General features: G+C 40.5%; 1 protein-coding gene across 1 annotated transcript; it reads right to left on the bottom strand.

Moving 5' to 3' along the window:
- Positions 1–30929: 30929 nt before the first annotated feature.
- Positions 30930–32631, bottom strand: LOC138878502 (uncharacterized). Its single transcript, XM_070158185.1, has 2 exons — positions 32240–32631; positions 30930–31602 (listed from the first exon to the last, which is right to left on the bottom strand). The coding sequence occupies exons 1-2, from the start codon at positions 32629–32631 to the stop codon at positions 30930–30932; spliced, it is 1065 nt and encodes a 354-aa protein (XP_070014286.1).
- Between the last annotated feature and the right edge of the window lie 39458 nt (positions 32632–72089).

Here is a 72089-nt window from a genome sequence, read left to right on the forward strand (position 1 = left end):
AAGGGAATTAGGTCGCGTGTAGTTCAGAAAGTTTTGGTAGCTGGGACTACCATGGGATTGCGATGTTACTGTTACTGCTGTTGCATGCTGTTACCACTGCTTTTCGATCTCCTTATTACACCATTGCTAGAAAGAAAACAAGAAGTTATACTAAGCTATGATCTATGAATTACAAAGATTTATTCTCGAGCTTGGTCATGTGATTGTTGCTGCCTTGTTGCTTTGTGTTTCCTCTGGTATTTCTTTACTTCTAGATCGACTTGTGGTCTTCCTTCTGATTTCTGTTGGGGATTTTTGTTGTAACCCTCTGCTTTACTGACTTCAAACTTCAATGTATTCCCCTGTTCTGCAAGTGGGTTTCTGACTCCACCTTGACTTTTGAAAGATGACACAACCTCCATTCTCCAGGCGGGCTCCTGACTTCTTCAAAAATCTTAGAATTTAATGCCCTCCATTCTCCAGGCGGGCTCCTGACTTTCATCAGCAACTTTGAAAATAAAATGCATTTGGCAATGATTTATGAAAATATATATTTTGGCAATGTTTATACAAGCAGGACCACTTGGGTCAAAATAAATTAAATGTCCTTTTGAGGAAGGATTAAATTCAATATCCTATTCGAGGGCGGATAGACCCATCATATCCTGTTCGAGGGCGGACATACCCATCATATCCTGTTCGAGGGCGGACAGACCCATCATATCCTATTTGAGGGCGGGCAGACCCATCATATACTGTTCGAGGGCGGACAGACCCATCATATCCTATTTGAGGGCGGACAGACCCATCATATCCTGTTCGAGGGCGGACAAACCCATCATATCCTATTCGAGGGCAGATAGACCCATCATATCCTATTCGAGGGCGGATGAACCCAAAATATCCTTTTCGAGGGCGGATGAACCCAAAAATATCCTATTCGAGGGCGGATGAACCCAAAATATCCTATTCGAGGGCGGATGAACCCAAAAATATCCTATTCGAGGGTGGATAGACCCATCATATCCTATTCTAGTGCGGACAGACCCATCATATTCTATTTGAGGGTGGACAGACCCATCATATCCTGTTCGAGGGCGGACAGACCAATCACATCCTATTCGAGGGCGAACAGACCCATCATATCCTGTTCGAGGGCGGACAGACCCATCATATCCTATTCGAGGGCGGATAGACCCATCATATCCTATTCAAGGGCGGATGAACCCAAAATATCCTTTTCGAGGGCGGATGAACCCAAAAATATCCTATTCGAGGGCGGACGAACCCAAAATATCCTATTCGAGGGAGGATGAACCCAAAAATATCCTATTCGAGGGCGGATAGACCCATCATATCCTATTCTAGGGCGGACAGACCCATCATATCATGTTCGAGGGCGGACAGACCCATCATATCCTATTCGAGGGCGGATAGACCCATCTTCAAAACTTGAAATTTAAAGAGTGAACTGCATACCTCTATTATACGAGCGGGCTCCCGACTTCAAAACTTGAAATTGTCTTACCTCCGACTGTTTTTCTTAAAATCGTGCTGTCTTGCTATCTCTTAAAACTTGAATTGATTTCCTCGTTCCTCCGAGAAAATTTTCGACAATGGTAGAAAATTTTCTACCCCAGTTTTGGTGCTTTTCCTTGTGGCATGTTTTTTCGCCATTAATAAGATTTCCTTTTCCTGCTTCAAATCAAAGAAAATTTGTTAGTTTTAAAACATGGTGAGTGCTCGTGCCACTCTTGCTGGGGATGGTTTTTCCCTTTCTCCCTTCCCCGCTTTGTGTTTCATTATGCTATCAAAACTTGCTGGGGATTATTTTGCTGGGGATGAATTTTCCTTTTCTTCCTTCCCACTCTGTGTTGTCCGACCCTCTTGGAACTTGGTCGAAAATTTGTCGGGGATGCTCCTATATCTCGATGATCTACTGGGGGACCTCTTGGAATTAGGTCCACAATTTTCTCAACTGTTGTTTTCCTGTTTTTCTCCAACTTCCCTTGGAAATTTGGTCCTCTTGGGATCTAGATCCATTCATCATTTGGTCTTGCGACCAACTTCTTTTCGCTTTATCGCCTTATCTTTGGCCTGTCCTATTCGCATTTTGCTTTGCATCATTTTGGCAACTGGTAGTATGCTCTGAAAATCGTTTTCAAAAACAAACTGCTGGGGAGGTAAAGTCTTTAAACCAAGAAATGAAAAAGTGATGATCTCAAAAAAATAGAAAAAGAAGAAGTCTTTCTGAACAAATGCTGGGGAAAAGGAAAGAAAAGAACTTATCTGAATGATATAACCGATCCCAACGATCATGTCGCGCATTCCGGATTAATCAACCCAGTCTATTTGTATCAATCAACCCTTCGGACGGCCTCATGTTGCTGGGGATAAACAGGCACTCAACTCTTTGCCAAATGCGGATCCTTTCCGCCAATCTTGTCTTGTCACCTCATAGTGCCCTTCGAGGGGTTTTCACTAATAAGACTCTCTCATTTCTCTCAACTCCCGTAGTCTTATGGTGCCTGTGAAGGTTTTCACCGATAAGACTCTCTCGTTTTATTTCTCTCATCTTTTGTCGCCTTATGGTGCCTGTGAAGGTTTTCACCGATAAGACTCTCTCATTTTATTTTATTTTTAGCTGGGGATTGGAGTGCTGCCGATATGACTCTCTCTGCTGGGGATTCTTTTCGATTATCAATTCATTTCCAGTTTATGATCCTCTTCTCTGCTGGGGATCAGAGTGTTATTTCTGACTTTCGTTTGCATGACTTGGCACTTCTCGGATACTGATCGGGAGGTCTTTTTTGGACATCAATATGGGTTTTTGTGTATGGCTAAAAGAAAAGGGGTATCAAGAGGGTTCAAAATCATTTTGATGGGTAAAACATTACAACTCTTGGAATCAAACTTTCTTCCCAAAATTACAAACACAACTTCTGCCCCAGTTTTCTTGCTTGGGGATTTTTTTTTGTTACACCATCACCGAGCCGTGAGGCGCCTACGTATCCTTCTTTGAGGAATCAGGTCAAACGTAATTCCCATTTCCTTTGTTTTTTTTCTTGTGACTTTTCTTTTGTCTTTATTATCATTATTTGTTTTTTCTTCTCTTTTTCTTTCATTTTCATTACTGATTCCAAAAATAGGTATATGAAAGAATAAATAAGGCTAAAAAAGGGAAGCAAAAGTTAAAGTGTTTGGATAGAAGAAAGAATTGCCCCCGTCATTTCATTCTCCGATAAATGAACAACAATTACAATTACAAGAAATCATACATAATATCTCTTAACTGCGTCAGAATTGATATCCATGTCGACGCATTTTCCTTCGATATCTATTAAACATAAAGCGTCATTGGGCTTGCTCTGTTCAGATTGCGATAATCAACACACACCCGGATTTTTCCATCTTTTTTTTTTGGCACTGGCACCACATTAGCCAACCAATCAGGATATTGAGCGACCCAAATAACCTTAGCATTCAGCTGTTTGGTTACTTCTTCCTTAATCTTCACACTCATGTCGGTTTTGAACTTCCTCAATTTTGCTTGATGGGAGGAAATGTCGGGTCAGTGGGCAATTTGTGAACCACTAGATTGGTGCTTAAACCCGGCATGTCGTCGTATGACCATGCAAAACGTTTTTGAATTCAGTAAGTGCTTTGATTAGTTCTTCCCTGATGTTTGGTTCAATGTGGACGCTTATCTTAGCTTCCCTGATATCATCTGCATCCCCTAGATTGACGGCTTCCGTGTCATTTGAGTTGGGCTCTTTTTTTTTCTTCAAATTGGCTCAACTCTCTGTTAATTTCTTCGAAGGCTTCATCCTCATCGTATTCCGACTTATCATCACAATCTTGTACTATAAGTTCGAAATCAGATTGATTTTTTTAGACTAGGTTGAAGATCCGTCGTGCATGCCATGTCATTAGAACCAGTATAAAGAGAACTATTCAGAAGAGAAAAAGAAGAAGAAAAATTAAAACAAAATAAGGAATGAGGAAAAAAAACTTTCACTTTATTAAAATACGGGATAGCAAGGTTTCACACTTTGGCGAGCACAAAAAGAAATCTGGATTACAACCCTGGAATAATCCAGACAACAAGAAAGAAAATCAGAGCCCACTACCAAGACTCCCTTCGTATAGGAAGAGGAGTAGCCATTAAATTGTTGATTTTTGCTTTCAGCCCCACAAACTGTACATTTGCCCCACTGGACCCTTTTCCCAACACCATAACTGGCTTGCCATATACCTTTTCCAACTATACCACCGCTTTTCCACTGGTTAACTTTTCTTTTGAACCGACACGGATCATCATCACTGTTTGTGAGGGTTTCTTTAGCTCCCCTCCTTCGTGTACTAGCTCGATCATGTGGGTTTCATGGTGTGCCGACAACGGGTTCTGATTGATGTTGGGTGCCTCTGGTGTCTGAACCTCAATCTTGTTGGTGTCAATAAGATTTTGCACTGCATGTTTCAACTTCCAACACTTCTCGGTATCATGTCCGGGAGCCCCCGAACAATACTCACAGCTTACCGAGTGGTCCATATTTTTGGGAAGGGGATTTGGCAATCTGGGCTCAACAGGACTCAACAAGCCTAACTGCCTTAATTTGTGGAACACGGCAGTATAGGTTTCTCCCAACTCAGTGAATGTTCTCTGTATTCTTTCATTTATGAAAGCCTGATTTCCCCGGAAACCTGCCCTTGGAAGGTTCCTGTAGGCCCTTGGCGGCAGATAGGTGTTTTGTGGAGGTGGATATGTGTTTTGGGGAGCCGCCGCGCGCCATTGCGGGCGAGCCGGAGGCTGAGTGTACGTCTGGGCTTGGTGTACGGAGAAGTGTGGTTCTTGTGGCGGGTAGTAGGGTTGTGGAGGGTAATTTGAAGTGTGAGGGTAGTTTGGGTGATGGGGTCTGGGTTGGTAGCGAGGGGAAGGACCTCTCGATCTGGACCAGTTGCCTGCCTCTATTGTCGCGACCTCTTCTCTCTTTTTCTTTTCAAGCGCACCTCCCATGCCGCTCTGAATGGCCTGAGTCATTGCCTTGATTGCCGAGTAACTCAGGATCTTATTGGACTTAAGTCCCGCTTCTATCATAACTCTCATTTTCACTACTTCATTGAAGGATTTGCCAACTAACGTTACCAAGTGACCAAAGTACGTTGGCTCTAGAGTTTGCAGAAAATAGTCCACTATTTCGTTTTCCCTCATTGGAGGATCAACTCTGGCTGCCTGTTCTCTCCACCAGAACCCAAATTCCCAGAAGCTCTCCCCGGGCTTCTTCTCAAACTTTAGCAATGTGAGACGGTCAAGGACTATCTCAAGGTTGTACTGGAAGTGACCTGCGAAAGCCTGTGCTAGATCGTCCCAGGTGTACCACCTACTCGGATCTTGTCTTGTATACCATTCCAGTGCTGACCCACTTAGGCTTTGGCCAAAGTAAGCTATCAGTAGCTCGTCTTTGCCACCAACTCCTCTAATCTTGCTATAAAAACCCCGTTGATGTGCCACAGGATCGCCATGCCCTTCGTATAAATTGAACTTGGGCATCTTGAACCCTACCGGCAATTGGACGTTAGGGAAAGGGCATAGATCCTTGTAGGCCACGCTGACCTGGTGGCCTAACCCGTGCATGTTCCTGAAGGATTGCTCCAGGCTTTTGACCTTTCGAATCACCTCCTCATGTTCTGTGTTCTTAACCGGTTTCTCAGCTTCCTCTGGGATCCCAAATTGGGGTGTATATGTGTATGGCTTAGGAGCTTTAAAAGTGGGTTCAGGAGGAAAATATTGGGTGTCGTGAACTTGGAACAGTGGTTCACTAGAAGATCTTTGTAATGTGGCTGGGAGAGGTGCCACAAAGACAGGAACATTTGGTGGTGGAGGGTTCTGATTGGGTGGCGGAGCTTGGGGATCATAGGCATCTCTCCCCTGATAGTAGTGGTAGCTTGGGAAGCTTGTTGAAGGGGCGGGGGAAGGGTATTCCGGAGTGTGTCCTGGTGGGGGAGTAGGAGTGACGAGTGGTTCGGGCCCCTTTTTCACCTTAGTCATGGCTAGATGCATTTCATTCATTTCCAATCTCATTTTTTCTATATTGGCCATCGCCTCCTTCAACATCTGATGTGTCGTCCTTTCCAAATCAACACTATTTTCTGAGCCAGTCATGCTTTCTGGTATAGGCCCTTTTGATCTTGTTTGATAATGGTATGGTGCCAGTACGCTTTAACAACTAACTGTTTGGAATTGGACGAACAACAAACCTGTTAGCGTTAGAGTTTTAATAGATATTGCAATTGCATGTTGGGGGATGCAATGTTCTTAGGCAGTTAACCATTTCTAACATGTTTTTGCTCCTACCGCATTCATCATCCCGACTTATTTTATTTGTGCATTTTTCAAGTGTTTCGGAAACCCTCCATTCCCTCTTTTTTTCTTTTTTCTTTCTTTCTCTCTCTCTCTCTCTCTCTCTCTCTCTCTCTCTCTCTTTCTTTTCTTTTATTCACTTTCTTTTTTTCTTTTTTAGCGGTGGTCGAACCTTATGTAGATTGCCTACGTATCATGTCCCCGCATGAATTAGACCTTGCGTAGTTTGGACCAATAAAAGATAAATAATAATAAAATATTTTTTGGAATTTTCAATTTTCATAATAAAACAAACTTGATTACAAAAGTTTAAAAACTGACCATACTAACAGACTTTGACAAAAGACAACAAACGGTATCGAAAATCAAATAACCCGCATACTCTAATCAAAGAATTACAAATTCAAAAACAAACAGCCAGATTCCTTCCCCTATATGCCAATTTTAACCAAATGGTTGTTTTTTAGACGTGGCCCCTTCTCAATTTCACATGAATTTTAAGGCCGGGAAGGATTATTTTACGACCTTTCACAAACTTGTTCGTTCTTTTACGAAAATAGCTGTCACACCTCCTTTTTCCGCCCCCGCAAGGGGTGAAGGAGTTTTTCCAATTAAAGGACAATCGAAACGGGATTTATTTATTTATTTCAGAGTCGCCACTTGAGAGATTTAGGGTGTCCCAAGTCACCAATTTAATCCCGAATCAAGGAAAAGAATGACTCTGTATTACAGAAATCCGGATAATGAATTCTGTTAACCCGGGAGAAGGTATTAGGCATTCCCGAGTTCCGTGGTTCTAGCACAGTCGCTCAACTGTCATATTCAGCTTGTTTATATGATTCTATACAATTATGAGCTCATGTGCAAGTTTTAACTTTTAACCGCTTTTGTCATTATTATTATATATTTTTTTTATCAAGAATTGCAACATCATGGAAATACATCTCCAACCACGTCACATCAATGCACCCGTGGTTGTTGGCACATTTCAACTCTGTTGAGATTTGGATTTGGGTCACATAAATGTGCACCCGAGTTTTAAGAAAATTAAATTATTAAAGGCGCGCCTAAAGCGACTAGCGTATCATTTACTTTGGGTAGGGCCGTGAAATTTTGCTAAACGGTCCATCCCGAAGTCTAAGCAATTTTAAAGCAAATATTTACTGAGGGCCCCGCAATTTTGTATTTTTATTCGGTGAGGCTCATCTCATTCTTATTTTTTAAAGGAATTTGCAACGTCATGGACATGCATCTCGGACCACGTCACAATCAATGTACCCGTGATTAGAGACACATTTCGACTCCGTTGAGATTTGGATTTGGGTCACATAAATGCGCACCCGAATTTAGGAAAGTAATATTTATTAAACATGCGCCTAAAACAACTACACGTTTGCACTTTGCGATGGCCATAAAATTTGCTAAATGACACGCCTCGTATTCTAATTTCAAAGGATTACTTCTACCAAAGGTTTAAGCCCATATTTACACAACTACTAAGAGAATTGCACTAGACTATATCTGTTGAGCAAAATCACGTAAAAAAAATAAAATAAATCTATAACCTAACTTCAATGTTTCTTAATAGTACAAACACTAGAAACAAAATTTAAACAAAAAAAGAAAACTAGGCATGATTATGCATCTTTTTGCCAGAATCTCACTCATATGCTCATATCAAAAAACAAGTGAATAACCACATACATATGAGCAGGGAACAACTAAAAATCTGCTGAAGCAAAGGAAGAAAAACGCCAAATAACGCCTCAAACAAATCTGAAAAACTAACCGCAAGGCAGCGTTATACTCAAAACGCGATGAACCGTAGACGAACCTCGACACCTAAGATTCGACTGCAACGAACCTCGAACAGGTTTGATAAGGACAAGGACGGGCTGTTTCGAGACAAAATAAAGGTCGCCGGATTTAATGGAGGGTCGCCGGACTGGTTCACGTGAGGAAGACGAAGCACGACGGGGTTTGAGCTACTATTTTTCATGTAGCTAGAGCTGGTTTTACGACTGGTTGCGATGGAGATTGGAGGAGAAGGAGTGGTTGTTTGCTGCGTGTGACTGTCGCTGGTGGAGAAGACGACTGTGGCTGGAGTGGCGGACTGCTGGTGGTCGCCGGTTTCAGGCAGTCACGGTCGTCGTTTGGGGTGGTATTGACGACGGGAAATGGGGGTGAAGGCTGTTGCTGTGGCTGTTCGTGGTTGACGAAGCAGAAGCAGAAGCAACGAACGGGTGGCTATGGTGTTCGTTGCTTCTCTGTCCGGTGGCTATGGAGGTTCGACGACTGGTGAAGGGTGGTCGATGGAAGGGGTCGTTTGGAGGTGAGGGAGGTCGTGTGTGGCTGTTATTGTGAAGAAGAAGAAGAAGCAAGGGGACTAGGGTTTTGCTCTTAGGGTTCTTCTTTGTTTTCTTTAGGAAGAAGAAGATGAAGTAGAGGCCCTAGTCTTCTAGGGTTTCTGTGTTGGAGAAGAAGACTTCATCTTTGGTCCCTCTCAAAATGCCAGTCTCGGCTGAAGTGTCTCCCCTTTTTTTTTAGGTGTTTCCCCCCCTTTTTGTAGAGTCTAGGTCTAGGTTTAGGGTAGTGGGCTTGGGTATTGGGTTATCCGAATTTTGGGCCTAAAAATGGGTCGTTTGAACTCAAATGTTATTCTTTCCCCGCAACCGAGAATAAAAACACGATCTTATTTAATTAATCCTACGTAAGCAAAATAACTATTAAAATGAGACTGACAATTAAAACAAAAACTATTTTTGGGTATTTTTTTCAAGATTAAAATGATTGCAAAACATTAATGAAACTATTTTTTTTGTAATTTTTGTTTTCTTGTAGTAAAATAAAGTAAGAGAGTAAAAATTAGTTGAAATAGCTATATTAGGGCTAAATTAAATATTTACGTGCTAAAATATGAAAAATCTTGGGGAGGGTAAAAAATCACACGTCTACAGCTGCCCCTTTTTGATTGGAAACATGAAGAGTTTTCAGACAAAGAACGACTAGAGGGGTATTTTGACCCGACCCTTATTTGGAGAGACTAAACTAAGAGAAAAGGGGAATGTGACCGAGCCCTTGTATTTGAGCTGCCTACATATCCTTGGTTATAAAGGAATCAGACCACGTGTAGTTCAGAGGTGAGTGAGATGATGGAGTATACCGAGGTGAAGAGCTGGTCGAGGTGCCGTTCCGCCGAGGTTCCGATCCGCGGTCCTGTTGTTACATCAAAAATCAAAACATAAAAATGACTAACTAGGCATATCAATTATGAGTTACAAGATTCCTATCTATAAGTCTTCTGAAGCTTGATCTTGAGTCTTGAATGGTTCTTCATACAGACTTTAGATTTGAACCTTGATGCTTGCTAGTTGTAGGTGCTAGTTCATCCTTCTTTGGTTTTCCAGATCAGGACCAGGCGTGGAGTGCTTGTGACCTTGGCCATGTCTTGAGCAGCCCATATCAACTTCTGCATTTTGGATTGACTTCTTGTCTTTCTCCTCTCTTTTTTTATTGGAACTAACTTCTGTTGATCACCTTGGACTGCTGACTTGCATTCTTTCCGCGAGCTCCTTTTGCTGCTAACTTGAATTGTGTTCTGAAGTGAATTCTCTTATTCTCCAAGTAGGCGCCTGATTGCTAATACTTGCACTGTTTTTCCTCGAAGCTTGAACTGTTTTCCCTCGAAATCTATACTATCTTCCTTTGAAACTTGAATTGCTTTCCCTTGGTTCTTGTACTGTCTTCCCTTGTTCTCCAGGTGGGAGCCTGATTGCCGAAACCTTCTGTGTTCCCTTGTTTTCCAAGTGGGATCCTGCAACCAAAACAAACAAAACAAACAAAATTTTCTGCCCCAGTTTGCACTAGGAAGACTTGTGAGTTGTTAGCAAAATTGTAAATCACTTATACCACTGATGCAATGAGAGTAAACCAAAGACTAGACTAAGATGTGCGTCTCCTATGAGTAAAACCAAGAATTGGCTAGCAAGTGCTTCTGCTAAAAATAAAATCTGAATGAACTAATCTAGGAAGTGCGTCTCCTAGGAGTGAATTTAAATGACCAAGACTGGGAAGTGCGTCTCCTAGGGGTGAAAACTTCAGTGACTAAAACTAGGAAGTGCGTCTCCTATGAATAAAATCCCAATTTAAGAAGCGCGTCTCCTAAAAGAAAAACTTGAAAGACCTTGATTAGGAAGTGCGTCTCCTACAGGTAAAACTTCAATAAACTAGACTAGGAAGTGCGTCTCCTATGGTCGAACTTAAAATGAATCAAACTAGGAAGTGCATCTCGTAAGGGTGAAATCTCAATTCCGGAAGTGCGTCTCCTAAAATAAAATATAACCTGAAAAAGCCAAACTAGGAAGTGCGTCTCCTATAAATGAACTATCAATTTTAGGAAGTGTGCCTCCTATGGGTAAAATCTCAATGACTCAAACTAGGAAGTGCGTCTCCTATGAATGAACTATCAATTTAGGAAGTGTGCCTCCTATGGGTAAAATATCAATGACTCAAACAAGGAAGTGCGTCTCCTATGAATGAACTATCAATTTAGGAAGTGCGTCTCCTACGGGTGAACTTTCAATTTAGGAAGTGCGTCTCCTATGGGTAAAACTTCGTGAACCAGACTAGGAAGTGTGTCTCCTATGGTTGAACTGGAATGAACTAAACTAGGAAGTGCATCTCCTAAGGGTGAAATCTCAATTCTGGAAGTGCGTCTCCTAAAATAAAATATAACCTGAAAAAGCCAAACTAGGAAGTGCGTCTCCTATAAACGAACTATCAATTTTAGGAAGTGCGTCTCCTATGGGTAAAATCTCAATGGCTCAAACTAGGAAGTGCGTCTCCTATGAATGAACTATCAATTTAGGAAGTGCGTCTCCTACAGGTAAACTTCGATGAACCAGACTAGGAAGGGCGTCTCCTATGGTTGAACTAGAATGACCTAAACTAGGAAGTGCGTCTCCTAGGGATGAATTTAAATTTAGGAAGTGCGTCTCCTATAAATGAACTATCAATTTTAGGAAGTGCATCTCCTATGAGTAAAATTTCAATGACTCAAACTAGGAAGTGCGTCTCCTACGAATGAAATCTTAAATGAACCAGACTAAGAAGTGCGTCTCCTAAAGAAAAAATATAACCTGAACGACCCAGACTACGAAGTGCGTCTCCTAGGGGTAAAATAAACTTAGGAAGTGCGTCTCCTATGGGTAAAACTTTACTGATTTTAAACTAGGAAGTGCGTCTCCTATTAATGAAATCTTAATTTAGGAAGTGTGTTTCCTATGCATGAAATCTTAATTTAGGAAGTGTGTCTCCTATGCATGAAATTAAACTTAGGAAGTGCGTCTCCTAGGGGTAAAAATAAACTTAGGAAGTGCGTCTCCTAGGGGTAAAACTTTAATGATTTTAAACTAGGAAGTACATCTCCTATTAATGAAAACTTAATTTAGGAAGTGCGTCTCCTATGCATGAAATCTTAATTTAGAAAGTGCTTCTCCTAAGCATGAAATTAAACTTAGGAAGTGCGTCTCCTAGGGGTAAAAATAAACTTAGGAAGTGCGTCTCCTAGGGGTAAAACTTTAATGATTTTAAACTAGAAAGTGCGTCTCCTATTAATGAAAACTTAATTTAGGAAGTGCGTCTCCTATGCATGAAATCTTAATTTAGGAAGTGCATCTCCTATGCATGAAATTAAACTTAGGAAGTGCGTCTCCTAAGGGTAAAAATAAACTTAGGAAATACGTCTCCTATGGGTAAAACTTTTTAAGGGCTTTAAACTAGGAAGTGCGTCTCCTATTAATGAAAACTTAATTTAGGAAGTGCGTCTCCTATGCATGAAATCTTAATTTAGGAAGTGCGTCTCCTATGCATGAAATTGAACTTAGGAAGTGCGTCTCCTAGGGGTAAAAATAAACTTAGGAAGTGCGTCTCCTAGGGGTAAAACTTTAATGATTTTAAACTAGGAAGTGCGTTTCCTATTAATGAAAACATAATTTAGGAAGTGCGTCTCCTATGCATGAAATCTTAATTTAGGAAGTGCGTCTCCTATACATGAAATTAAACTTAGGAAGTGCGTCTCCTAGGGGTAAAAATAAACTTAGGAAGTGCGTCTCCTATTAATGAAATCTTAATTTAGGAAGTGCGTCTCCTATGCGTGAACCATTTCCTTCTTCCTGAATTACCTTCTTACAGAACTGCTTTCCTTAAAAACTTGTGTTGTCTTTCCTCGAAACTACTGGGGATAACACTGCTGGGGAATTATTTACTTACCTGTTGGGGGATAAAATGTTATCAGCTGGGGATAACGCTGTCGAGGATAACACTGCTGGGGGATTTTGATTCCTTCAAAACTAGTGCTTCACTCTTCGGAAGGCTACTGGGAATGACACTGGCCTTTTGCTTTTTCCGAGAACAAGTTTCATCCTTTTGTTCTGTCTGCTGGGGAACAACTTCCTTCATTAAAACTTATTATGCTGGGGGTAACACTGGTTCAAAGACCACTTCCCTTGAGACTGGTGCTATCTTTATTCTTCCCCAAATGGGTACCTGACTTCCAGAAAATTTTCTAAATGAAAGGAAAATTTTCTGCCCCAGTTTGATAATCTCCCTTGTGGCATGCATTTCCGTCATCAATGCCATTTCCTTTACCTATTTCAAATCAAACAAAATTTGTTAGTTTAAAACGCGGTGGTTGGTTGTGATACTCCCACTGGGATGGCTTTTGCCTTTCTTCTTCCCTGCTCTGCGTTCCAAAAAACTTGCTGGGGATGATATTATTTGCTGGGGATGATCCCTTTTTGTTGGGGATATCCCTCTTCTTTTGTGGTATAGCTCGAAAACTGGCATTTTCCCGACTTTTAGTCTCGTATGAATTTCCCAAATCATGCTCATTGCTCTCCTTGATTTGTCCACGGGCCTTGGCCTTGAGGTTTACAACCTTTGATTTTGGTAAGGATATCCCTCTTGACATTCGTCAATCCTTTTGTCAATTCCCTTTTGCTGGGGATATCTTTCTTGACACTGGCCTCGCGCTTGTTCCTTGCTGACTATACCACTTGGATGTACTAGTCAGATCTTATATTGCATAATTGGAATGCTGAGGGCATATTTTGAAGTCATTTCTCACTTGTTCTGACCAAACAGACTCTACTGGGGAATTTTCTATGAAAGGAGAAAGATAAAAAGGAACAGAATAAAAGACAAAGGAAAAAGATGACTCCTTAACAAAAAAAACTATAAATAAAAACCTATCAAACGCAGATACTGACTCTAATGGTCATGACATGCACATGTGGCCTATCCTCCTCCATCAATCGTCTTTCAAGATCCTCATTTGGCGATTCCCCATCTGATTCTCAATCTTATTCGACTTGTAGTGCCCGAAAGGGTTTTCACTATCAAGCCTCTCTCATTTTGGTTTTTCTCTCAGCTTTCATCGCGTTATGGTGCCCGTGAAGATTTTCACCGATAAGACTCTCATTTGTATCACTTTCCAGCTGGGGATTTGGAGTGTTGGCGATATGACTCTTTCTGCTGGAGATTAGAGTCCTTTCTGCTGTGGATCAGAGTGTTATGTTTACCGGTAAGACTCTCATTTGTCTGACTTGACATCTTTTGAAGACTGATCAGAAGGTCTTTCTTTGGACCGTAATGTGGGTTTTTGGATAGGCTAGAAAGAAAGGGTTTTAAAGGCTCAAAAACAAATCAATTTGGGGTTCAAAATTACAACCTTCAGAACCATATTTGTTTACAACAAGCGCAACCCTTGCCCCAGTTTCTTGCTTGGGGATTTTTTAATTTTTTGTTACACTATGTTGAACTATGCACACTATGCACACTATGACCGAGCTGTGAGGCGCCTACGTATCCTCTTCGAGGAATCAGGTCAAACGTAGTTCCCAATTCCTCTTTTTTCTTCTGACTTTCTTTTGTTTTTGTTATCACTTTTTTTTTCTTTTTTTTTCTTCATTTTTTCTCTTTTTTTTTCCACGTTTGTGTTTCTAACCTTCGCTACTGATTCCGAACGAGGTGTATGAAAGAAAATAAATAAGGCGCAACAGGGGTAACGAAGGATAAAGTATTTAGGTAGCAGAACAAAATACCTTCGTCATTCCAGTCTTCAAAACATGTCAAGTGTAAACAACACAAAAGATTTGTATCCTCTTCTGAGAGTGCTGGACTTGACAATTATATTCACATATTTGCTTTTTTATTTGTCACCTCTAAAGCACTGTTGGGCAACACTCTCACTCTCGACCCTCATGTCAATTTGGCGAATCTTGCCTTTAACAGTTTTCTTTATGTCTTACTTGCCCCAGTTCCACATGACTCGAGCTCTGAATAATCTCAAACCGTCCTTTTTTCCTTTAAGTGTTCCGATCACCTCTCAATGGTTTTATGATTAACTTTTAAGATTAGGCTCAAACTGTGCGCACCTGTCATGTCACTAGAATTGGCGCTGAACAAAATGATAAAAGAACTAAACAAAAAGATGACTGGAAATAATAAAAGACCGGATTTTGCATTAGACTAACGGTGAAATGGTTTGAATAACAAAACAAACAAAAACAAACCAGAATAAAATCCCAAAACAAACCTGGACAAAACTAAGCAAACCGCTATGACAAAAATGGAAAGATAAGAGGATTTGACACAAGACAATATCTGGACTACAACCCTAAGAATAATCCGGACAACAATAATGACAACAAAATAAGCCACCTAAAGCTTCTCTCTTGCTAACCAAGGAACGAAACGTCCTCCCACTTTATCAAACCTGGCATCTTAGCCACTGAATCCGGCATCAACCTTACTAGGATCTCCACTAACTTTCGTCTCACTGTTCTTAACAAATTGCTTTTGGGTTCCCTTTGCGGGCTCGTTCTTAAGAACAACCTCTGATAGCATTGAAAACTTTGCCATGCGCGGACCTCCGAGGATCTCAGAAGAATTCTCATCCTCTTTTTCAAAACAAGTCATATTCAACCTATGCATCTCACTTCGAATAGGCGATGGACTTTGGCTAGTGTCTGTTGCATCCGGATTTTGCACGACAACGTCACCTGCATCAATAAGCTTCTGAATTGCTCTCTTCAGCCTCCAACACTTCTCTGTGTCATGCCCCGGTGCATCTGAGCAATATGCGCATCTTCTAGAAAAATCAAGCTTCTTTGACAGAGGGTTTGGCATGTTTATATGAATCGGCTTCAACATGTCCAATTGCTTCAACTTTTGGAACAAACTGGCATATGATCCTCCAATAGGGGCGAAAGCCTTTCTTTTTTTCAGCAACCTCTCATTCTTGAATGCTTGATTGGGCCGGAAATCTGATCCAGGGGGCTTCCGATAGGCTTGTGAGGGTGGATAGGCCTTTTGTGGAGCTGGGTATTTGGAAAGTGAAGCATATCTTTGGGAGTCTCGTGGAGAGAAGTAGTGTTGGGGAGGGGAGAAACATTGAGAAAACATAGCTGGAGGGCGAGTGATGGAGCTACTCGGGTGGCTGGGAAAGCTGTGATAGGGGGTTATATATGGAGAGTGTAGGGGAGCGTCTGGACTTGTGCTCGGTGTTCGGGTAAGGACAGATTCCAGGAAGCTAGGTGGTGGCGGGGGTGGTGCTTTCCGAGCCATCCATGCCCGATACATGTCTGCCACATGTTGTCTCGGCATTTTCACTTCTTCTACCAACCCGTTGTTCCGTTCGACCAGTTGTTGTCGGTCATCGGTACCGACCCACTCGGTTCTGAGGTTCTGTGTCATTGTCCCTTTTTTTCTTTGCAGGGAGGAGTTACCACAACCAACCACTTTTCTATATATGAACACAACAAAGTGAAGCCATCACGTTAGTGTTAGGGTATTTGACAGATAATCATATATCAGTGATGCAATGTACCTAAGCAGTAAAACCATTCTATCATGCATTCACTTCAGTTACGTGCGTCGTTTCGGCTTCTTGTAATTGTGCCTCTTTGAAAATCTCTCGCGCTTTCCTTTATTTTTCTTTTTTTTTTCTTTTTTCTATTATTCTTTTTTTCAGTGGTGGTCGAATCTTATGGAGATTTCCTACGTATCTTGACCCCGCATGAATCAGACCTTGCGTAGTTCGGCCCAATAAAAGATAAATAATAATAAAACATTTTTTTTGAATTTTCAATTTTCATAATAAAACAAACCTGATTACAAAAGTTTAAAAACTGACAATACTAACAGACTTTGACAAAAGACAACAAACGATCTCGAAAATCAAATAACCCGCATACTCTAATCAAAAAATTACAAACTCAAAACAAATAGCCAGATTCCTTCCCCTATATGCCAATTTTAACCAAATGGTTGTTTTTTAGACGTTGCCCCTTCTCAATTTCACATGAATTTTAAGGTCGGGAAGGATTATTTTACGACTTTTCACAAACTTGTTCGTTCTTTTACGAAAATAGCCCTTCGACAACTGAAAGATACTCTAAGGCTATCTCGGCAAGAACGGTTTAAGACATTACCGAAGCCGGGCCGGCTTATTTTAACTAAAAACCAGACGGTATTCACTTGACCACTGACTATTTTCTTGTTTTTCAAATAATAAAAGACCTGGTTTTGCAAACACGACCTTTCAGCACTTCGGAGACGAAGATTCTAAGGTTGTGCGGGATAACTGGTCACAACCAAAAAGAATGACCAAAGATGGTCGTTTATGCAACGTCAGCCTTCCGACGTCCCTTTCGAGAACATTCGGCTATTTTGACAAAACGGCGTGACCCAACTTATTTATGACTCTTTTCTTGTTTTTTTTTTCAAATTAGAATAAAAGACCCAGTATTGCAAACACGGCCTTTCAGCGCCTCAGGGACGAAGATATTAAGGCTGTGAAGGTCAAAAATCAAAACATAACCAAGGGTAGCTGTTTATGCAAAATCAGCCTTCCGGCGTCCCGTTTGGGAACATTTGGCTATATTTGACAAAACGGCGTGACCCAACTTATTTATGACTCTCTTCTTGTTTTTTTTTCAAATTAGAATAAAAGACCCGGTATTGCAAACACGGCCTTTCAGCGCCTTGGGGAAGAAGATTTTTAAGGCTGTGTGGGTCAACTGGACCAAATCTAAAAAATGACCCAAAGGTGGCTGTTTATGCAAAGTCAGCCTTCCGGCGTCCCTTTCGGGAAAATTCGGCTATGTTTTGACAAAACAGCGTCACCCGACTTCTTTATGATGAAATTAAAATTTGACATATTTTTGGCTATTTTAGCAAAAGGGGAGGTGGACATCACCCGATTTAATTATGACAAAATTAAAATTTTGACATGTTTTATTTTTCTTTCTTTTTTATTTTTAGCAAAAAGGGGAGGTTGGACCCGATGAGGGTTGCCTACGTATCTCACATCCGGTGAGAATCAAACCGGCGTAGTTCGCCCGATTGGATACGGGCGAGAATTAAAAAAAACAACTAATTTAGAGAAACATATATATTTTTTGCATTTTCTTGAAAATGATGAAACATACAAAATCTTTTTTGAATTTTCTTTTTCCCTTTTTTTTTGATTTTTGAAAATGTAGCATGGGTGACATATGATAATTCCAAGACTTCTTGGATTCCGCAATTGTCCCCCGTGTGTACTTGTCCATATAATGGAGCATGGGGGACATAGGCAATTCCAAGACTTCTTGGATTCCACAATTGCTCCCCATGTGTACTTGTCCCAAAATGTAGCATGGGGGACATAGGGAATTCCAAGACTTCTTGGATTCCACAATTGTTCTCCATGCTTTTGATTAAAATAACACCACAAATGAAGCTAAAAAATCGTGCAGCCCTTTTATCTAACGTGATCGGCATGACCAGGCGTGTCATTTGCCCTTAACTATCATTGGTCCGCCAAATGACCCTTTTACCCTTGAATAAATGCAGCATGTAGCATATAGGATGCATCAAGATGATCTATTATTTTTAGGTTGCTTGTCCTAGACGGACCCAACCATTGTGTTGAGTCCCCTAAGTCAAATGCACATAATGCAAATAAGCGTTCCTACTAGGGATCCGATATGAAGTCAAGTTATTCTAGGTTCAAAACCTGGGTTTATTGTTCTAGACCTGGCTTACACGAGCGGACAACTCGAGCCGAGGATGGGAGCTGCGTACTGGTAACCAAAAGGCCATCGGGTTTTGCAACTCCTCCGAATCCTCATTCTATTTTGGGATATGACACTAACAGAAAGAAGTCACGACCAGCGTGCACTCCTCAAGAGAGAGAAGAGAAGGTTTTGGCACAGTTTATATATACAGTTCAAATAATATCAAAGCGGTAAAAAACATCATTTTGCACATTTAAGCCCAATCATATAATAAAAATCAGATAATAAATAAAACCAAATACAACAATTATTCTAAGCTCGAATTCTTGAACCCTGAACCAGAGATTCTGGGTAAAGTCCCCAGCGGAGTCGCCAGAGCTGTCACACCTCCTTTTTCCGCCCCCGCAAGGAGTGAAGGAGTTTTTCCAATTAAAGGACAATCGAAACGGGATTTGTTTATTTATTTTAGAGTCGCCATTTGGGAGATTTAGGGTGTCCCAAGTCACCAATTTAATCTTGAATCGAGGAAAAGAATGACTCTGTATTACAGTCCGTGAACCAGAAATCCGGATAATGAATTCTGTTAACCCGGGAGAAGGTATTAGGCATTCCCGAGTTCCATGGTTCTAGCACGGTCGCTCAACTGTCATATTCAGCTTGTTTATCTGATTTTATACAATTATGAGCTCATGTGCAAGTTTTAACTTTTAACCGCTTTTGTCATTATTATTATATTTTTTTATCAAGAATTGCAACATCATGGAAATACATCTCCAACCACGTCACATCAATGCACCCGTGGTTGTTGGCACATTTCAACTCTGTTGAGATTTGGATTTGGGTCACATAAATGTGCACCCGAGTTTTAAGAAAATTAAATTATTAAAAGGCGTGCCTAAAGCGACTAGCGTATCATTTACTTTGGGTAGGGCCGTGAAATTTTGCTAAACGGTCCATCCCGAAGTCTAAGCAATTTTAAAGCAAATATTTACCGAGGGCCCCGCAATTTTGTATTTTTATTCGGCGAGGCTCATCTCATTCTTATTTTTTTAAAGGAATTTGCAACGTCATGGACATGCATCTCGGACCACGTCACAATCAATGTACCCGTGATTAGAGACATATTTCGACTCCGTTGAGATTTGGATTTGGGTCACATAAATGCGCACCCGAATTTAGGAAAGTAATATTTATTAAACATGCGCCTAAAACAACTATACGTTTGCACTTTGCGATGGCCATTGAATTTGCTAAATGACACGCCTCGGATTCTAATTTCAAAGGATTACTTCTACCAAAGGTTTAAGCCCATATTTATACAACTACTAAGAGTATTGCACTAGACTACATCTGTTGAGAAAAATCACGTAAAAAAAATAAATAAATCTATAACCTAACTTCAATGTTCCTTAATAGTACAAGCACTAGAAACAAAATTTAAATAAAAAAAGAAAACTAGGCATGATTATGCATATTTTTGCCAGAATCTCACTCATATGCTCATATCAAAAAACAAGTGAATAACCACATACATATGAGGGAACAACTAAAAATCTGCAGAAGCAAACGAAGAAAAACGCCAAATAACGCCTCAAACTAATCTGAAAAACTAACCGCAAGGCAGCGTTATAATCGAAACGTGATGAACCGTAGACGAACCTCGACACCTCATATTCGACTACAACGAACCTCGAACAGGTTTGATAAGGACAAGGACAGGCTGTTTCGAGACAAAATGAAGGTCGCCGGATTTAATGGAGGGTGGCCGAACTGGTTCACGTGAGGAAGACGATGCACGACGGGGTTTGAGCTACTATTTTTCGTGTAGCTGGAGCTGGTTTTACGACTGGTTGCGATGGAGATTGGAGGAGAATGAGTGGTCGTTTGCTGCGTGTGACTGTCGCTGGTGGAGAAGACGACTGTGGCTGGAGTGGCGGACTGTTGGTGGTCGCCAGTTTCAGGCAGTCATGGTCGTCATTTGGGGTGGTATTGACGACGGGAAACGGGGGTGAAGGTTGTTGCTATGGCTGTTCGTGGTTGACGAAGCAGAAGCAGAAGCAACGAACGGATGGCTATGGTGTTCGTTGCTTCTCTATCCGGTGGCTGTGGAGGTTCGACGACTGGTGAAGGGTGGTTGATGGAAGGGGTCGTTTGGAGGTGAGGGAGGTCGTGTGTGGCTGTTATCGTGAAGAAGAAGAAGCAAGGGGACTAGGGTTTTGCTCTTAGGGTTCTTCTTTGTTTTCTTTAGGAAGAAGAAGATGAAGTAGATGCCCGTCTTATAGGGTTTCTGTGTTGGAGAAGAAAACTTCATCTTTGGTCCCTTTCAAAATGCCAGTCTTGGCTGAAGTGTCTCCCCCCCTTTTTAGGTCTTTCCCCCCCCTTTTTGTAGAGTCTAGGTCTAGGTTTAGGGTAGTAGGCTTGGGTAGTGGGCTTGGGTATTGGGTTATCCGAATTTTGGGCCTAAAAATGGGTCGTTTGAACTCAAATGTTATTCTTTCCCCGCAATCGAGAATAAAAACACGATCTTATTTAATTAATCCTACGTAAGCAAAATAACTATTAAAATGAGACTGACAATTAAAACAAAAACTATTTTTGGGTATTTTTTCAAGATTAAAATGATTACAAAACATTAATGAAACTATTTTTTTTTTGTAATTTTTGTTTTCTTGTAGTAAAATAAAGTAAGAGAGTAAAAATTAGTTGAAATAGCTATATTAGGGCTAAATTAAATATTTACGTGCTAAAATATAAAAAATCTTAGGGAGGGTCAAAAATCACACGTCTACAATAGCCCTTCGACAACTGAAAGATACTCTAAGGCTATCTCGGCAAGAACGGTTTTAAGACATCACCGAAGCCGGGCCGGCTTATTTTAACTAAAAACCAAACGGTATTCACTTGACCACTGACTATTTTCTTGTTTTTCAAATAATAAAAGACCTGGTTTTGCAAACACGACCTTTCAGCACTTCAGAGACAAAGATTTTAAGGTTGTACGGGATAACTAGTCACAACCCAAAAGAATGACCAAAGATGGTCGTTTATGCAAAGTTAGCCTTCTGGCGTCTCTTTCGAGAATATTCGGCTATTTTTGACAAAACGGCGTGACCCAACCTTTTTGACTCTTTTCTTGTTTTTTTTCAAATTAGAATAAAAGACCCGGTATTGCAAACACGACCTTTCAGCACCTCAGGGACGAAGATTTTAAGGCTGTGAGAGTCAAAAATCAAAACATAACCAAAGGTGGCTGTTTATGCAAAATCAGCCTTCCGGCGTCCCGTTTGGGAACATTTGGCTAATTTTGACAAAACGGCATGAACCAACTTATTTATGACTCTCTTCTTGTGTTTTTTTTTCAAATTAGAATAAAAGACCCGGTATTGCAAACACGACCTTTCAGCGCCTCGGGGACGAACAATTTAAGGCTGTGTGGATAACCGGTCAAAATTCTAAAAGAATGACCAAATGTGGCCGTTTATGCAAAGTCAGTCTTCCAGCGTCCCTTTTGGGGACACTTGGCTATATTTGACATGAGCGGCATTACCCGACTTATTTATGACAAAAATTCGACTTTGTTTTGGCTATTTTTGCAAAGAAGAGGTTGGACATCACCCGACATATTTATGACAAAAAAATTAAAATTTTGACATTTTTTTTGGCTATTTTATCAAAAGGGGAGGTTGGACCCGATGAGGGCTGCCTACGTATCTCACATCCTGTGAGAATCAAACCGGTGTAGTTCGCCAAATAAACTAACTAATTTTTGAAAACAAACATATTTCTTTTATAGCAAAAGAAACTATTTTTCCTTTCCGTTTTTTTTTTAAAAAAACAAAGCAAACTAAAATAAAGGACTCTTTCCTACACACTTTCTGTTTTTTGGGTAAACAAACAACTTTTAAAAATAATTTTTTTTTCAAAATTTCAGCAGAGTTCCGACAGTAATAGGACACTGTTTTTTTTATTTTTTAAATTAATCATCTAACTCTCCCCTTGCTATTTTCTCTTTTTCTCAATTTTTTTTTCCAAAAATTTTCTAACATTCCCTTAGATTCATAAGCCGGTCAACATGCGGGTTCGAAACAAATAAATGCACAGAGCGTAAGTAGGATGCATCAGGATGGTCTTTTCTGTTTCAGGATGCTATTCCTAGATGGACCCAACCCCTATGTTGAGTCCCCTAAGTCAAAAAATGCACATGATGCAGATAAGCGTTCCTACTAGGGATCCGACATGAAGTTGAGTTATTCTATGTTCAGAACCTGGGTGTTTGTTTTAAACCTGGCTTACCCAAGCGGACAGCTCGAGCCGAGGGGGGGGCAGCATACCGGGGATACAGAAGCTCAACCCGGCTTTGCAACTTATCTGAACCTTGTTCTAAAAATGGGATTGACTCTAAACAGAAAAGAAGTCACACGAAGTGCACCCTTCTTCATGATTTAGAAGACTCAGAGAGGAGATGGGTTTCGGCACAGTTTATATACAGTTCACAAAATATTAAAGCGGTAAAAGCATCATTTTGCATATTAAGCACAAATCATATGAGAATATGAGATAATAAAGTCAAAATACAACAATTTATCAAGCTCGAATTTCTAACCCTGAACCGGTGGTTCTGGGTAAAGCATCCCCAGCAGAGTCGCCAGAGCTGTCACACCTCCTTTTTCGCCCGCGCTGCCCAAAAGGGGCACGGAAGGGAGTTTTTTTTCAACTAAAGGACAATCGAAATGAGATTTATTTATTTATTTCAGAGTCGCCACTTGGGAGATTTATGGTGTCCCAATACACCGGTTGAATCCCAAATCGAGGAAAACAGAAATCTGGATAAGGAATTCTGTTAACCCGGGAGAAGATGTTAGGCATTCCCGAGTTCCGTGGTTCTAGCACGGTCGCTCAACTGTCATATTCGGCTTGATTATCTGATACAATACATGTTGAACATATGTGCGAATTTTAACTTTTAACCGCTTTTATCATAGACCATTTTTATCGAGAATTGCAACATCGTGAAAATATATCTCGAACCACGTCACATCAATGTACCCGTGGTTACCGACATATTTCGACTCTGTTGAGATTTGGATTTGGGTCACATAAATGTGCACCCGAGTTTAAGAAAATAAATTGTTAAAGGTGCGCCTAAAGCGACTAGCGTATCATTATTTTGGGGAAGGCCGTGAAATTTGCTAAACGACCGATCCCGAAGTCTATACAATTATTAACCATTTATTGAGGGCCCCGCAACTTGTGCGTTTTATTTGGCAAGACTCGTCCCATTTTTTATTTAAGGATATCCTAAATCGACTATGATTTTTCATTTATTTGTCTCTAAGAATAAAGAAAAATCCTAATCAATTATCATTAAAAGTTCGGGCTTCCAGTTCAAGTCCGGTTTATGCATTCCAAAATCATCCTAATACATACTATGAGATATCAAGTGAACTACTGCTTATACATTAAATTAAACACAAAGAAACAGGGGAAATTCAGAAATCCATTCCAACAACTCTTTACTTCCTTTCCATAGATTTGAAAGCTTTAGAACATGTACCTGAAAGTTACAACAATGAAGAAGGAGGAAGTTAGTAGCAGCAACAGCAAAACTACAGCAGCAGAAAGTCCCACACAGTGGCTTCAACACCTCAATCCGGAAATCCCAGCAACATAGAGAAAACCAGTAAAAATGGAGAAGAAAAATAGCCCGGAAGTCTCTCTTTGTTTTTTATTTCTAGCTTTGAACTCTCTATGGTGTTCTTCCGCTCTCAATATTTCAGAAAAATTGGTTCTATTTTTTTTACTCTCTCCAAAATGAATTCTGTCCCTGTATATCCAGTGTATCCAGAGTGTATATCGAGTGTATACCGCTAACTCCGCCCCCTCTTTTTTTCATCTCTATCTAGTTTTTCCTATTTTTTGAACCTTATTCTTCCGAAATTTTCTCTTCTATTTATAACAAAATTTTCGAAATTTTTAGATTTGTTTTTTTTTTATTTTTTTAATTTAAAGAAATCCCACTTACAAATTGCTTTTATTTTTTTAGAAAACGAAATCCCACCTTTATTTATTTTTATTTTTAAAATTCTAACTTTAATTACTTTTATCTTATTTAAAATCCCACTTTTTATTTTTTTAAAAGAGAATCTCACTTTATTTAATTTTTCTTTAAAAAAACAAACCACTATCTTTCCTTTTTCTTTTAAAAATGCTACTTTCAATTACTTTAAATTTTTTAAATTTTCAGATACCTTTATATTTATTTTTTAATTCCAACCTTCTTTTACTTTTTAATTTTTTTAAAATTTCCACAAAACTTTTTATTTTTTTAAATTTTCTACATTCTTTTACTTTTTTTTTTAAAAGAGAATTCCACCTATTTTTACTTTTATATTTTTTTTATTCAATACTTCCCTTTTTCTTATTTTTTAAATCATTCCCGAAATTATTATTATTTTTTTTAAAAATAAAATAAAATAAATATTTTTGGATTTTTATATAAAAAAACAAAAAATATATTAATAGTGATAATTCACCTTTTAATTTTTTTTTTGGTATTTTTATCCTATAATAAAAAGTGTAATAAAGCTAAAATAATAGTAGTTTAAAACCCCCTAAAATATTTACATAAAAGAAGTGATTAAAAATTAAATGTTGTAAAAAATTAGGTGTTCACAAAGATGAAAGAAAAAGAGTATTAAAGTTATTACATGCCAATGTCATATCAAACCAACCAAAATAAACCACCCCTCTGAATAAGAATAAGCATTGTCCTCAATGCTTAACAAAAATTATAATAAGGAAGGGTAGAGAGTGAAGAGAACTCTCTATGTGGTCTCAGTGTGCAAGGAATCATCAGCACCCTCGGGTTCCTCCAGCTGGATCTCATCATCCTCCGCTTGGGGAATAAGGGGGTTGGTGAACATCTGAAGCACCTCCTCAACAGTGTGGGCAGCAAGGTCTGGCTCGTCAGTCTAGCCAGCTGATGCCTCTGTTGATGGTGCTGCTGGGTCTACTGGTACTAATGGATCTGCCTCCATTAGTAAGTCAAATGGAAGATCGCCAGCTCATGCAATCTTGGTCACTTCTTTTCTCAATCTATCCACTGATATCTTCGAAGCCTAAGATTTCTGCCCAATTCCTCAATAGCTCCCCCATGTGCCACCAATGTATCTATGATGGTCTTTTGATTGTCCAGGATCTTCTTCAACATTTCTCTACTAACGGAGGTACACGTGGTGCTGCTGGAGCAGAAGACTGTGCTGCAACAACACTGGATATGTCAGATAGCTTTGAAGTAGCTTTCTGCATCCAGTTGTTGAGACTCGCCAATGTCTGGGGGACTTGCAGCATAGTGAGTGGATATGTGGATGAGGCAGGCACTGGTATTGATGAGATGGTCCAGAAGATGGAGGTGGTGGCATGTCAGCTGTCTCGATGGAAGGACCGGCTGTTGTAGAAGTTTTGGCAGCTGCAAAAGGCATAGGAGCTATAGAAGGCTCAGCAGTTGAATGTGTAACCACCACTGATGGCTCATTAGACTGGCCACCAGTGGCGATTTCCTTACCCTTAAACTTTGGGTTTCCCGGACCTTGCAAAGAGTACCATAAGAAGGGATTTTTGGCCCGCACCTTTGTATCAGAGCTCCTCGCCTACACTTTTGCATCCGTAAGGTATTCTGTGAGGGTGTTGAGATATGGATAGGAGCTTTCACCTTTTCAGACAACCACTGACATGTTGGCCGACATGATGGCACCCACATTGATTGGGTACCCGGCCATGCTAGATGCCACCAAAACTACTCGAGGGAGTGGAAGATTATTCTCATTCCGGCTCGGGTCTATACGGATGCACACAAAAGTTTGCCACTTTTTTTGCTTCAAAATTGAGGGTGGCCCGTACATTGGAAACCCCCGTACATGATCCATGGTGGTGGTGATCCTGGAGCTTCCAAGATCTCTGCTAACCAAGGGCGAGCTACGTCACCCATAAAAAGCTTCTCCATGTATTGGACTGCCTCTACCTCCTCGAACCCCAAGTAAGTGTTCAGAGTGCTTTGATCAAATCTAACATTCAAATTTCTCACTTTAGTAACTTTGGTACCATTCTTGATGTGTGCCACTTTGGCATAGAATTCACGTACCAAATGCTCATCAGCATCCATTATACTCTGGGTGAACCACATCCATCCCTTGCGCTCCCTGAATTGCTTAAGGACATTCAGATTGTATTTATCCAAATCCTTCAGTAAGAATTGACGCTCAAGTGTGAGCGATCTCTGGGGTCACCATTCTCTGAACTTTGTGAAGGCTGTCAAGCTCACAAATCTATCTTCTCATATCTCCTTCTTCTTCAACCTCTCTAGGCCACCTACTCTAGTGTCACCTCCTCTACCATCATCAGGAACATCATCATCATCGTCTACTGCAACTAGTGTAGGGGGAGTGTGTGTAGAGGAGGGCTTTGAACCCTTGCTGATGGCATCTAAACCCTCAAAAGAACCTACTGTCGTGGAGGGTTCGTTACGGAGTTGGTATCTCCCAAGGAATTGTGATGGTTGTGACCGTGCCTCAGGATGTTCCTCCACTGAGTGAACCTCGGAGGCTTCCCTAGACAGGACGTACGAGCTTGATTCTGAAGGCTCTGTGGCCCTACCTCTCCCCGTGGTTTGCTTTTTGGTTGATGCTTTCTTCTGTACTCCTAAGGTTGAGTACCCTTGCTTCGTCCTCGGGAGGGTTCACCCCTCCCTTTAAATGTATCACCTCTGCCTCGTGATTGAACCATTGTCTGCAATACAAAGCACATAGGCCAGTTAAAGTCTAAAAGAAGTTAACAACTGCAGAAAATAATAGTTCACAGAAGTGAAAGTGCAGCGCATAATATTGAGTGCGACCGCAGAGTGGCTTGTGCGGACCGCACAATTTTATAGTGCAGACTACACAATTTTGAGTGTGTCTACATAAAAATTAGGTTCAGACTACTAGTTCTCTGAAGTTTCAAAGTGTGGTCGCATATATTTTTATGCGGACCGCACAATTTTTTGCGGACCGCACAATTTTAAGTGTGGTCTGTATATTGCATGCTCGGTGTTGTGCCCTGACTCAGAATCTGTAGACTAGACAATTTTAAATCATACGGCACTAACTTAGGTTTTTCAAATTTTTGGACAATGTAGACATGGTATTGGAAAATTAAACATGTTACATGGTTTAACCAGCCCCCAATGAGTACATATGATATTACCCACACAATTTTAAGAACACATGAAGAACATTTGACATTTTAGGCCTAAAAATAACTATAATAGTGAAGACCAAAAACTAAGAAAAAATACAAAATCTAAACATGAATTTGACATACTAATGATGAAGGATGCATGGAAGAATCTAGACTGATAAAATGAATGTGGAGTGTGAAACAATTTGTGTGCACCGTGCTTGCTTAGATCTCAAGAGCTTAGATTGTGTAAAGTTGTGAATAGTGCTATGAGGACCTATTTATAGGTTGATCAAATTATGTAAAAAAAGCAGCTGAGTGCGGTCGCACAATTTGAGTGCGGTCGCACAATTTGAGTGCGGTCCACACTCTCTACCTGAACCTAGCTGAAGCTTCGTGATCCACACAAAAGTGAGTATGGCCGTAGAAATTTGTGCGGACCACAAAATTTCAAGTGCGGTTGCAGAATGGCCGTTTCTCTGCAATTCCAAACTTCAGAGAGTTGAATTTTTGGGTCTCCAGTTGTGCAGCCGCACAATGAATTATGCGGCCGCAGATTCATTTTTGCTGTGGCAATCAAGATTGTGCGATCCGCACAATTAATGTGTGGTCCGCACTTTTTCAACACTTAGCTAATTTTTATGGGCACAGTCCCTACAAAGTACACTCATTCTTGTATACACTTCAACACTAGTTAGCACAAAACAAAACCTATCTAAAGAAGAAGAAAAAGATAAAAAAAAAAGACACATGGGTTGCCTCCCAAGAAGCGCCTGATTTAACGTCGCGGCACGATGCAAAGAACTAATCACTTGAAATGAAGAACCGCCACGACGTGGCCATCATCAACTTTTCCGAGATAGAGCTTCAACCGGTGCCCATGGACTCTAAACACTTCATCATTATTATTTTTCAAGTCCAATGCACCAAATGGTGTCACACCAACAACCTCAAATGGGCCACTCAATTTTGACTTCAACTTTCTCGGAAACATCCGTAACCGAGAATTGAGCAATAACACAAGATCACCTTCTTTAAACTCCTTGTTTTAGATGTACTTGTCATGGAGGTACTTCTTATTCTCCTTGTATAAGAAAGAACTTGTATATGGTACCAGAATTCATCTAGCTCATTCAATGGTGTCACCCTTAAGTTGGCGACGACATCCCATTCAAGGTTCAACTTCTTCAAAGCCCACATGGCCTTATGCTTAAGTTCCACTGGAAGATGACAAGCTTTTCCGAACACCAACCGGTATAGAGACATCCCAATTGGTGTTTTGTAAGCCGTCCTATAAGGCCATAAAGCATCATCAAATTTTCTTGACCAATCCATCTGGTTGGCATTCACTGTCTTTGACAAATACTCTTTATCTCCCTATTGGAGACTTCCACTTGACCACTTGCTTGAGGGTGATAGGGGGTCGAGACTTTGTGAGTGACACCATACTTGGTGAGAAAGGTATCAAAAGACTTGTTGCAAAAATGCGAAACTCCATCACTTATGATAGCCCTTGGAGTACCAAATCTTGTAAAGATGTTCTTCTTCAAAAATACCACCACACTCCTCGCTTCATTGTTGGGCAAAGCAGTGGCCTCAACCCATTTAGACATATAATCAACCGCGACTAGAATGTAGGTGTTTCCACAAGAGCTCACAAACGGACCCGTGAAATCAATACCCCATACATCGAAAATATCTATCTCCAAAATGGTAGTGAGAGGCATTTCGTTTTTCTTTGAGATTGTACCAGCCCTTTGGCATACATCACAACGCTTGACAAGCTCACTAGCATCCTTGTAGAGAGTAGGCCAATAGAATCCATAACTCAACACTTTTGCCATTGTTCTAGCTCCACCATGGTGACCACCATATGATGAAGAGTGGCAAGCCTCAAGAATTTCCACTTGTTCCTTCTCTAGCACACATCTTCGAATAACACCATTGGTACAAATCCGTAAGAGGTACGGTTCATCCCAATAATAGTCAAGGCAATCTCGTTTGAGCTTCTTCCTTTGGTTTGAAGAGAACTCATTTGGTACAATGGAACTCACAAGATAATTTGTTAAATCGGCGAACCATGGCATCTCGGTCATTGAAATGTCTAGAAGCTACTCGTCGGGAAAGAAATCATTGATCTCAAGGCCATCATGTGGCCTCTCCTCCTCCTCCAATCGAGACAAGTGGTCCGCCACTTGATTTTCACTACCTTTGCGGTCTTGGATCTTTAGATCGAACTCTTGCAATAAAAGTACCCATCGCATTAACCTCACATTTGAATCCTTCTTGATCATTAAGTACCGAAGCGCCGCATGATCAGTGTGGGAAATCACCTTAGTACCCATCAAGTACGAGCGAAACTTCTCCATAGCGAAGACAATAGCAAGGAGCTCTTTTTCAGTCACTGTGTAATTGACTTAGGCATTGTTCATGGTCTTACTAGCATAGTAGACCGGATGGAAGATTTTGTTGATTCGTTGCCTCAAAACTGCTCCAACTGCCACATCAAATGCGTTACACAGAAGTGGGAAATGATCTTTCCTTGTGACTTTATTGATCTTGTGGTAATCCACACACATTTTCCACCCGCTCACCGTCCTTGTAGAAATAAACTCGTTATTGTCATTGGTAACCATAGTCATGCCCCATTCTTTGGGACACATTGCACTGGAGAAGTCCACGAACTATAAGAAATAGGGTAAACAGCCCCAATATCTAACCACTTTATGATCTCCTTTTTTACCACCTCTTGCATTGTTTCGTTTAGCCTCCTTTGATGTTAAATAGGGGGGGGGGGTGTTTGGCATCCTCCTCCAAAATAATCTTGTGCATGCAAAAGGCGGGGCTTATGCCCCAAATATCCGCTAATGTCCACAATATAGCTTTCTTCCTCTTTTGTAGCACCACCAATGTGGAGTCTACCTGCATGTTAGTCAAATAAGAGGAAAGAATAACTGGTAATGTAGAACAAGGGCCAAGGAATTCATACCTGAGATGCGGAGGCAATGGCTTTAACTCCAAAGTGGGAGGCTCCTCGATTGAGGGCTTTGTTGGAGGAGTCTTCCGGTTTTCAAGATCCAAGGATAATTTACGGGGTTCATAAGTGTACGACCCTATTCCTTGCAATGCATTCACACATTAAACATAGTTATCTTTCTCCTCATCATCATCAAGGTTGAGCAAAATGACTTCCAAGGTATCCTCAATATTCATTGTAGCACTAGCATCATCAATAATCACATTGGTCACCAAGTCTACGAACGAACAAACTTCATTGCTATTCGGTTGCCTCATAGATTTTCACACATGGAAGACTACATTTTCATCACCCACCCGGAAGGTGAGTCACCGACATCCACATCAACAAGAGCCTTCCCCGTAGCAAGGAAAGGTCTACCCAAGATAATAGGCACCTCATAGTCCACTTCACGATCAAGAATCACAATGTTCGCCGGGAGGATGAACTTGTCAACACGAACCAACACATCATTAATAATAGCCAAAGGTCTCTTAATTGTACGGTCCGCCATTTGTAACCTCATTAATGCGGTCTTTGGTTGACCAATGGCCAATGTTTTGAAAATCGAGTAGGGCATCAAGTTGATACTTGCCCCAAGATCACATAAAGCTTTGGCAAAGTCGGCACTCCCAATGGTACAAGGGATTGTGAAAGCATCGGGATATTCCAATTTAGGAGCCATTGAGTGCACAATTTCACTCACTTGATGTTTCATCTTTAAAGTCTCGCAATTCATCGACCTCTTCTTTATCACCAAGTCTTTTATGGACTTTGTATAACCCGACATTTGCTCCAAGGCCTTAACCAATGGCACATTAATAGACAAACTTTTCATCATGTAAATGAACTTTGTGAATTGGTTCTCACCAATTGTCTTGGCAAGCCTTTGAGAATATGGAGGAGGAGGCCTAGGCATTGGTGCCTTAGCCTTTGGCACTATTGGTTCTGGTATATCAACTGTGTGCTCCCTAGATGGGTTCAATTCATCTTGAGTCTACTCCACATTGTCTTCAATATCAATTCTCACCTCATCATTTGCTTACACTTCATTGCTTGACATCTCATCTTCTTGTACCAATTGTTCATCATCCATAATTTTCTTTTGACTTCAGGTGGTTGCATCCCCACCTTTTCCACTCCTTATAGTCACGGCCATAGCATGTCCCGTGTTGTTCCCACCCTTTGAGTTCACCACCGTATCACTTGGTAGTGCCCCCTTAGGATGAGTGTTTAAATTTTGCGGTATTTGTCCCAATTGAACTTCCAAATGGCGAATTGAAGTGTTGTAAGAGTGCTAGTTGAGCATCAGAGTCAACATTCTTCTCCATCATTTATTTAAACATGTTCTCAATTCGTCCCATCTCATTGTTGGAAGAGCTCAGACCTTGAGAAGGATAAGGAGGTGGGTTGCTCGGTTATTGAAACATCAGGGGCTCTGAAAACCCGACCCTCGGTTGTTGTTGTTGTTCCACCCTCCATGGTTGTTACCTCCCCAATAGACTTGATTATTGCTACTCCAATTGCCTTGGTTATTTTGACCATTCCAATTTCCTTGATTGCTTTGATTGTTCCAATTCCCTTGGTTGTTTTGATTGTTCCAACTACCTTGATTGCTTGAATTCCAATTTTCTTGTGGTCGCCGTTGTTGTTGATTTGGGCCTATTATTGTTTCTTTTCCCTTGGAAGTTGTTCAAATATTGTACTTCCTCCTCTTGTTCATTGTATTGTCCATCTTGATCAAATCCACTATCATCTTGGACATAATTTTCAACCCGGTTTTGCACTTGAGGACCCTTTTGCCTTCTCTTGTTTACCATCATACTAACTCCCTCCATTGTATTTACTTGCTTGGGACCTTGCACTTGTTGAAGTTTAGCTTTCGCTAGTTGATTCATTGTGGTGGTCAACTCGGTAATTGCTTGCCCATGGTCATGTAATTCTTTATGCAAGTGAATCACATTTGGATCGTCTTGAGGAATGTTTGCTCTACTTTTCATGCCGATGAAGTATCCAAAATTTCATCAAGAACCTCACAAGCTTTTTCATACGGAGTTGTCATGAAATTTCCACCGACAAGTTGGTCGACCACACATTGATTGGTAGTATTGATACCCATATAGAAAGTTTGTTAAATCATAGCCTCTGTTATATCATTGTTTGGGCACTCTTTCACCATAGTACAATACCTCTCCCATATCTCATGCAAAGGCTCATTGGATTCTTGTTTGAAAGCTAGAATCTCGTCCCTAAACGTTGCCATATGCCAAGGAGAAAAGAACTTACAAAATGAATTTCCCAGCCAATTCATCTCATGTATGGGTAGAATGATTTGGCAACCTCTCCAACCAATACAAGGCCTTCCCTCATAGAGAGAAATGGAATAGCCTCAACTATAAGCATCCTGGGAGACGTTTGTCTGTTTACCCTCAAGCAAGTGTCAACATACCCTTTCAAGTGCTTGTATGCATTTTGATTCATAGCCCCGGTGAAGAATCCCCATTGTTCCAACAAAGTAAGCATAACATTCGTGATTTGGAAATTGCCCGCCCTAATGCGGGGCGGGACTATGGCACTTGCGTACCCTTCGTTTAGCAACACCCAGTGTGTTGCCGCTCTTGGAGGAGGTGGGGGTGGAAGGGAATATTGTTTTGAGGCGGCCGACCTCGTCTATTTTCTTAAGGTTCAAGAGGAACCTCATCAACTTGGTCATCATCCCCGTCATCCCCAAATGGCATGTTTCCAAGAGGATCATTGTTGTTGAGAGCCATTGTATCACCTATAATTGTTTCACAAAAGATTAGTAACCCGAAAGGAAAGAAAGACAAATCACACAGAAAACTAAATATATAGCTAAATCCATTTTTAGCTCCCAGCAGTGGCGCCAAAAATTGATGTCGCCCAAGTTCACACCTCAAATTGGGGTTGTGAAGCGGTCGATGCAATTATAATTACCCAACTAGAAGTCGGGATCTATTCCTCAGGGAGCGTAGATGGGATTAGGTATATTCTCGGACTAAGTATATCATGTGTCCAAAATGCACTTCCACATACTTTGTTGTTTTTGTCTACTTCTAAATTAATCTATTGTTTGCAAATATAAAACTAGAGAATGATATTTTTGGTGTTGTTTTTCAAGTTGTAAAAGATCTAGTGCTGTGACTTCCACCTAGGTGTTTGCCTAACGGGTTGCAGGTTTTAGGACAGGTTTCGTTGGTCGGGGTATAATATAGCAATCAACACGCAGTTGCCCACTCGATACCTCTCGATAATAGAGTGATTTTGCCCAATTTGGCTTTCTCAAGTCCAAAGGAGTAATTCACAAAACCGTTGATATATGGTCAAGTCGGGTTTTACTATCTCTAGATTCAACCCTTTAATTGGGACTATCAATTTCTTGAGTTCACTCCAATTTCTTGTTAGCCAAGTTTTCCTAGACTCAATCTCTCTTTCTCAAGTAGAAACTAAGTCAATTAGGCATGAATCAATATTCGCAACCATTAATTCTTAAGTTAAAGCAAGAACTAGGCTAATTATCACACACCTAACCTTAAACAAGCCCTAAATCAAACACTTATTAGGTACCCACACTAGGGTTGGATCATAACCCTAACTAGAAAATGAGCTACTCATAGATAAAAATGAAGAAATTAAAGAAGAAAAGAAGATTAAACTCATATTAGATGATAAATGGGTGAAAATCCAATGTAAAATAGACAAACTATCACAAAATTTCTTAAAGCAGTAAATAAAAATGGCTCTCTACTTTCTGAAGTTTCAACTTAACCTAATTTTGACAAAAAAGACTATTTATACACAGCTAAAAATTTCGGACAAAATTGCCCTTTTGGAGGTTCTGTGGCCGCACAATTCTATGTGCGGTCCGCGCTTTGAAGCTGAGCCTGATAGGAGGGACTTCTGTGGCTGCACAATTCTAAATTGCGGCCGTACTTCTTCAGGTTTTGCAGACCGTACATTTCTGAGTGCCGCCGCACTTTGGACTTCTGCAGCTGCACAATAATAGTGCGATCTATACTTATCAATGGACTTCAAGTTAGAACTCTCTAATCTTCCTCTTCTTTGGCCGCACAATTATTGTGCAGTCGGCAATTGCAAAGCAGCACTGTCACAATTCCTTCACATACTACGCCACAGACAAAATTCTGTGGTCCGTACTTTGACACTTTTTACTTGGTTTAGTCCTTCTCCAAAAATACTCCTTCTTGAGTTGAATTTTATCACGTTGGCTCATTTTCCAATACTCCTGCAAGAAAGAACATTCTATTAGTTTTCAGGAATATCTTTAAGCACTTTTGAGCAAAAACGAAAGTAAAAGGTTGCAAATAAGTAGTCAAAATCCCTACTTATCATGGACCAAGCGGGCTCGGGAGTTGACTTTTGTTGACCTTTTCAATAATGACCTAAATTGAACCTTTTTCATTCATGGGTAGTTCCTAAAGTTTATTTTGAATCATTTGGTTGATAATTGCTTGATTGGTTGGTTCGGAGGCTTGTTTGAAAGGCAAAGCCATGGTTGAGCTTTGAGTCGATTTTGGAGCGAGGTAAGTGTCTTGCCTAACTTTGTTGAGGGATTTTTTTACTACTATTTGACATTTCTTGCTACATACAGGGGTGATACATATATGAGGTGACGAGCATATATTCATGTGCTAGGATTAATCATGATCGAGGGTAGATTATGTTATAGATTGTATCTTGTAGAATTACGTGACTTTCTTGCTTCATGTCTTATTTGACTCCTAGATACTAAGAACATAGAATTAAATGTTAGAATCCATGATTCAGTTCTCTATAACCTGATTACAATTTGACAAAATTCTAAGAAACATTGGCGTGTCTAAGTCAGTAATCATTATGCTTAATCATTAATACATTACTACGGCCAATATTCTTGAGATTTGTTGAAGTGCTTGAATAATAAGATTCTTGAGGGTTTATTGAACTATTGTCGACTTGAAAGTTGTGATTGGGGTTCATTTGGAATATCCATTTTAACACTCTCCTTGACGTTAATTATGCTTCATACCTTGTTTGTCATTGATATACATATGCTTGGTAAGAGAGAGTATAAAGAATGAAGGATGATGCCGTGCCATGTTGTATGAGTGTAAAGCCCAAAAGGTGATGCCGTGCCATGTTATGTGAGTGTAAAGCACGAATGCCGTGCCATATTATGTAAGTGTAAATCACGAAGGGTGATGTTGTGCCATATCATTTGAGAGTAAAAGCACGAAGGGTGATGTCGTGCCATGTTATGTAAGTGTAAAACACGAAGGGTGGTGCCGTTCCATATCATTTTAGAATAAAAGCACGAATGGTGATGCCATGCCATTTCATTTATATTATTGGTGATGCCGTGCCATTTCATTTATATTATCATGCTTTTATGTTATCACGAGTCCATGGAATGAAGGGTGATTCCGTGCAGGTGAGGACAGGGGACATACATTTTGTTATGATATCTTTACCTCATATTTACCTTCATGACTTTACCTTGTTATTGTCGTACTTATGGTTCTTATATGACTTGCCGTTATTGTTCTGTCTATGTTCTCTATCTCAATTGTTGTTGTGTTTTCCCTGCCTTCTACCTGCTTAACTTGCAAATACCATGCCTACTTACTGTTGTTATATCTATATCCATGTCGTATCTATTTTGTTACAGTTTAATACAAGCCTTCTACTATGTTAGTCGGCCATGCATTTACTTGTTAACTTATAAAGATCATGTTTTTCCTTCTTGTTAGTTATATTTACATCTAAACCTTATACCATGTTAGTGAAATTTATGTTCTTCTACCATACTTGCTGTTATTACTTTTGTGCCCTCTATCTCATCTATTTCTATTTTCTATATGCTTCCGACTTCTTAATTGTTACTTTTTGGGTGTTCTCTACTTGGTGGACATTATTTATTAGAAATTATTCTACCTGGTTGGTATTACTCTATGCACATTTGGTAAGGATGAGACGAATGCACGAAGGGTGTTGCCGTGCTAATTGACTTGACGCATAATCATTTATATATGGTGAGGGAGAGATAAAAGCACGAAGGGTATTACCGTTCCATTTGACTTGATATCTTGGATATACTTTTCACACCAGGAAAGATTATGAATTTTCTAATGTGATTTCTCCTAGTAATCGTTTACTGTCTCCCATAGTTATTTATAGTACTCTTATTTGTTATGTTCTTGATCTGTCTCTACTGTTAGTTTAATGTACAAGTTATAACAGTAAGCATCTTTAAACAAAAAAATCCTCGTCACTACTTCGACTAGATTAGACAAGACACTTACTAGGTACATGGGGTTGGTTGTACTCATACTACACTTCTACACTTTGCGTGCATATTTTTGGAGCGGAGCTGCTAGTGATGTTAAGAGCTAACTGGAAGTCATTCGTGCATTCCGGATATAGCTGCCACTTGTCCTTGGTCGTTTTAGATTTTTCTAATCTGTTTATGTAATTTTCAAACATATCATGTAATTATTGTACAGGCTTTGTAAATTCCAAGTCTTAGAAGCTCATGAATCGTAATACCAGTACTTGGGCTAATATATAAATGTTTAGATAATTATTCACTGTTTCCTATAAATTTCATTTAGATTGTATTAATTTTTAGTTGGCTTACTTAGCTGGTCGAGTTAGGTGCCATAACGACTAGTGGTTTTTGGGTCGTGACACATTGGTATCAGAGCACTAGGTTCGTAGGTTCTACGACTCATGAACAAGTATCTAGTAGGGTCTTGCGGATCAGTATGCTGACGTCCATACCTATCTTCGGGAGGCTACAGGACATTTAGGAAAATTTTTCCTTTCTTCTTTCCTTATCGTGCGGCTTTGATTTAACTTGAAACCTACGATTTTGATTCTTCTCAATCGCTCATATGTGATGCTACACACTTAGTATTCGCTATGCGCCGACGATCGGTGATGCTGTAGATGGGTTATAGAGGGCTATAGGTGCTTGATTGTCATCGCGATGTGCTGTCTAATCTCGAAAGCAGATGCGGTGTTAAATCTCTCGATCATTCATTTGTGGTACGAGGCGAGTTATTATATCTGGCTGGTAAGCACAGACTTGGGAAGACTGGCTGTTGTGATTAATGTGGGTTCATGGTACAATGTCGATTTGAGTATGGTCGGTGGTCCATCTCCTGCATCATGAGTTTGGATCGTGTGTTTCATATGAGATTTCCACTCGGTGAAGTGCATATGTTATCATTTCAGAGCATTTGGGGAAGTTGTTTGACTATTGCAAGGATGGATAAGCATTTTTTACAGAGTCTTCAAGTGTTCTATGATTAGTATTGCATGAGTTTTTGAAGTATCCAGCTAAATAGCCGTATAGGATCAGTGCATGCTAATAAGATATGGTACTTTGGATTACCGATGAGGTGTTTTACGGCTTCGAACTAAGTGGGGGAGTCTGCTAACAATGATCAAATTGTAGGATCATGCGTCGTATCAGTTTTCGGGTCGGAGGATTGCTTGGTTATTTCTTTGAATTGTCATATGCTAGTGAAGAACAGGTTGCTCGATGTGTATTGGCTGTGTATTAAATATCAGAGTAAGGTGAGTGGTTATCGAGAAGGTACTGATGAGTTCTAGGTCCTATGCAACATTTAAGGACTTCTGGATTTGTGTACGTGTAGGGTTGAGATTGGTAGCAAATGATGATCAAATCTGCAGTAGTTCTATGTCAAAGAATGAATCTACATGACAATATTGGAGAGATGCAAGAAATGGCTTCGGGTTCCCAGGGGGTTCCTTTAGGATGGTCGTATCGGATTGAGCTATTTTCGGGTTGGTAGCCTGTGTGACTCAGTTGTGTTAGAGGCGATCAGTTCTGATGACTCGATCTTGTATTAATGAGTTCTGAAGGATTCATCATGTCTATGACCACAGCCGTAGTTAGTGTTTGCAACAGGTATAAAAGATATATTATGTGAGGTGATATTCTCCTGGATTGAGTTAAATAAAGGGTTCACGGCTAGATGTTCAATTTGCTCATGGTTCAAAGTTGATTATGGTATTTTTGTAGTGTTGCAAGTTAGCATGTTAGAGGCGATGCGCCGTGTGGGGTTGAAAAGTTGCATGTACAAGGTTGTGGTTTAGTTTTGGAATAAAGGATATGAGTTCTTGATGTCAAGGATGATTTCAGATTTTTAAGATTATGCTGGCACTATTTGTTTTCGCCGGGGGAGAGTTCGCCTGTTGGCAGGTACATTGTGTTTTGACTTGTGAGTATTTTTTCGTAAGATGATGGAGTATGAATGATGCATCACTATTTGAGTAGCGGTGTTGAGATTGGGTATGGAAATTCTGGTATACAAGAGGTTCAGAGACTGGATGTCTCGTTGGAAGACTATTCCTTGATTGCGACTTGTGAAGGAATGTAGAGGATTGGGTGATTGATGGCATGTGTTATGGAAAGGTTGCTATGGGCTTTTGGAAGGTTATTTGCCTGTTCGAGAATTATCGGAATCAGGTTTGGGGATTATCTGTGAGCCTAATGAGGATGTGTATTCTGTATTGGATCAAATTTGCTTGCTACTGGGTAGTTGTTACCATAGGTATATCATCGGGCGGAATCGATGCTATTCACACCTTAGTCTATGTTATGTGTTTCTCTCTTATGCTATGAGGGGTTGTGAGGGATACATGATTATTCGCATGCATATTGTAATTCAGTTTAGGCCTCATGGCATTATGGGCGAGATGGCCTTCGTCATGTTGATTTGCTTATTGCACCATAGTTGTGCTTGTCTTTCTCAGTTTTGTTTGTTCCTAATAATCTCCCCACCGTTATATTTTGTGCACTTTATTGTGCTTGATATTGACTCATAAATGATCAGTGAGCCCGCGTGTTATGGCTTAATAGGTACCCTATGTGGAGTGATATGATGGGATCGAGTTGCACGCCGCAATAGTACTGTGATGAAATATAACTCCTTATGCTTACTTCGTGTATTTTGCTTTCACCTTGTTGAAAATAGTTCATAAGATAATGTTAAAATTACCCTATCTACTTATCTTGTTTAGTAGCCTTCTTATTTAACTTTCTTATTATTACCTGTTATGTCTGAATTATTACTTGTTTGGTGTACAAAACCGCGTTGTGTGGGGATCCATATGATTTTGCTGAGGCTTGTCGGTTGGGCTGCTTGTATTGTCTGAGATGAGGTTTCTACACCTAAGATTTGCATTATTGTATTGGGATAAAGAAGGTTTGGAAGAATGATACTATATTTTGCTGAGGATTTGGCAATGGCCCTAGTCGGACGAGTGATTTTCTTGGCTTATTGATCAGATGAGTGGTTAAGAGATTATGTGTGTTTCTTTTATCATCGACAATGTATGAAGGTTTTGAACGAGGTTCTAATCGATATGAGGTTTGCTACCGGCACCGAATTTATTTTTGGGCAGCCATATTGGTAAGCAGTTACTGCTGTGAGTATCTGAGTGATGGGGCTAGATCATGTGATTACATCTTGGGGTATGGTTATGACTTAATACAGTTTGTTCGTACCTATACAGTGTGTAGATGCGAGATTAGAGCCTTATTGAATTTTGGATGTTGGAGATTGGGTTCTAAGATTTAAGGACCAAAGTTGAAGTAAGGATATCTAGTTATGTTATGTTGGCAGTCTTATATGGAGCAGGGTGACGTGGGATCACCCCTGGGTACATGCATAATAAGGTTACACCAAGATTTGATAGCTTTGGAATGACTCCTAGCACATTCGAGGACGAACATATATTTAAGTGGTAGAGGGTGTAACGACCCGACTGGTCGTTTTGAGCATTTGTACTTTGCTCGGTAGTTTAAGGGTTGGAGTATCTCTACATGGTGTAGTATGACTTGTGCGAATTGTGGGTGTTGGTTTTCAAGTTATTCAGCTCTAAGTTGGAAGAGTTGACCAAGTTCGCCTTTTTAGCATTTGACGTCGGAATGAAGCTGCATCGGTTCCATTAGGTGATTTTGGACTTAGGAGCGCGTCTGGATTGTGATTTGGTGGTCCGTAATTGAATTAGACTTGAAATGGCAGAAGTTAGATTTTTGGGAAGTTTGATCGGGAGTGGAATTTTTGATATTGGGGTTAGATTCTCATTTCGGAAGTTGGAGTGCGTCCGTAATGTCAAATGTGACTTGTATGCAAAATTTGAGGTCAATTGGACGTGATTTGATAGGTTTCGGCATCAGTTGTAGAAGTTGAAGTTTCAAAGTTCATTGATTTTGACTTGAAGTGCGATTCAACATTTCAAGGTTGTTATGCGTGTTCGATGCCTTAGGTAGGTTCGTTTCGTCATATGGAACTTGCGTGCAAAATTTGGCACCATCTAGAGTTGATTTGATATGATTCGGACGCTTGGTTGTGATTCTAGAAGTTCTTGAAGTTTATTTTGACCTTCATGTATTTTGGTGTCTGATTCATGCTTTAGAGGTTATTTTGATGTATAGATTGCGCGAACGAGTTTATGTCATGTTTTTGGACTTGTGTGCATATTTGGTTTGGAGACTCGAGGGCTCGGGTGAGTTTCGGTTAAGCTTCGCAGTGGTTCTAGAGTTAGGAAAAATAGCCGGTGTAGCTATTTCTAGTGGATGCCTCAGATCTCGCAATTGCAAGGTCTAAATTTGCGAAATGTTGCCAAGCCAATGCGAACCCAATGTTCGCATTTGCGAAGAGCACTTGGGGAGAGCTTCTTCGCATTTGTGATCATTTGGGTCATATTTGTGAAGGGTCCATTGTGCGCAATTGCAATGATAGCAGAAAAGGGAAGACTTCGCAATTGCGACTGGTTCTTCACATTTGCAAACCCCAAGTCGCAAATACGACATCTGCAACTGGACAAATAGCTGAAAAATGGGATTTTAGTTCTTTCTCTCAAATTTTCAAACCTAGAAACCTTAGAGGCGATTTTCCTAAGAGCTCTTATTCCCCAATTCATTCATAAGTGATTCTAACCTATTTTCTTTCAATCTTCCACTACATTTCATAATATTTCAACCTAAAATCTAGGATTTTCATGGTAGAAATTAGGGATTTGGGTAGAATTAAGGATTTTTATAAAATTGAAATTTAGACCTCAAATTGAGGTCAGATTTTGAAATAAATTACATAACTGGGCTCAGGAATGAATGGGTAATCGAGTTTTGGTCCGAATCTCGGGTTTGGACCAAGCGAGCCCAAGAGTTGACTTTTGTTGACCTTTTCAATAATAACCTAAATTGAACCTTTTTCATTCGTAGGTAGTTCCTAAGGCTTATTTTGAATCATTTGGTTGATAATTTCTAGATTTGGTTGGTTTGGAGGCTTGTTTGAAAGGCAAAGCTGTGGTTGAACTTTAAGTCGATTTCGGAGTGATGTAAGTATCTTGCCTAACTTTGTTGAGGAAATTTTTTCTACTATTTGACATTGTTTGCTGCATGCGGGGGTGATACATATATGAGGTGACGAGCATATATGAATGTGCCAGGGTTAATCATGCTCGGGGGTAGATTATGTTATAGATTGTGTCTTGTAGAATTACGTGACCTTCGTGCTTCATGTTTTACTTGACTCATCGATACTAAGAACATAGAATTAAATTTTAGAAGCCAAGATTAGTTCTTTATAACTTGATTACAATTTGACGGAATTCTAAGAAATATTGATGTGTCTAATTCGATCATCTTTATGCTTAATCATTAATACATTGCTACGGCCGATATCTTCGAGATTTATTGAAGTACTTGAATAATAAGATTCTTGAGGGTTTATTGAACTATTGTCGACTTGAAAGTTGTGATTGGGGTTCATTTGGAATATTCGTTTAAACACTCTCCGTGAAGTTAATTATGCTTCCTACCTTGTTTGTCATTGATATACATATGCTTGGTAAGGGAGAGTGTAAAGCACGAAGGGTGATGCTGTGCCATATTATGTGAGTGTAAAGCACGAAGGGTGATGATGTGTCATGTTATGTGAGTGTAAAGTACGAAGGGTGATGTCGTGCCATATCATTTGAGAGTAAAAGCATAAAGGGTGATGCCATGCCATGTTATGTGAGTGTAAAACACGAAGGGTGATGTCGTGCCATATCATTTGAGAGTAAAAGTACGAAGGGTGATGCAATGCTATTTTATTTATATTATCATGCTTTTATGTTATCACGAGTTCACGACACGAAGGATGATTCCGTGAAGGTGAGGACGAGGGACATGCATTTTGTTATGATATATTTACCTCGTATTTATGTTCATGACTTTATCTTGAGCTGTTATTGTCATACTTATGGTTCTTATATGACTTGCCATTATTGTTCTGCCTATGTTCTCTACCTCAATTGTTGTTGTGTTGCCCCTGCATTCTACCTGCTTAACTTGCAAATACCATGCCTATTTACTGTTGTTATATCTGTATCCATGTCGTATCTATTTTGCTATGCTTTAGTACAAGTCTTCTACCATATTAGCCGCCCATGCCTCTACTTGTTAACTTATTAAGATCATGTTTTTCCTTCTTGTTAGTTATATTTATATCTAAACCCTATACCATGTTAGTTAGTGAAATTTATTGTGATGACAAGGGTCATCACTTGTTTTAAAAATAAATTCTGTGTTCTGAGGCCTTAAAAACCTCTTTTAGCATCACTTCAATTTGCGTGCGCAGTCCGGGCATGTAGCCGACCAGAAAGCCATTATATGGAAATTTGTGAAAAATGATGAATTTTGACTTTAAAATAAATTTAAGTTGACTTCGGTCAACAATTTGGGTAAACAGAACCGGACCCGCGATTTGACGGTCCCGGAGGGTCCGTAAGAAAATATGGGACTTGAGCGTATGCCCGGAATCGAATTCCGAGGTCCCAAGCCCGAGAAATGAATTATTAAAGAGAATTGTTTTCTGGAATATTTATGAGTTTTTGGAAATGAAATGTGTTTAAAATTTGATGGTATCGGGCCCGTATTTTGGTTTTGAAGCCCGGTACAGGTCTTATATGTGATTTAAGATGAGTCCGTGAAATTTGGTAAGAAACGGAAGTCGTTTGAGGTGATTCGGATCCGTAGTTGTGAAGATTGATACTTTGAACGTTTTGAGATTTTTCTTAGATTTCTATGCTAAATTCGTTGTTTAAGAGGTTATTTTGGAGTTTTTGATCACACAGATAAGTTCATATGATGTTTTTGAGTTAGTATGCATGTTTGGTTTTGAGCCCCGAGGGTTCGGGTGAGTTTCGGAAGGTTTTGAACTTAGGAAAAATTGCAGGTTTTTGCTGTCTCAGGTGCACAGAGGGTTTGTTCGCGTCCGCGTGGTTCCACCCGCGAACGCATAAGGCAATTTCCTCAGGTACCACTTTGTTATTCGCGAACGTGGAGCTTGGGACGCGAACGCGAGGCTGTGTTGGGAGTACCCTTCGCGAACGCGTCCAGGCACTCGCGAACGCATAAGGTTAAACGCGAAGGCTCTAGGAGCTGAAGCTCCACAAACGCGAGCCATCGAATGCGAACGTGAACGCGATGATCAGCTGGGCCTGACCCATCGTGAACGCGACAGGCCAATCGTGAACGTGATGAAGGCCTGCCCAGTGATTTTTTAAACAGTAACAGAACTTATGGGATTTAACCCAAATTTCATAACTTCTTCTTCCAAAGTCCAAATTGAGCGATTTTTGAAAGAGAACTTCACCACAAATTCATAGGTATGTAATCTTAGACTCATTTTCTTCAATTTCCATTAACACTAATTAGATTTCCAGGCCTAAATCATGTTCTTAAGGTAGAAAAGTAGGGATTTAGGTAGAGTTAGGGCTTTTTGTATAATTGGGATTTAGACCTCGTTTTGGGGTCGGATTTTTGAAGTAATTACATATTCGGGGTCGTGGGTGAATGGTTGATCGGTTTTTAGTCCGAACCTCATATTTTGACCAAGCGGGCCTAAGGTCGATTTTTGACTTTTTGGGAAGAATGATAGAAAATCTATAATTAAGCATTGGGATTGGATTGTTTAGCGTTTATTGATGTTATTAAGTCGATTATGTCTAGATACAATTGATTTGGAGCCAAATTCAAAAGGAAAATCGATGTTTGAGGCTTGAGTTCGCCGTAAAAGTTCGAGGTAAGTGTTTGGTCTAACCTTAGCATGAGGGATTAAGAGTCATGTCTTATTTGCTACGTGGTAACTATGGAGTACGACGTATAGGCATGGTGACGAGTATCTATACGTCGGTGTTAAGCATGCCCGTGAGTCTTGTATTGTAATTGTTATGACACGTTGTGGTTTATTGCGCTTTATATGAGGATTATCATTATTGTTCCCTTGCCGAGATGTTATTATCATTATTTTTCCCTTGCCGGGATGTTATTGTCATATTATTGTTCCCTTGCCGGGATGTTTGTTTTGATATTATAGTTCCCTTGCGGCGATGTTGTTGTTATATTATTGTTCTATTGCTAGGATTCTTTTGTGATTGGTGTTGATAAATGAAATGGGAGCGGGTTGCACGCCTGCAACGGTGACATATGAAATGGGAGTGGGTTGCACGCCTGCAATGATAATATATGAAATGGGAGCGGGTTGCACGCCTGCAATGGTAATATATGAAATGGGAGCGGGTTGCACTCCTGCAATGGTAATATATGAAATGGGAGCGGGTTGCATGCCTGCAACAGTAGTATATGATATAGGAGCGAGTTGCACGCCTGCAATGGTATCATATGAAATGGGATCGGGTTGCACTCCTGCAACGGTATTACATGTGTACCTCTTCTTCTATTTCCTTATCTTTGCTGGTAATTGATTTATGCCATTCCTTATATTTCTCTACTGTCGTTCTATTGTTACCAGTTACTCCCCGCAACATGTTTCCCCCGCCCAACTTTAGTTGTAATTATCTACTTCTATTTTTGCTATATATGATTTAGATGCACATGTTTATTTGGTAGTCTGGTCCTAGCCTCATCACTACTTCGCCGAGGTTAGGATAGGCACTTACGAGCATATAGGGTCGGTTGTGTTGATACTATACTCTGCACTGTGTTAAGATACTGATACCGGAGCGTTTGGACCGCAGTGAGGGTGCTGTCTTCAACCCACGCAGGCGACCCGAGGTAGTCCTGCAGACGTCCGCAGGCCTTGGCGTCTCATCCTATCTTTTCTTTTACTGTTTTTACTTATTCATCGACAGACTTATGTATTTCATTCAGACCTTGTTTGTAGTATTCTTAGACCGTCTGTGAAGTTGTGACTCCAATTCTGGGTAGTCTTGTTTAAACAATTGTATTGGATATACTCAGTAGTTTTATTGTCTTTCTTCTGCTTATCATAAATTCCACTGTCTTTAAATTATTGCTTGTAATTGTTAAAGGATTTAAAATGGGAAAATTTAAATTGTTCAAACAGTCGGCTTGCCTAGCTCACATTAGTAGGCGCCATCACGATTCCCGAGGGCGGGAAATTCGGGTCGTGACAAGTTGGTATTAGAGCTCTAGGTTACTTGGGTCTCACAGTTTATAGACAAGCTTAGTAGAGTCTGAGGGATCGGTACGGAGACGTCTGTATTTATCCCCTAGAGGCTATAGAGTTAGGAAAAAACTTCACATTTATTCTTTCCTGTCGTGCAGTTTGGTTTCTCAATGCTAATTGAATTTTTACTCTGTTCTTTCGCAGATGGCGAGAACACGCGCTTCCTCATCCATCGATCCGCAGCCCGAGACCCCAGCAACAGCTCCCACGAGGGGTAGAGGGCAAGGCCGAGGCTGTGCTAGAGGCTGAGGTAGAGGTAGAGCTCAGCCCAGAGCAGCAGCACCAGCGACGGAGCCTCAGGTTGACTTTGATGATAAGGTTCCAGCCCAGATAGTTTTGGTGGGCTCATCTCAGGTCCTAGAGGGGTTTATTGCTACCCCAGTACTCCAGGATGCTCTGGTCCGTCTAGTGGGCCTTATGGAGAGTGTCACCCAGGCAGGCTTGGTTCCTGTAGCACCAGCCGTCTCTTAGGCTGGAGGAGGAGCCCAGACTTCTGCTACTCGCACTCTGGAGCAAATGACTCCCCAGTTTCAGACTCCAATAGCTCAGCCAGTTGGAGCAGTTCAGCCAGGTGTGGTATCTCAGACCGGTGATGGAGCAGCTATGTCTACCGATGCTTTGTGGAGATTGGACAGGTTCACCAAGCTCTTCACTACTACTTTCAGCGGTGTATCTTTTGAGGATCCCAAGGATTATCTAGACAGCTGTCATGAGATTCTCAGGAACATGGGGATAGTAAAGACCAATGGGGTCGACTTTTCTATATTCCGCTTGCCTGGATCCGCCAAGACTTGGTGGAGAGATTTTTGTTTGTCTAGACCTGCTGGATCGCCAGCTTTGACTTGGGAGTAGTTTACTCAGCTATTCCTGGAGAAGTTTCTCCCCATCAATAAAAGAGAGGCCTATCAGAGGCAGTTTGAGCATCTCCAACAGGGTTCTATGACTGTTACTCAGTATGAGACCAGATTCATCGACTTGGCCCGTCATGCTCTTATCATACTTCCCACAGAGAGAGAGAGGTTGATGAGGTTCATTGAGGGACTTATTCAGCCGATTCGACTTCAGATGGCTACGGAGACAAGGAGTGAGATTTCTTTTCAGGAGGCGGCCAATGTGGCCAGGAGAGTGGAGATGGTTCTGTCACAGGGAGGTGGTCAGGGGTCCGACAAGAGGCCTGGTCATTCAGGCAGATATAGTGGCGCCTCGTCTGGAGGTAGGGATTTGTATGGTAGAGTTCATCCTCCTAGACCCTTTTAGTCAGCACTTCAGGTATCTCACGACGCTTCAGGTGGCCGTGGTTCTCCTATGTAGTATTCTAATCAGCACTCCTACAATGCACCGCCAGCTCCTATCAGTGCACCGTCTCTTCAGAGTTTTCAGGGTCGTCAGCCTCAGCAGTCGAGGGCTTGTTTTACTTGTGGCGACACGAGGCACGTTGCTAGATATTGCCCTCGAGCACCGAGCAGTTCTTAGTAGCAGGGTTCCCGTGCTATGGTACAGGCACCAGGCGTTCCACTGCCCGCTCTGCCAGCTAGTGGTAGGGGTAGAGGTGCTAGAAGTGGAGGTAGAGGTATTAGAGGTGGAGGTCAGGCAGCTAGAGGTGGAGGCCAGCCAGCAGCAGGCCGTCCTAGAGATATAGTTCAGGGTGGTGGGCCCCAACCCCGATGTTATGCTCTTCTAGCCAGGCCTGAGGCTGAGGCTTCTGATGCAGTTATCATAGGTACGGTTCTGGTTTGTATTAGGGATACTTCAGTGCTATTTGATCCAGGGTCTACATACTCTTATGTGTCATCTTATTTTGTGTCGTATCTGGTCATGCCTAGCGATTCTTTGAGTGCTTCTATTTATGTGTCTACACCGGTGGGTGATTCTATTGTAGTAGATCGTGTTCATAGCTCTTGTGTAGTTGCGATTAGGGGTCTTGAGACCCGAGTAGACTTATTACCGCTGGACATGGTTGATTTCGAATGTCAGATTGGGGATGGACTGGTTATCACCTTACCATGCTATCTTGGACTGTCATGCCAAGACTGTGACCTTAGCCTTTCCATGTTTACCTCGTTTAGAGTGGAGAGGGACTCCTAATCATTCTACCCGTAGTGTTATCTCTTATATGAAGGCTCGACGTATGGTCGAATAGGGGTGTTTGGCCTATTTGGCATATGTTCATGATTCCAGTGCCGGGGTTCTTTCTATTGATTATATGCCTATTTTTTGTGAATTCCTTGAGGTATTTCCTTCAGACCTGCCGGGTATGCCACCCGATAGGGATATTAACTTCTGCATTGATTTGGCTCCGATCACTCAGCCCATTTTTATTTCGCCGATCATATGGCCCCGCCTGAGTTGAAGAGTTGAAGGAGAAGTTGCAAGACTTGCTTGAAAAAGGTTTCATTAGACCTAGTGACTCGCCTTGGGGTGCACCAGTGTTGTTTGTTAAAAAGAAGGACGGATCAATGAGAATGTGCATAGATTACCGGCAGTTGAATAAGGTTACAATCAAGAATAAGTATCCATTGCGAGGATTGATGATTTGTTTGATTAGCTTCAGGGTGCCAAGGTATTTTCGAAGATTAACTTGAGATCGGCCTACCATCAGTTAAGGATTAGGGCATCTGATGTCCCTAAGACAGCTTTCCGCACTCGGTACGGGCATTATGAGTTCTTGGTGATGTCATTCGTGTTGACAAATGCCCCAACAACTTTTATGGATTTGATGAACCGAGTGTTCAGGCCTTACTTGGATTCGTTCGTGATAGTCTTCATTGATGTGATGACCCGGCCAGTCGTCTCATGAGTTACCGCTCCATTTCCCCCATTTCAGCTTCTTTACGCTTCGTTATCCGTGTTTTATGTGATCGAGTTTATTAGTTCGAGTTCAGAGAGGATTTGGTAAGAAATGAGACACTTAGTCTCTTTTAAGAAGGCTTAAATTGGAAAAGTCAACCGGATGTTGACTTATGTGTTAGACGGCTCGAAAGTGAGTTCCGATGGTTCGGTTAGCTTCGGGAGGTGATTTGTGACTTAGAAGCGCGATCGGAATGGGTTTTGGAGTTGTAGAGAAGATATAGGCTTGAATTGACGAAATTGATATTTTGGCAAATTCCAATTGATAGGCGAGATTTTGATATAGGGGTCGGGATGGAATTTCGAGAGTAGCAGTAGCTCCATTGTGTCATTTGGGATGTGTGTGCAAAATTTCAAGTCATTCGGACGAGATTTGATAGACCTTTTGATCGAAAACATAATTTAAGAGTTCTTGGAGTTCTTAGGCCTAAATCCTATGTTAAATTGGTGATTTGATGTTGTTGTGAGCATTCCGAAGTTTTGAGCAAATTTGAGCAATGTCATGAGATGTGTTGGTACTATTGGTTTGAAGTTCCGGGTAGGTTCCGGGATGTTTTAGTGCAAAAATCATAGATGTAGCAGGTCTACAGGGGTTGCAGGCCCCAGAACTCACCCATGCGGTCCGCACAAAAATGAGTGCGCCCGCGGTGAGTTCCGTGCGGACCGCACAAAGTCGGGCGCGGCCGCGGTAGGTGTCATGCGGACCGCACAAAGTGGTGTGCGACCGCGGTGGGGAACGATCCGCTGGTCCTACTTCGGAAGCTCATATCTTTTAATCTACAAGGAATTTAGAGGTAATTTAAAAACGAAAGTTGTATCCCTTCGTGTCTAGTTTCCAGAAAGGTAAAGATATTGAAATTTGGATATCTATAGCAAAAGGTATGGCCAAACTACTAAACCCTATCACTGCAGAGGGAGGCCTGTGCGGCCGCACTGGCTTGCGCGGACCGCGTGAGTTTTGGTGCGGCCCGCAGTAGCTGATACCTGAGGGATACCTATAAATATGAGGTTTTGGGTTTTGTTTAATATTTTGACCTAGAGAGCTCGGATTTCTGCGATTTTTTGAAGGTTTTTCAAGAAATTCATCGGGGTAAGTGATTTTAACTCAGATTTGGCTAGAATACATGAATCTATCACTGAATTCATCATTTAATTCGTGATTTGACATGGAATTTGGGAAGAAAATTGTGGAACCTTTCAAAAATGTAAAATGATGATTTGAAGGACCAAATGGTATCAGAATTGGATAATTTTGGTATGGTTAGACTCATGAGGGTATGAGGATTCTGAAAATGTAAATTTTACCCAATTTCGAGACGTGGGCCCGAGGCTCGGATTTTGCTAATTTCGAGATTTTTGATATTTTTCGAATGTTTTCGCTTGGGCTTTGTTCCCTTAACATATTGTGACGTATTCGTTCTGATTTTGGATAGATTCGACGCGCATGGAGGCCAATTCGAGGGGCAAAGGCGTCGCGAGCTAGAGAATTAGCCAGTTCGAGGTGAGTAATGGTTGTAAATAATGTCCTGAGGGTTTGAAACCCCGGATTGCAAATCGTAGTGCTATATTGAGGCAATATACGCGCTGGATGATGAGCGTGAGGTCTTTCACTACTGGAGATTGTGACTTGGTCCATCCTGATTGATGACTTTACTGAATATTTGACTGAAATTCATTTGTTACCATCATGATTTGGGCTGATTGCCATATTTGGGCTTCATGCCAACTATCTGAACCATTGGGGGATTTTCATCACTGTTTCCTTAGTGCTTGACTTATTATTTGAACTCAGTCCTGTTGATATATACTGTTTTACAAACTCAGCCACTTTTACTCAGATTTGAAACTTAAATGATATTTTTACATCATGTTTTGGGCTGAGAACTACTGTTTTACTAATGCCCAAGGGGCTTATGATGATTTCTAGACTGAGTGAGACCGAGGGCCATATGTGAGGATATGCTGAGTGATATGAGGCCGAGGTCCTGAGATACTATTTATGCCATGCGGTGGCTTGAGTGATGTAAGGATATACTGAGTGATGATGCCACGAGGTGGCTTGATATAGCGCTTGGGCCGTAAGGGGCCCCTCTGGAGTTTGCACACCTACAGTGAGCGCGGGTACCCATGTGATTTGAAAACAGTGGTAACAATGACACTGTATGATGCAATTTGGTTAGGTAACAATGGCTGACCATTATGTTGAGTGATTGTGAGGTAGCCCGAGGGGCCAATACTGTATTGAGAGTGAGCCCGAGGGCTGATACTATGCTGAGCGGTTGATACTGTGCCCGAGGAGCAGATTTCTACTTGTTAATTACCTGTTAAATTACCTGTTTTACTTGTTTTAAAAAGGAATATCATTTGATTTCTTTACTGATTTACTACTTTAAGTGATTTTACTGCTTGATATGGAATTGCTTTGTGTCTTTACGTGTTTTCATACTTTCAACAATTATTTGTAATTATTACTCACTAAGTCGGAGTACTCACATTACTCCCTGCACCGTGTGTGCAGATTCAGGTATAGCAAAGTCCGCACCTGAGCGCTGATTCCTTCCAGGCTAGGCAGTGATTTGGAGTTACGAGGTAGTTGTTGACGTCCGCAACCCCTTGTCTCTCTTATCCTCTATCATTTATGTTTTCTTCAAACTGTTGTATCGGACTCCGTACTTTGAAGACCTATAGCAGATTTTGTAGTAACTCATGACTTGTGACACCCCGGTTTGGGCTGTGTCGAGATGGTTCCTGCTGTTATTATCGTTAAAATTCTGCAATTTATGAGTATTATATTATATGTTATTACTGTTTATGACGATTAACTATTCTAAATAGGTGTTCCGTTTTGGTCTGGCTGGCCTTGTCTTCACGAGAGGCACCATCACGATCGGGTTCGGGGATTGGGTCGTGACAAGTTGGTATCAGAGCCTAGGTTACTTAGGTCTCACGAGTCATGAGCAGGTTTAGTAGAGTCTCGCGGATCGGTACGGAGACGTCTGTATTTATCCTCGAGAGGCTGCAGAACCTTTAGGAAAAATTTGATATTCTTGAAACTCTTGTCGTGCGAACTTGTTGGTCCGAGTACTAAACTTCTGATATTTCATTCTCTCACAGATGGTGAGGATGCGAGCTACCGGACGAGGTGGACGACCACTAGTGCTACCCACTGAGGCCACCAGTTTCCGTAGATGCGGTCGTAGATGTGGCAGGGGCAGAGCACCGAGGGCAGCACCTGTTGATGTATCGGCTGCCCCGGCTCCGGATCAGGCTCCCGCTATGGATGCCCCAACAGCACCAGTTCAGGCACTAGTTGTGCCTATTGTGGTTCCAAGTCTTCAGGAGGCCTTGACACAGATCTTATCAGTTTGCACTGGCCTGGCTCAGGCAGTTTCAACCACTACAGCAGCAGCTACTTCACAGGCCGGGGGAGGCAATCAGACCCCCGCTGTTTGCACACCTGAGCAAGTAGTGCAGGGACTACAGACACCGGGGGCACCTCCAGCTCAGCTGGTTGCACCAACTCAGGAGTTTATTGTGCCAGTTATGCCGGATGATGAGCAGCGTCGTCTTGAGAGGTTTGGTAGACTCTAGCCTCCGTCATTCAGTGGTGCCGAGGGTGAGGATGCCCAGGGTTTTCTTGATAAGTGTCAGCGAATGCTCCATACAGTAGGGATTCTTGAGACTAGTGGTGTGGCATTTACCACCTTTCAGTTTATTGGGGCTGCCTTCACATGGTAGGAGGCGTATGAGAGGCGTAGGCCGGTTGGAGCAGTGCCCTTTACTTGGCAGCAGTTCTCCACTCTCTTCTTAGAGAAGTATGTGCCGCTGTCCCGCAGAGAGGAGCTACGTAGACAGTTTGAGTGGTTGTGACAGGGGGATGTGACTATGTCACAGTATGAGTCGAGGTTTTCTGAGTTGGCTCGTCATGCCATTTGGATGGTTCTGACAGATCGTGAGAGGATCAGGATATTTTTTGATGGCCTTAACTATCACCTCCGTATTCTTATGACCCGAGAGAGGGTGTTGGGTGCTACATTCGAAGAGGTGGTCGATATCGCTCGCGATATTGAGATGGTTCGCCGTCAGGATCGAGAGGAGAGGGAGGCCAAGAAGCCTCGAGGATCTGGCAGTTATAGTGGTGCTTCTTTGAGGGGCTAGTTTCAGCATGGTAGAGGTCGTTCTTTCAAGCATGCTCAGTCAGCCTGCCCAGAGTATCGCGGGGCATCTTCGGGTCATGGTCATTATGGATCTCAGCGGGGCCAGTCATCACTCAGTGCCCTTCCAGCCTAGAGTTCATCTCGTGCCCCGTCAGCTCAGGGTTCTTTTATGCCAAGTGCATCAGCTGGTCACTCCGGTGTAAGGGGTTCCCTTCAGTCCCCTTCTCCAGCACCTGGGAGTTGTTATGAGTGTGGAGAGTTTGGACATGTGTGGAGGTAGTGTCCTCGTCGTATGGCTGGTTCATCTCAGCAGAGGGGTCAGCCCTCGACTACTACTCCAGTTACTTCACCACCCGCCCAGCCAGCTAGGGGTGGAGGTCATACAGCTAGGGGTCGCCCCAGAGGGGGAGGTCGATCAGGGGGCGGTCAGGCCCGTTTCTATGCACTTCCTGGTAGGCCAGATGCTATTGCTTCAGATGCTGTCATTACAGGTATTGTTTCAGACTGCCACAGAGATCCCTCTGTATTATTTGATCCCAGTTCCACCTTTTCTTATATGTCATAATACTTTTCTCGTTATTTGGGTACGCCCCGTAAGTCTCTTGCTTTACCTGTTTATGTATTTACCCCAGTGGGCGATACTGTTGTTATAGACTGTGTGTACCGGTCAAGTGTGGTGACTATTGGGGGTCTGGAGACCCGAGTGGATCTATTGCTATTGAGCATGGTGGATTTTGATGTCATTTTGGGCATGGATTGACTATCTCCGTGTCGTGCTATTCTAGACTGCCATGCTAAGACAGTCACTTTGGCTATGCCGGGTGTACCGCGGATCGAGTGGCGTGGTGTGACTGATTACATCCCTAGTAGAGTGATCTCTTACTTGAAGGCCCAACGTATGTTTGGGAAGGGTTGTCTTTCATATCTAGCATTTGTGAGGGATGTTGGAGCTGAGACTCCTAGTATTGATTCTGTCCCAGTTGTAAGGGATTTTCCCGATGTTTTTCCTGTAGACCTACCGGGCATGCCACCGGACAGGGATATTGATTTTGATATTGACCTGGTGCCGGGAACTCAGCCCATTTCTATTCCGCCATATCGTATGGCACCAGCAAAGTTGAAGGAATTGAAAGAACAGCTTCAGGAACTCCTAGATAAGGGGTTCATTCGGCCTAGTGTGTCCCTTTGGCGTGCACCAGTTTTGTTTGTGAAGAAGAAGGATGGCACGATGAGAATGTGCATTGATTATAGGCAATTGAACAAAGTAACAATCAAGAACAAGTATCCTTTGCCTCACATTGATGATTTATTTGATCAGCTTCAGGGAACGAGGGTGTTCTCCAAGATTGATCTCCGTTCAGGTTATCACAAGTTGAAGATCAGGGATTCAGATATTCTTAAGACTGCTTTCAGGACCAGATATGGTCATTATGAGTTTCTTTTTATGTCTTTTGGGCTAACCAATGTCCCAGTAGCATTCATGCATTTGATGAACAGTGTATTTCGACCTTATCTGGATTCGTTCGTTATTGTATTCACTGATGATATTCTGGTGTACTCGCGTAGTCAGGAGGAGAACGCGGAGCATTTGAGAGTTGTGGTGCTGAGACTGAGGGAGGAGAAACTTTATGCAAAATTCTCCAAGTGTGAGTTTTGGCTCAGTTCAGTGGCTTTTCTAGGGCACATGGTGTCCAGCGAAGGTATACAGGTTGATCCAAAGAAGATAGAGGCGGTTCAGAGTTGGCCCAGACCATCCTCAGCCACAGAGATTCGTAGCTTTCTTGGGTTAGCAGGCTATTATCGCCGGTTTGTTCAGGGATTTTCCTCCATTGCATCGCCCTTGACCAAGTTTACTTAGAAGGGTGCTCTATTCGTATGGTCGGACGAGTGTGAGGAGAGCTTTTAGAAGCTCAAGACAACATTGACCACAACTCCAGTGTTGGTTTTACCATCAGCTTCAGGTTCATATGCTGTGTATTGTGATGCTTCAGGAGTTGGGATTGGTTGTGTGTTGATGCAGGAGGGTAGAGTTATTGCTTATGCTTCTCGGCAGTTGAAGCCCCATGAGAAGAACTACCCCATTCATGATTTGGAGTTGGCTACCATAGTTCATGCATTGAAGATTTGGAGGCATTACTTGTATGGCGTATCTTGTGAGGTGTTCACTGATCATCGCAGTCTTCAGCACTTGTTCAAGCAAAAAGATCTTAATTTGAGGCAGCGGAGATGGTTGGAGTTGCTTAAGGATTATGATATCACTATTTTTTACCATCCGGGAAAGGCCAATGTGGTTGTAAGCACGTGATTTTTGCCCTATATAAGAAATACTCCCAAAAAAATTCAAAATCAAATGATTTTCCTTGGTGTGCAATTTTGTGAGATTTTGTGATATTTTTGGATAATTATTTGTATTTGTCTGTGTTTGCTTATTTGTTAAATTAATAAAAAATACAAAAATATGTCGCATTTTGCATGTAGGATTTAATTCTACAATTGTTAGTAATTAATTTTGTTTTACAAAAATTAAAAATTACAAAAATAGGCATCTTTTTGCATTTTTAGCATTTAATGTCCAAATATACAATTTTATGCTTAATTATTACTTAATTGTGCGTTAATTGTTATGGGGAGTTAATTTGCGCTTTTATAACTTAATTTAGTTCTTAATAATAATTTAAGTATTTTTATAATTTAGTTTTAGAAAATAAAAGAAGAAAAGAGAACAAAAATACAAAGAAAAATCGGATTGGGCCACTTCTTCAAAATTCAACCCCAGGCCCAAACATTTGCCCAATCTTCTCCATGACCCAGTCCACTTTAGACCGGATCGACCCGGTCCGCCCCATTAACCCATTAACCCAACACCCACTCTTCATTTGTCAAAAACACAAAACAAAACAAAAGAAAAAAGGAATTTGGTCATATTTTGGTCAAGTTATGATTAATTGAGTGTTTAGAGCTGATGGGAGTAATTTGGTAAATTGCATTGCATTCGGGGGTAGATTTGTAATTGCAATAAGGTCGGAGGGGTAGTTTGGTAATTGAACATTATTTTGATTCTTTATATTAAGCATGGGGGACAAAATATAATGGGGTGAGGTTTTTGATGTACTTGTTTAATATAATGGGGGACAAGACAAATTATAATGGGTTGTGTTGGATGTATTTATTTAATGTAGGCATGGAGGACATGGTCTAAAATAAAGAAGACATTTAATAGTGGGGACAAAGCATGTCATTGGGGGAATAATTTGGGGTTGGGAATTCAAGACAAGGTCTTGCTATAAATAAGAGTTATTGTTGAACATTAAAGGGGACTTGAATATTATTGAGAGGATTTTTGGGGAGAGAGTTTAATACTTGAGGTTGAACATAAAACAGATTTCTGCACTAGAGAGCGGACAGACTTGAATCATTTTGAGAGTAAAAGAGAAAATGCAATTTGAACTTTCACTCGAATAATTTCCGTTTGCTTTTCTCAAGTGTTATTCAAAAATCCGAAACTACTGCCTCTTGTACCTGTTCTCTCTTCTGCTTGGACTGTGATTGCACTTTGGTATTGCAGAGTTTTCAATCTGTTACTGGGTTATTCTACTGGTTGTTACTGATTTGCGGTGTTGCTGAATCTGTTGTTGCTGTGGTATTATTGCTGCTGACTTCTCCTTCTTTTGTTCTTGTACTGCTGTTTCCAGGTACACATTTGTACAATCTCGGCTTGAAGCAAAAAATGAAATATTAATCAGGCTTTGTTCCTGTTGAATTCCTCCTGTTTAGATTTGTGGTTGAATATAATTTGTCTTTCTTCTTATAAAGATGTAGTCGAATGATTAATGAATAATGAGGTTGCATATGTATACTTTCTTCATCTAATAATGTTAGTTTAAATTAATCGGAGAATAATTAATCTGTTTTGATATTATGGTCAATCTCATGTTCTAGTATTATTGAATAACAGAATATAAAATGAAAGCAGTTTTTCTTTGTACAAACTCGATCGCAATTTTCCATTCGCATTAGCCGTAAACTAATAACTAATAAGTTACGTTTTTCAGCATGTAAATAATTAAGAGATTTTCTTTTATTTTAGAGACGAATTTAATAGAAAAATGTAGTCACTATAGGTTTATCCTTTAAAATAAAAATGAAACGAGCCTCGCCAAATAAATCACAAATCGCTGGGGCCCTCAATAAAATACATAACCATTGACTAGACTTTGGATTTGGTCGTTTAATGAATCTCACAACCTTCCTAAAATGACAACACGTTAGTCTCTTTAGGATACGCTTTAATAAACTTTACCTTCTTAAACTCGGGTGCACATTTATGTGACCCAAATCCAAATCTCGACGGATTCGAAATGCCTCTCTAATCACGGGTACATTGACTGTGACGTGGTTCGAGATGCATGTCCATGACGTTGCAAATTCATTAGAAATAAAGAACGAGGTGAGCCTCGCCAAATAAAAATACAAATTGCGGGGCCCTCAATAAATATTGCTTTAAAAATTGTTTAGGCTTCGGGATGGACCGTTTAGTAAAATTCCACGGTCCTACCCAAAATAAATACGCTAGTCGCTTTAGGCGCGCCTTTAATAATTTAATTTCCTTAAACTCGGGTGCACATTGATGTGACCCAAATCCAAATCTCAACGGAGTCAAAGTGTATCGACGACCACGGGTACATTGATTGTAACGTGGTTCGAGATACATTTTCACAACGTTGCAATTCTTGACAAAAATAACAGTATAATAATAAAGCGGTTAAAAGTTAAAATTTGCACATAAGTTCATATTCGTATAAAATCAGATAATCAAGCCAAATATAACAGTTGAGCGACCGTGCTAGAACCACGGAACTCGGGAATGCCTAACACCTTCTCCCGGGTTAACAGAATTCCTTATCCGGATTTCTGGTACGCAGACTGTAGTATGGAGTCATTCTTTTCCTCGATTCGGGATTAAAATTGGTGACTTGGGACACCCTAAATCTCCCAAGTGGCGACTCTGAAATAAATAAATAAATCTCGTTTCGATTGTCCTTTAATTGGAAAAAACTCCCTTGTACCCTCGCGGGTGCGTAAAAAGGAGGTGTGACAGCTCTGGCGACTCTGCTGGGGAAAATAACCAGAACCACTGGTTCAGGGTTAAGAATTCGAGCTTAGAATAATTGTTATTATTTGGATTTATTTATTATCTGATTTTATTATATGTTTTAGCCTAAATGTGCAAAATGTTGCTCTTACTGCTTTGGTATTACTTGGACTGTATATATAAACTGTGCCGAAACCCCTCTCTTCTCTCTTTTGAGGAGTGCACGCTGGTCGTGACTTCTTTCTGTTAGTGTCATATACCAAAATAGAACGAGGATTCGGAGGAGTTGCAAAACTGGATGACCTTTTGGTTACCGGTACACAGCTCCCATCCTCGGCTCGAGTTGTCCGCTCGGGTAAGCCAGGTCTAGAACAAATGCCTAGGTTATGAACTTAGAATAACTCAGCTTCATGCCGGATCCCTAGTAGGAACGCTTATCTGCATCATGTGCATCTGACTTTGGAGGCTCAACGCAGGGGTTGGGTCTGTCTAGGACAGGTGTACCAAAAAATGAAATTGACCATCCTGATGCATCTTACTTGCTACTACTTGCGCATTTATTTGATTCGGACTTGTGTGCTGACTGACTTGTGAATATCAGGAATAATATTTTGAAAATTGAAAAAAAAAAGAAATAGCGGTTAGGGAATTGATTGTTTATTTTTGAAAAGAAAACAAATGCCCAAATACTGTCAAATTTAAGAAAATGAAAAAAAAAATGTCTTATTAGTTTGTTTTATTAAAAGCTAAGAAAAGAAAAAAAAGTCGTTGTTCTGTTTTGTTTTTCAAAAAAAATAAATAGAAAAATATATAGTTTGTCTTGCTACGAAAATGAAAATGAAAAAGAGTCTTATTTTTAAAATGGGTTTTTTATTATTTATTTGCTTATGAAAATGCAAAAAATAAAAAAATAATAATAATAAAAAAGAGTCTTTCATTATTTGTCATATATATATATATATATATATATAAATCCGAAAAGTTTTTTTTATTTCCAAAAGATATATATATCTTTATTTGTTGCGAAGAGTATTTGTCTTGCCAAAAAAATTCAAAGTAAAATTCCAAAAAGATATGTCTTGCAAAAAATAATATAAATATCTTTATTTTCCATGGTTGATAAAACAAAAATAATAAAAATATTTTCTTTAAAAAAAAATCCGAAAATATTTTCCCTCTTCTTTAAAAATTGAAAAGAAAATTCAAAATTCAAAAAAAAAATATATTTTTTTAGAAAGCATTTCTTTTATTAAAGGTAAAATTCCAAAAAAAAAAAATATTTTCTTTCTTCTTTAGAATAGGAGAAAACAAATGAAAATTCAACAAAAAAAATATATCTTCCTTTTACTTTTGAAATTCTCAAAGTTCTAATCAAAAGAAAAGGAATTCTTAGAAGTCTTTCTTTCAAAAGAAAATCAATCAAAAATCCAAAAAAAAAATATACTTCCTTTCTTCTTTTAAAGCAGTTCTTTTACAAATTCAAAAAATAATAATAATTTAAAATTAGTTTATTTTGCTTTATTCGTGACCTACCCGAACTACGCGGGTTTGATTCTCACCGGATGTGAGATACGTAGGCAACCCTCATCGGGTCCAACCCCCTTTTGCTAAAAAAGCCAAATACAAATAAATGACAAAAAATATATGTCAAATTTTAATTTTGTCATAAAGAAGTCAGGTGATGCTGTTTTGTCATAAATAGCCGAATGTTCCTGAAAGGGACGCGGGAAGGCTGACTTTGCATAAACAGCCACCTTTGGGGTCAGTTTTTTAAGATTTGGCCCAGTTGACCCACACAGCCTTAAAAATCTTTGTCCCCGAGACGTTGAAAGGCCGTGCTTGCAATATTGAGTTTTCTAATTTGAAAAATGATAAAAATAGTCATAAAGAAGTCGGGTGACGCTGTTTTATCAAGACATAGCCGAATGTTCCCGAAAGGGACGCCGGAAGGCTGACTTTGCATAAATAGCCACCTTTTGGGTCATGTTTAGGATTTTTGGTCCAGTTGACCCACACAGCCTTAAAAAATCTTCGTCCCCGAGGCGTTGAAGGGCCATGTTTGCAACACCAGATTTTATTGTAATTTGAAAAGAAAAAGAAAACAAAGAGTCAGCGGTCAAGTGAATACCGTTTGAATTTTAGTCAAAATAAGCCGAGCCAGATTCGGCCGCGTCCTAAACCGTTCTTGCCGAAATAGCCTTAGAGTATCTTTCAATTGTCGAAAGGTTATTTTCGTAAAAGAATGGACAAGTTTGTAAAGTGACATAAAATAATCCTCCCGGCCTCAAAATTCATGTGAAATTTGGAAGGGGCCACATTTGCAAAAATAACCGTTTGGTTGCATTTGTCAAAACGAAGAAGAGGAGCTGGCCGTTTGTAAATCTTTGGATTAGATTATGTGGGTTGTTTGATTTTCGAGTTTGTTTTAATATGAAAATTGAAAAAAAAATGTTTATTATTGTTTATCTTTTATGGTCCGAACTACGCAAGGTCTGATTCATGCGGGGTCATGATACGTAGGCAATCTCCATAAGATTCGACCACCACCAAAAAAAATGAATAAAGGAAAGTGTGGGAGATTTTCAGAGGGGCACAATTGTCTAACTGCTTAGGTGCATTGTATCTCTGATACATGATTATCTGTCAAATGCCCTAACACTAACGTGATGGCTTCCCTTTGATGTGTTCATATATAGAAAAGTGGTTGGTTGTGGTAACTCTTCCCTGCAAAGCAAAGTCAGAGGACAATGGCTCAGAACCGCAGAACCGAGTGGGTCGGTACTGATGACCGACAACAATTGGTCGAACGGAACAACGGGTTGGTAAAAGAAGTAAAAATGTTGAGACAGCATGTGGCAGACATGTATCCGGCATGGATAACGGGAAAAGCACCACCCCCTCCACCGCCAAGCCTCTTGAACTCGGTCATTTCCCAAGCACCCAACACCATAATGGAAGATCCCCCATACTCTCCATCCCAACCCACTTATGGAAGCTTTCCCAGCTACCCGAGTAGCTCCATCACTCCTCAAAGCTTCTCCGCTCCCCAACACCACTTCTTTCCCCGCCATACTTCATTTTCCAGGTACCCGGCTCCACAAAATGCCTACCCACCTACACAAGCCTTCCAAAAGCCACCTGGATCAGGTTTCCGGCCCTGTCAACATGCAAGAATGAAGAGGTTATTGAAACGAGGAAAGACTCTCACCCCTATCGGAGTATCTTATGCCAGTCTGTTTGGGAGGCTAAGGCATGCTGGCTTGATTGAGCCGCTCCCCGCATGTACTCCAGATCCACTTGCAAGGAACTTTGATCCGGCAGCGCGATGCGCATACCATTCCAATGTCGTAGGGCACAACATTGAGAGCTGTCGTACTTTGAAAAGTGAAGTAGAGAAAATGATCCAAGAAGGGCGGATTGTGATCGATAACAGTGACATGGAGCACTCGAACCCTATCGAAAACTTGTTGACGGAGGTTGATGATGATGAAGCTGGCAATGGTCTTGGCAGTATTGATGCAAAGCTCAGTGGCTAAGATGCCAGTTTTTGATAAAGTGGGAAGACACTTCGTTCCTTGGTTAGCAAGAAAGAAGCTTGTGGTGGCTTATTTTGTTGTCATTTCTGTTGTTTGGATTTTTAGGGTTATAAGTTGGATACTGTCTTGTGTCAGACTGTCTTAACTTTCCGTTTTGTCATAGCGGTTGTTTAAATTTTGTCCAGTTTGTTTTAGTATTTTTGTTCTAGATTGTTTTGTTTGTTTTGTTATTCAAACCATTTCACCGGTAGTCTAATACAAATCCGGTCTTTTGTTGTTTCCATTCGTCTTTTTGTTTAGTCCTTTTACCATTTTGTTCAATGCCGATTCTAGTGACATGACATGCGCACACAGTTTGGGCCTAGTCTTTAAAGTTAATCATAAAACCCCGGAAAGGCGATCAGACCATTTAAAGAAAATAAGGACGGTTTGAGATTATTCAGAGCTTGAGTCATGTGGAACTGGGGCAAGTTAAACACAAAGAAAACCGTTAAAAGCAAGATTCGCCAAATTGGCATGAGGGTCGGTCATGATAATGAGAGTGTCACCCAACAGTGCTTTAGAAATGACAAAGAAAAAATAAAATGTGTAACATAATTGTCAAAGTCCAGCACCATCGGAAGAGACTATAAACCTATGTTCAATTGTGTTGTTTGCACTTGACATGTTTTGAAGACTGGAATGACGAAGGCATTTTGTTCTGTTACCTAAACAATTTATCCTTCGTTAACCCCTTTTGAGCCTTATTTATTTTCTTTCATACCCCTCGTTCGGAATCAGTAGCAACGAAGAAGAAAAAAGAGAAAGAAATGAAACAACAAAAAAAAAAGAGAAAAGAAAAGAGAAATGATAAAAAAAAAGAAAAAAAAAAGAAAGTCAAATGAAAAAGAGGAATTGGGAACTACGTTTGACCTGATTCCTCAAGGAGGATACGTAGGCGCTTCACGGCTCGGTCATAATTTTGAAAAATGAAAAAAAAAAACAATTAAAATATCCCCAAGCAAGAAACTGGGGCAAAGGTTGCGTTTGTTGTAAATAAATCTAGTTCCGAAGGTTGTAATTAATAACCCAAAATCGATTCATTTTTTGAGCCTTTAATACCCTTTCTTTCTAGCCCTATCCAAAACCCACATTACGGTCCAAAGAAAGACCTTCTGATCAGTCTTCAAAAGATGCCGAGTCAGACAAATGAGAGTCTTACCGGTGAACATAACACTCTGTTCCACAACAGAAAGGATTCTAAGCCCCAGCAGAAAGAGTCATACCGGCAACACGCCAAATCCCCAGCTGGAAAGTGATATAACTGAGAGAGTCTTATCTGTAAAAACCTTCACAAGCACCATAAGGCGGTGAAAGCTGAGAGAAAAACCAAAATGAGAGAGGCTTGATAGTGAAAACCCTTCGGGCACTACAAGTTGAATAAGATTGAGAATCAGATTGCCAGTTGAAGGTCTTGAAAGACGATTGACGATGAAGGATAGGCCACATGTGCATGTCATGACCATTAGAGTCGGTATCTGCGTTTGATAGGTTTTTGTTTATAGTTTCTTTTGTTAAAGAGTCATCTTTTTCCTGTGCCTTTTTATTCTGTTCCCTTTTATCTTTTTCCTTTCATAGAAAAATTCCCCAATAGAGTCTGTTTGGTCAGACAAGTGAGAATTGACTTCAAAATATTCCATTAGCTTTCCCATTGTACAAGATGAGATCTGACTATTACATCCAAATGGTATAGTCGGCAAGGAACAAGCGCGAGACCAGTGTCAAGGAAGATATCCCCAGCAAAAGGGAATTGACAAAAGGGGTGACGAATGTCAGGAGGGATATCCTTGCCGAAATCAAAAGTTATAAACCTCGAGGCCAAGGCATGTGGACAAATTAAGGAGAGCAATGAGCATGATTTGGGAAATTCATGCGAGACTAAAAGGTCGGGAAAATGCAAGTTTCCGTCTATGCCACAAAAGAAGAGGGATATCCCCAGCAGAATGGGATTATCCCTAGCAAAGAATATCATCCCCAACAAGTTGTGGAACGCAGAGCAAGGAAGGAGAAAGGGAAAAGCCATCCCAGTAGGAGTATCACAACTAACCACCATGTTTTAAACTAACAAATTTTGTTTGATTTGAAACAGGTAAAGGAAATGGCATTGATGCCAAAATGCATGCCGCAAGGGATATTATCAAACTGGGGCAGAAAATTTTCCTTTCATTTAGAAAATTTTCTGGAAGTCAGGTACCCATTTGGGGAAAAGTAAAGATAACACCAGTCTCAAGGGAAGTGGTCTTTAAACCAGTGTGCCCCCAACATAATAAGTTTCAATGGAGGAAGTTGTTCCCCAGCAAAGGAATCAGAATCCCCCAGCAGTGTTATCCACGACAGCGTTATCCCCAGCTGATAACATTTTACCCCCAACAGGTAAGTAAATAATTCCCCAACAGTGTTATCCCTAGCAGTTTCGAGGAGTCCAACACAAGTTTGGTGAAAATCGGTATCCTCAGCGGTTCCTTTCGGGGAAAGGCAAAACGAGTCTCAAGGGAGTTAGTCTTCAAAGGAAGAAGCTAATAATAATAATAATAATAATAATAATAATAATAATAATAATAATAATAATAATAAAATAATAATAAATAAAAAGGGGAAGCAGTTTGCAGGGGAATGAAACATCCTACTCAAAAGGAAGTAGTTCTGGAAGGAGTAAGATAACATATTTACTCAGTAGAGTTATCTTCAGCAGAGTTATCCCCAGCGGATCATCGAGATGTAGAAGCATCTTCGATGGATTTTTTGACCAAATTTCAAGAGGGTCGGACAACCCATAATGGGGAAGGTAGAAAGGGAAAATTCATCCCAAGCAAAATAATCCCCAGCAAGTATTCGAGGTAGGACATTTTCAAGTCTTAAGGATATTTTGGGTTCATCCGCCCTCGAATAGGATATTTTGGGTTCATCCGCCCTCGAATAGGATATTTTGGGTTCATCCGCTCTCGAATAGGATATTTTGGGTTCATACGCCCTCGAATAGGATATTTTGGGTTCATCCGCCCTCGAATAGGATATTTTGGGTTCATCCGCCCTCGAATAGGATATGTCGGGTTCATCCGCCCTCAAATAGGATATGTCGGGTTCATCCCCCCTCGAATAGGATATTTTGGGTTCATCCCCCCTCGAATAGTATATTTTGGGTTCATCCGCCCTCGAATAGGATATTTTGGGTTCATCCGCCCTCGAATAGGATATTTTGGGTTCATCCGCCCTCGAATAGGATATTTTGGGTTCATCCGCCCTCGAATAGGATATGTCGGGTTCATCCGCCCTCAAATAGGATATGTTGGGTTCATCCGCCCTCGAATAGGATATTTTGGGTTCATCCGCCCTCGAATAGGATATGTCGGGTTCATCCGCCCTCGAATAGGATATGTCGGGTTCATCCGCCCTCGAATAGGATATGTCGGGTTCGTCCGCCCTCGAATAGGATATGTCGGGTTCGTCCGCCCTCGAATAGGATATGTCGGGTTCGTCCGCCCTCGAATAGGATATGTCGGGTTCGTCCGCCCTCGAATAGGATATGTCGGGTTCATCCGCCCTCAAATAGGATACGTTGGGTTCATCTGCCCTCAAATAGGATTTTATTTTTCAAAGTTGTTGTTGAAGATAGGCGCCCACCTGAATAACGAGAGGAATACTTTTGTCTGTTCATTTCATATTTCAGGCACCCACCTGTATAACAAGGGAATACATCTCATGTCTTTACCATCAGGCGCCCACCTGTATAACAAGGGAATACATTCCACGTCTTTTCCAATAGGAGACGCACTTGCTAAGTCTAGTTTTGCCAATAGGAGACGCACTTGCTAAGTCTAGTTTTGCCAATAGGAGACGCACTTCCTAAGTTTGTTTCACCCATAGGAGACGCATTTTCTCCTAAAGATTATTTTACCCATAGGAGAGGCATTTCCTCTTAAGTTTGTTTTAGTTTACCCATAGGAGATGCATTTCCTCATAAGTTGTTGAAATCAGGAGCCCGCCTGAAGAGAGGAAAGACGTTTTATTTTAAAAATTGTTGAAATCTCGCCAACCTAAAGAAAGGAATGTCATTTTATTTTAAAAGCTGTTTATTTAAAGTCAGGCGCCCACCTGTAATAACAGAGGAATACATTTCAGTCTTTAAATTTCATGTTAGGCGCCCACCTGTAATAACGAGAGGAATACATTTCAGTCTTTAAATTTCATGTAAGGCGCCCACCTGTAATAACGAGAGGAATACATTTCAGTCTTTAAATTTCATGTTAAGCGCCCACCTGTAATAACGAGAGGAATACATTTCAGTCTTTAAATTTCATGTTTGGCGCCCACCTGTAATAACGAGTGAAATACTTTTCAGTCTTTAAATTTCATGTTAGGCGCCCACCTGTGATAACGAGAGGAATACAGTTCAGTATTTAAATTCCATGTTAGGCGCCCACCTATAATAACGAGTGGAATACTTTTCAGTCTTTAAATTTCATGTTAGGCGCCCACCTGTAATAACGAGAGAAATACATTTCAGTCTTTAAATTTCATGTTAGGCGCCCACCAGTAATAACGAGTGGAATACTTTTCAGTCTTTAAATTTCATGTTAGGCGCCCACCTGTAATAACGAGTGGAATACTTTTCAGTCTTTAAATTTCATGTTAGGCGCCCACCTGTAATAACGAGTGGAATACATTTCAGTCTTTAAATTTCATGTTAGGCGCCCCCCTGTAATAACGAGTGGAATACTTTTCAGTCTTTAAATTTCATGTTAGGCGCCCACCTGTAATAACGAGTGGAATACATTTCAGTCTTTAAATTTCATGTTAGGCGCCTACCTATAATAACGAGTGGAATACATTTCAGTCTTTAAATTTCTTGTCAGGCGCCCACCTACATAACGAGCGGAATACTTTTCAGTCTTTAAATTTCTTGTCAGGCGCCCACCTACATAACGAGTGGAATACTTTTCAGTCTTTAAATTTTATGTCAGGCGCCCACCTACATAACGAGTGGAATACTTTTTAGTCTTTAAATTTCATGTCAGGCGCCCACCTACATAACGAGTGGAATACTTTTCAGTCTTTAAATTTCATGTCAGGCGCCCACCTACATAACGAGTGGAATACTTTTCAGTATTTAAATTTTATGTCAGGCGCCCACCTGAATAACGAGTGGAATACTTTTCACTCTTTATATTTCCAGTGTTGAAGTTGGGACCCCGCCCATAATAACAGAGGAATACTTTCCAGTCTTTTCATTTCAAGCGTTGAAGTTGGGAGCCCGCCCATAGAACAGAGGCATACATTTCAGTCTTTACTTTTCAAGTGTTGAAGTTGGGAGCCCGCCCATAATAACAGAGGAATACATTCCAGTCTTTACTTTTCAAGTGTTGAAGTTGGGAGCCCGCCCATATAACAGAGGCATACTCAGTCTTTTTATTTCAAGTATTGAAGTTGGGATCCCGCCCATATAACAGAGGCATACACTTCAAGATCAAGTCAGAAGACAATAAAATAGAGGGTTACAACAGGAATCCCTAGCATAACAAGTCTGATGAAGAGAGTCGTACCCACCAGAGGAACCGCCGAAAAGTTTGATGAAGAAAGCCATGTCCCTAGCGGACCGAGCAAAATGATGAAAACTGGTGTTCAGAAAAGCAAAGGGCCAGTGTCATTCCCAAATCCATGAAAGAAAAGCACCGGAAGAAACGCAAGCAGACAAGAAAGCAAGGCAACAAGAACAAGTTACAATCTAGCCTAGCTTCTTGTTTTCTTTTAAGCACGGTGTAATAAGGAGATCGGTAAGCAGTGATAACAGCATGCAACAGTAACATTGCAGTCCCACGGTAGTCGCAGCTACCAAAACTTCCCGAACTACATTAACCTGATTCCCCTTTAGCCAGGGATATGTAGGAAACCTTTGAAGCAAAGGTTCGGTTAAATCTTTTTCAAAAAATGCTTCACACGGAGTACTCGGATGGGCAAAAATCGCTCGCTTTATCTTTGCGCGAAAACCCTTCGTGTCTTCGGGCAAAGAGGGGCAGCTGTAAGCACGTGATTTTTGCCCTATATGAGAAATACTCCCAAAAAATTCAAAATCAAATGATTTTCCTTGGTGTGCAATTTTGTGAGATTTTGTGATATTTTTGGATAATTATTTGTATTTGTCTGTGTTTGCTTATTTGTTAAATTAATAAAAAATACAAAAATATGTCGCATTTTTGCATGTAGGATTTAATTCTATAATTGATAGTAATTAAATTTGTTTTACAAAAAATTAAAATTACAAAAATAGGCATCTTTTTGCATTTTTAGCATTTAATGTCCAAATAAATAATTTTATGCTTAATTATTACTTAATTGTGCGTTAATTGTTATGGGGAGTTAATTTGCACTTTTATAACTTAATTTAGTGCTTAATAATAATTTAAGTATTTTTAGAATTTAGTTTTAGAAAAATAAAAGAAGAAAAGAGAACAAAAATACAAAGAAAAATCGGATTGGGCCACTTCTTCAAGTTTCAACCCCAGGCCCAAATAATTGCACAATCTTCCCCATGACCCAGTCCACTTCAGACCGGGTCGACCCGGTACGCCCCATTAACCCAACACCCACTCTTCATTTGTCAAAAACACAAAACAAAACAAAAGAAAAAAGGAACAAAAAACCCTAAACCATCTGCCCCCTCCATCTTCTTCTTCTCCAAACCTTCAAACTCTAAGCTCCCAACCATGGCTGCTCGTACCAGCCTTCTTCTTCGTCGTCAACACCACCCTAAACAACGACCATAGACGCCTGAACCGCCGGACCCCCGTCGAGCAGCAGCTGTCGCTGCTGCTGCTGCTTCACGTTCTTCTTCATCCTCAACCCTACTCCGTCACTGCCCTCGTCGTCCAGCCCGTTCCTCCATGGACGTCGTCGACCAGCTGCTCCTGTTCTGCCTCACTTCGTCTTCTTCAGCTTGAGCATCGCCATGACTAAGTTGTCTCCGAGCTGCTGCTTCATCTTCCTCCTCGACGAACAGCTGCTCGACGTCCTTAAGCCAAACAGACCCATCGAGCTGCTGCTACTGTTTCATCTTCTTCAGCTTTGCCATCGTCGACCAGCTTCTTCTGCCTCTTCCCGTTCACGATGATGTCGAGCTCGCCGGAAAACCTTCCCAAACCATCATAGCTTCTGTGGTGTTTGCCGTTACTGTTTCGACGTACTTCTTAAAGTCGAGTTAGTCGTCGAGTTAGTCGTTGAGTCCGGACAGATTTATTCCCATTTGAGGTTTGTCGAAACAGTCCATACAATCGAATTCGTCGTTGTTCATCTCCGGTTAGTAAGTTTTAGAGTTTTATTTTGTCCGTATTTTGTTTTGATATTTTCGAATCTAAAATCGTCAAATGTTTGTTTTGTTCATGTCTATGGTCAGATATTTGATTTTTGGTTTTGTTCATGTTCATGTGTTTTTGTTGAATTAATTTTCAGATTTCAAATGGAAGTTAATTAGTTGTTTTTCATGTTTACTTCATGTTTGTATTGTTGTTTAAGTGAATATTTGTTAGTTTAGTGTTTGTTAGATTCAAATTGAAATTTAATTAATTATTTCTTCAATTTGTTTCATGTTGTTATGTATTTTCCAGAAATTATTAATGTTGTTTAAGTCATGTGAATCCGTCATGTTTGTTGCTAAAAATAGATTTAATTCATGTTCATCTTTGTTTGAAGTTCATGTTTAAATCCAGTGATTTAATGTGAGTTTATGTTTGTTTTTGATTTGTTTGATTTAGTTTGAATCATGTATTTTGTTGTTTGTATTGTTGTATCCTTGCTCATACATTCATGGTCTAAATTAACCAGGATTGGTTCCCGATATGGTTAATTCATTCCATTAATTTTGAGTTGTGTTGTTCATCGTGTTCATATAATTGTTGTTGAAGATTGTGAGAAATTGGTCATCTTGATCATATTTTGGTCAAGTTATGATTAATTGAGTGTTTAGAGCTGATGGGAGTAATTTGGTAAATTGCATTGCATTCGGGGGTAGATTTGTAATTGCAATAAGGTCGGAGGGGTAGTTTGGTAATTGAACATTATTTTGATTCTTTATGTTAAGCATGAGGGACAAAATATAATGGGGTGGGGTTTTTGATGTACTTGTTTAATATAATGGGGGACAAGACAAATTATAATGGGTTGTGTTGGATGTATTTATTTAATGTAGGCATGGGGGACATGGTTTAAAATAAAGAAGACATTTAATAGTGGGGACAAAGCATGCCATTGGGGGAATAATTTGGGGTTGGGAATTCAAGACAAGGTCTTGCTATAAATAAGAGTTATTGTTGAACATTAAAGTGGACTTGAATATTATTGAGAGGATTTTTGGGGAGAGAGTTTAATACTTGAGGTTGAACATAAAACAGATTTCTACACTGGAGAGCGGACAGACTTGAATCATTTTGAGAGTAAAAGAGAAAATGCAATTTGAACTTTCACTCGAATAATTTCCGTTTGCTTTTCTCAAGTGTTATTCAAAAATCCGAAACTACTGCCTCTTGTATCTGTTCTCTCTTCTGCTTGGACTGTGATTGCACTTTGGTATTGCTGAGTTTTCAATCTGTTACTGGGTTATTCTACTGGTTGTTACTGATTTGCGGTGTTGCTGAATCTGCTGTTGCTATGGTATTATTGCTGCTGACTTCTCCTTCTTTTGTTCTTGTACTGCTGTTTCCAGGTACACATTTGTACAATCTCGGCTTGAAGCAAAAAATGAAATATTAATCAGGCTTTGTTCCTGTTGAATTCCTCCTGTTTAGATTTGTGGTTGAATATAATTTGTCTTTCTTCTTATAAAGATGTAGTCGAATGATTAATGAATAATGAGGTTGCATATGTATACTTTCTTCATCTAATAATGTTAGTTTAAATTAATCGGAGAATAATTAATCTGTTTTGATATTATGGTCAATCTCATGTTCTAGTATTATCGAATAACAGAATATAAAAATAAAAGCAGTTTTTCTTTGTACAAACTCGATCGCAATTTTCCATTCGCATTAGCCGTAAACTAATAACTAATAAGTTACGTTTTTCAGCATGCAATTAATTAAGAAATTTTCTTTTATTTTTAGAGACAAACTTAATAGAAAAATGTAGTCACTATAGGTTTATCCTTTAAAATAAAAATGAGACGAGCCTCGCCAAATAAATCACAAATCGACGGGGCCCTCAATAAAATACATAACCATTGACTAGACTTTGGATTTGGTCGTTTAATGAACCTTCACGGCATCTTCCTAAAATAACAATACGTTAGACTCTTTAGGACACGCCTTAATAAATCTTACCTTCTTAAACTCGGGTGCGCGTTTATGTGACTCAAATCCAAATCTCAACGGAGTCGAAATGTATTTCTAATTACGGGTACATTGATTGTGACGTGGTTCGAGATGCGTGTCCATGACGTTGCAAATTCCTTTTAAAAAATAAGAATGAGATGAGCCTCGCCAAATAAAAATACAAAATTGCGGGGCCCTCAGTAAATATTTGTTTTCAAATTGCTTAGCTTTCGGGATGGACCGTTTAGCAAAATTCCACGGTCCTACCCAAAATAAATACGCTAGTCGCTTTAGGCGCGCCTTTAATAATTTAATTTCCTTAAACTCGGGTGCACATTGATGTGACCCAAATCCAAATCTCAACGGAGTCAAAGTGTATCGACGACCACGGGTACATTGATTGTAACGTGGTTCGAGATACATTTTCACAACGTTGCAATTCTTGACAAAAATAACAGTATAATAATAAAGCGGTTAAAAGTTAAAATTTGCACATAAGTTCATATTCGTATAAAATCAGATAATCAAGCCAAATATAACAGTTGAGCGACCGTGCTAGAACCACGGAACTCGGGAATGCCTAACACCTTCTCCCGGGTTAACAGAATTCCTTATCCGGATTTCTGGTACGCAGACTGTAGTATGGAGTCATTCTTTTCCTCGATTCGGGATTAAAATTGGTGACTTGGGACACCCTAAATCTCCCAAGTGGCGACTCTGAAATAAATAAATAAATCCCGTTTCGATTGTCCTTTAATTGGAAAAAACTCCCTTGTACCCTCGCGGGTGCGTAAAAAGGAGGTGTGACAGCTCTGGCGACTCTGCTGGGGAGAATAACCAGAACCACTGGTTCAGGGTTAAGAATTCGAGCTTAGAATAATTGTTATTATTTGACTTTATTTATTATCTGATTTTATTATATGTTTTAGCCTAAATGTGCAAAATGTTGCTCTTACCG

Source organism: Nicotiana sylvestris, chromosome 9 (genome assembly GCF_000393655.2).
Source record: "Nicotiana sylvestris chromosome 9, ASM39365v2, whole genome shotgun sequence".
Classification (NCBI taxonomy): Eukaryota; Viridiplantae; Streptophyta; class Magnoliopsida; order Solanales; family Solanaceae; genus Nicotiana; species Nicotiana sylvestris.

Excerpts from the sequence above, each read along its gene's own strand:
- LOC138878502 (XM_070158185.1), bottom strand. The coding sequence starts at position 32,631 with ATGAAAAGTAGAGCAAACATTCCTCAAGACGATCCAAATGTGATTCAC. Across the intron at positions 31,603-32,239 it reads TTGGAATTCAAGCAATCAAG|GGAGCACACAGTTGATATAC; the intron begins GTAGTTGGAACA and ends GAACCCATCTAG.